General features: G+C 36.7%; 5 protein-coding genes and 1 long non-coding RNA gene across 8 annotated transcripts; 4 read left to right on the plus strand and 2 right to left on the minus strand.

Moving 5' to 3' along the window:
- Nucleotides 1–16,929: 16,929 nt before the first annotated feature.
- Nucleotides 16,930–17,930, plus strand: LOC137746211 (uncharacterized). The gene is made up of 3 exons (XR_011069786.1): nucleotides 16,930–17,070; nucleotides 17,171–17,223; nucleotides 17,632–17,930. It is a non-coding gene; the product is annotated as an uncharacterized lncRNA (long non-coding RNA).
- Nucleotides 17,931–26,439: 8,509 nt separating this feature from the next.
- LOC137746244 (multiple C2 domain and transmembrane region protein 14) lies at nucleotides 26,440–29,721 on the plus strand. Its single transcript, XM_068486320.1, has one exon. It carries the CDS (start codon nucleotides 26,547–26,549, stop codon nucleotides 29,589–29,591), a length of 3,045 nt encoding a protein of 1,014 aa, XP_068342421.1. The 5' UTR covers nucleotides 26,440–26,546; the 3' UTR covers nucleotides 29,592–29,721.
- Nucleotides 29,722–30,349: 628 nt separating this feature from the next.
- On the minus strand, nucleotides 30,350–34,630 carry LOC137746164 (beta-glucuronosyltransferase GlcAT14A-like). The gene is made up of 4 exons (XM_068486248.1): nucleotides 34,044–34,630; nucleotides 33,819–33,894; nucleotides 33,499–33,614; nucleotides 30,350–31,217 (listed from the first exon to the last, which is right to left on the minus strand). Exons 1-4 carry the CDS (start codon nucleotides 34,546–34,548, stop codon nucleotides 30,697–30,699), a joined length of 1,218 nt encoding a protein of 405 aa, XP_068342349.1. The 5' UTR covers nucleotides 34,549–34,630; the 3' UTR covers nucleotides 30,350–30,696.
- Nucleotides 34,631–37,460: 2,830 nt separating this feature from the next.
- On the plus strand, nucleotides 37,461–39,251 carry LOC137745279 (protein PNS1-like). The gene is made up of 3 exons (XM_068485206.1): nucleotides 37,461–37,700; nucleotides 37,861–39,006; nucleotides 39,087–39,251. Exons 1-3 carry the CDS (start codon nucleotides 37,617–37,619, stop codon nucleotides 39,219–39,221), a joined length of 1,365 nt encoding a protein of 454 aa, XP_068341307.1. The 5' UTR covers nucleotides 37,461–37,616; the 3' UTR covers nucleotides 39,222–39,251.
- Nucleotides 39,252–39,382: 131 nt separating this feature from the next.
- On the minus strand, nucleotides 39,383–41,936 carry LOC137745280 (uncharacterized). Of its 3 annotated transcripts, none has more exons than XM_068485209.1 (4): nucleotides 41,613–41,936; nucleotides 40,040–40,298; nucleotides 39,816–39,885; nucleotides 39,383–39,565 (listed from the first exon to the last, which is right to left on the minus strand). In XM_068485209.1, the coding sequence occupies exons 1-3, from the start codon at nucleotides 41,796–41,798 to the stop codon at nucleotides 39,824–39,826; spliced, it is 507 nt and encodes a 168-aa protein (XP_068341310.1). In that variant the 5' UTR covers nucleotides 41,799–41,936; the 3' UTR covers nucleotides 39,383–39,565; nucleotides 39,816–39,823. The 3 variants fall into 3 exon arrangements, with proteins under 3 accessions (XP_068341310.1, XP_068341309.1, XP_068341308.1); XM_068485208.1 differs by having other exon boundaries at nucleotides 39,472–39,604; XM_068485207.1 differs by lacking the exon at nucleotides 39,383–39,565 and having other exon boundaries at nucleotides 39,652–39,885.
- Nucleotides 41,937–44,085: 2,149 nt separating this feature from the next.
- LOC137746175 (cation/calcium exchanger 2-like) lies at nucleotides 44,086–46,233 on the plus strand. The gene has a single exon (XM_068486254.1). The coding sequence runs from the start codon at nucleotides 44,318–44,320 to the stop codon at nucleotides 46,046–46,048; it is 1,731 nt and encodes a 576-aa protein (XP_068342355.1). The 5' UTR covers nucleotides 44,086–44,317; the 3' UTR covers nucleotides 46,049–46,233.
- Nucleotides 46,234–72,089: the final 25,856 nt, after the last annotated feature.

Genomic DNA, 72,089 nt, shown 5'->3' on the forward strand with positions numbered 1-72,089 from the left:
TCGTTGGATTTACCGTTGACAACTTCTTCAAACTTCATCTTTTTCTAGGACACTTATAATCGGACTTACAATAGATACATGCTAACAACTGAGCTGGTTAAACTCAACATTATAGGTTGTGATAAGGAAATATATTGCATAAACTCCTCAGTTTGCTCCTGAACAATCTTCTTAGACATTACACTTCTCATTTTAGCACATACCATAATTAATCTGAATAACCATGAACTAATATATGCCAGAACTCAAGAATTCACACCCATTTCTCCAAACATATCAAGATTCGTAGAAAAATCAAACCCATTAAAGAGAGAAAAATTCATTTCTTCAAGTCAATCTTCAGCCCAACAATGCAATGTGTGCATTTCAGGATATGACCAACGCTCTCTGTAAACCTTCAAATGCAGACTGCTTCAAGGCAAAAGAAAGATGGCTCCATGCTCTTAATTCTCAACATATCAACTTAAATGACTTCTAATCACAAGAATGGCTTACTGTAATTTTTCTCATTCCATAACTAGTTTGATAATGGTGTAACGTCCTTCTTGAACCAGAACAACTTTGTGCCCAATAGTCTAATTGACATAAGCAATAAATATGACACCATTTTGTCGAGAAAAACCCATTTTAATGAAATCTCAAAACACGAACCAAGAGAGAAAATAAGCAGCAAAACATTAAAGATGCAAAACCCAAAGACAACAAAGAACTATCTTGTTTGGAGCAATTAGTCGAAACCATTAAAAACCCCCAAAAAACCCAGAAAATATTCATTCTAATTGTTCAAGAATTCGGAGAAAAGAGAAACATAACCTTCACATGAAACTTCTAAGTTGGGCATTTTGACAAACACTTGGACTGCACACATGTCTAATCTTTCTTCCATACCAGAGAATAGAGTAGAGATCAAAGAATTCACTGACGCATTTCTTCAAATAGTTGGAGAGCACAGAATCGAAGAGAAAATGGAGAAGAAAGAGTAACTGAGAAAGATGAACTAGAGAGAATTTAGGGAGAGAAATATGAGACTTGTATATTGACTTAAAAGAATGAAGATTATACACTTTGATTTTATACTAGAAAGCCTAACAATTCTAACCAAATACTAATAAACTTGCTAATTGTATTGATATTTGTATTTCTAAGTGTATTGCTGACTTGTACCCTTAATAATTAGTTGGAGTACGTAAAAGAAAGCGGGAGTGTGTGAAAGGTCAAAGGGTTGAGATATACGTAAGTAAAAGAACAAGGATTTTGAAGAATTATTTGGATGCTTACAAAAAGGATTTGCGCGTTGAATTATTTCTGTTATACTATGGAAGTAAATACATTTTTCCGAAAAAGGACAAACATAGGTGACAAAGTGCTAAATAAATAGCAAATTGACGGGAAAAAAAAAGTGACAATTCTACCGTATATGTACACTATTTAGCTCTTTACATGTAAACTTTTTAGAAGACGATGTATTACAATTTGACGGTTCATCATGAGTATATTATTTGTTACTATGATTGTCGATTTGTCCGACAACTTAGATGAGTAAACAGTCTTCAAAATGAATGAACTTTTCCAAAGATGATCATAAAGAGAATGAATAATTTCAGGGATAGTGCTATTCACACTCATTTTTACTTCCAACACTCTTATTAATTTTTTTGCCATTAATCTCCTTTAATTCATTTGATCTGATGGTCAAAAATTAAGAGGGCTATGTGAGAAGTAAAAACGAGTGTGTGAATAACATTGCCCAATTTCAATTATTATGTATGTACCATAAAATGATGTCAAATCATCACAATAATAGGAATGACTTCGTATACGTTAAGAGATAAGTATTGTTCCTATGTACATATCTAAGTTGGTATAACGATAACTAATGAAATTATCTCACGTGGTTCTATAGTTCCCATCCATGCAATTTCCCTAGCAAGAGTCCTCTAGTCTATAAATGATGAGCATTTGGCTTTATGGTAAACATGGTGATTTGTGTGGGTTCAAAAAAAAAAAAAAAAAAAAAAAAACATGGTGATTTGTGTATGTGGACTGACTTAATAACATTCTTTTTGGCGTGTGATAAACACATCGGGATCAATTTATGTGGGTACAGAAGTATGAGAGGACAATGATTATTAAGGATAAGGATGGCTGATTATTGTAAACAATAATGATGATGTTTGTTGAGACGTGATCAAAATTGATTTAGAAATGCAATATGTATAGTAAGGATTTTGAGTTTCTCAATTCTATTACAGTAATGTTTGGTAAGAAGCCACTCATGTTTTCGACGTGATCATACAAACGTCATATCGAACCGTTTATTTACTTATATATATATATATATATATATATCATTATTTAAAAACAATCTTTAAAAAATTCATCCAATTTGAATATTATTTAGCCATCTATACATGTCAAATAAATTGATGTTTATGGTAACAAATAACACCTGTCATGATATGTGTTTGATTCGTATGATGACCATACGGTATCCAAATTAATTAGATCATTTTTTTCTTTTTTTTACAAAAATGATCTCTAGATGATAAAAAAGAATGAATGATTTTATTTATGATGTTTATATGGTACAATATTGTTACGTCGTTATTAAAAAGAAGAATAAGTTCTTACATGAAGGAATTCAAACAGTATCCTCTCCTAATGCAACTAAGCGTCTAATATCGTAACTTTGATCAAAAGTCATGAAGGCCTGCACGTTCAATGCAAGCGCCAAATGCGTTCCCGTGCTTCATATATTCCAGTGTCAAATATATTTTAGATTTATGGGTTTCATTCTCCCAAATATACAACTTTCGAGTGTCATTTGGCCGGTGTTTTTGGATTTGTCAAATTTCTATTTCCAAGTTCCTGTTATATCCGGTATTTTGGTAAAACCAAGGCGGCATTCAAACTAAATATGTGAACTGCATATATTAAGTGATGTGAAGCACGTATAACGATTTTACACATCAACAAATACCATAAGGTGTCGAAGTTAAGGTGAGCGGCCAACTCCTTAAAGTATCTCCAAGGGTACCACCAAACTATCGAATTGATCGAGAGGTATTTTGTCATTGACACAGTTCGATCGGTGAAATTTGCCTTTAGAGCAAGGATGAGATTAGATAGGTGCTGCCACCAGAGGCAATGCCCAAAATCTTATCTCGAATGATCGTTTGTACATGCAACGGCTTTTTGATTGGAGACTCCCCCCGTGACGCTTAACCTTTAGGATGAGTGATTAGATTATCAGTATCCAAAGATACACAAAGAGGTGCTTGAGGACCAAATTTTAATACTGTTCCAGCTCTACCTGTGGTTTCTAACCTGGTTGGTGATTGACTCCATCGGAGGATACTATGTGATGGTATCGTGAAGCTAATTTCATATGGTACGATCAGCTAACACTCCTAACACCAACTAAGAAAGTTCGCTTACAGAAGAGATGCTATGAATTATGACTGAAACCGGATAAAATTCAGTTCGGCTAAACAGAAACTTGTAAGCCAATTAAATTACATGCTATTATCTTGTAACCACTTTTCCTGTCCTGATAGATTCAGCAATGTTGTACACTGTTCCACGGCAATATAACAACTCATACAAATTTAACTTTACCTAAATGATTGCCTGATTTCAAGATTAATAAGGAATCAATGAAGCCGACAGGTAAGCAAGAGGATCTTCCATTGTTGAGTATATGTTTACAAATACTGCAAACAAAAAGAGAACAGATAGCTCAACAACCTTAATAAAATCGCGGTATCTAAACTTTCGTAAAATTGCCTTTCCTTCATATTTCAAAACTCTAGAAATGATCAACAATTCAGTTTGAAGTGCAAAATGTACTAACCCAAGCCAGAAGGTGATTACCACATCTGACCAGGAAGCAAGAACCAGCAATAGGCATCCAAGACAACTCATGTAGTCTCAAGCAAAAACACAGCAAAGGTTTACGTGCTTTTTTATGAATTTGTGAGACGAGTATGAGCTGATGGGTTTACACACAATCCTGTGCACTAGCATTACCTAGTAGAGGCTGGGAAATTAGTGATAAACATGGATGAATTCAAGTATATGGCTTTTGCCTCCTGTTTTAGATTCTAAAGTTCTGAGAAACATTACAGTTTTGAGGTGGATTCCATCTGGTTAGGCTTAATGCCTAAAGCGATCCATTTATATAGGACTGTTTGAAGCCTCATCCGGGTCATCAACTCTAAATGTTTTCGGAACAAAAACACAGTTCTGATTTCTCCAGATCAATAATGTTTTAAACCCTCAGATTGCTTTCCTAGGTTCGGCATACCTGAGCAGGGACTATTACTGGTAGAGGAGGATGGAAATAAACAACCATTAGATCCTGACAACAACACATGTCCCAGTACAGCAGGAAGCCATAGTGGTATACAACCCCAACGTAATGTTTGAACAGTTTGTAAGGAAATGCTTAGAGAACAAGGACCAGGAACAACCACCACTGATGTGGCATACCACTGTATTTGATTTTGAGCAGAAGCTGCATTTGTCCAAGATGGATTACAAGGGTAAACCCATGGAGCAACCGGGTGACAATTCAAAGCATTTGACACACAAGATCCTTGTAACCCCTTCCCCTCCCCTTGCATTATGTGTTTGGGTAATTCACTTCCCCGGTTATTACACGTTGTCTTTGAAGACATGCTTGAGGAGGGCTCCTCTCGACTTTCTCTACAACTGACAGAGTCCATCTTAAGACATGTCCTCGGGTAAGATTAACAACAGTATCCAAAGATTCACAAAGTCGTGCTTGAGGACCACATTTTAATACTATTCCAGCTCTAGCTGTGGTTTCTAACCTGGTTAATTGGTGACTGTACTCCATCGGAGGATACTATTATGTGATGGTATCGTGAAGCTAAATGCTTGTTCTTTCGTCGGCCAGCACCCACAGGAACAATTCTCAGTGTTCCCCCAGCTGTCTAATATCTCTGGCAGTTTTTCCAGTAGTGGCTAGGCTGGTTGACATTGTAGTTATTGGAGTAACAAAACTTGGTGTCTAGACTGCCACATCGCGGACATGGAAGGAATTTGTCTGGCTTCTTAAAACCTTTTTCTTGGTCTAAACTATTGTCCTCCTCCTTCATTCTAGGATCTATTCTCACACATTCACCGATATCTGCCTTTTCTGCCCCTCGATTTAGTCTTTGATAATTACTTGGGAGCATGCGGAAAGACACGTTGATTGAACTAAATCACTTTAACAAGACCATTTGCCTGTTAATGACCAGTATGTTAACCAAGATTAAGAATATAATTCATAGTTCTGAAGTAATTATTAAGAAGTTAAGAAATATTTATATATAGAAACTTAATATGCTTTAACAATGTAAAGTGTGAGCAAGAAATATAATACATTCATCAATTAAATTGAATAGCTAAGACGGAAAAGTATCTTCCATTCAATCTTAAGAGCAGAGGAGATATGAAAAGAGGAACAATGTTAAATATCCTCACAATATATTGTCATATATAATTTAACATAATCTAGTTAGCAACTTGTTTTAGAGACTAAGCTGCCTCCTCACGGCAAAGATTTGATCCATATTTCCCAAAAAGTGGATCCTGCTCTAATAGCAGGTTTCAGCTCCTCTATTGGGGCGCCTTCCGCCTCTCTTTCCCTCGTTATTGATGCCACTACAGATGCTCCTATCAGGGTGATTACTCCCACTGGGAAGAGAAGACAAGTGCACCCGGTCCTGTTTTTGAAGATTCAGCGGTCGGCTTCGGTTGGATAGATGCGTTGGGGTGGCATTGTTTATCCTTACGTAATATTCGGTGTTGATTGCTTGCTACTTTTTCTATATTAGAATGTTTTCATGGTTTCGGTGTTACCGGTGAAGTAGACAGACAAAAATACTTGAGACCAAAGGGGCGGGGGAGTGGTTTATCGCTGGGTAGAAATGGCTTTCCAGCCCCCTGGATGGCTTGCTGTGAGGAATTCCTGTGCGGTATATGGCATATCTAGTGGACCCAGGAAAGCCAAGACTAGCTCATTCGCCAGAATTTGGTTAGGGCAGCGGTGGGGAAAACCTAGTCTTAGTCCCACCGGGTTACCTTGATGCATCTCTCCCAGCTTCTCCTTTTGTGGTTGAATAAACTCCTACGCCTGGAACTCCTCTTTACCACATTTCTTCCTTCTGCAGGAGCTACTGAAAGGGTCATGTTCACTACTCCTGCACCTATAACTCCAACAGGAACTTCCGTATCTCTATTCGCATTTTTTCCCCATGTATAGTCTCTACGCTTGACAAAAACTTTTCGATCGCATCTGAAATGACAAGTGCTTGCATTTCCCTACCAAAGCCCTTGAACTAACCTTTTAGGCATGAAGGGCATTCTGAGGCTGAATCTTTTGGATTCATCAGGCACCCTCGCCACACTACTGCATAGCCTCTTCTTGTCAAAGTTGTGCGCCTTTACTTCGTAACCATCTCAGTTGACTATTAAATTACTTCGCGGCTTCTCCTGTCGCAACACGAGAAGGCGAGATGGCGCCCATATGGCCTTTCAAAAAAGCTTGGATGACAGATCATTTAAAAAAAAGCTACGAAAACAAAGGTTGGGTTCTCACCTTCCTCCAACGGTCGTGCTCCCATATACAACCGATTGTGCTTAATTATACAGTGAAATCTTACTTTTTCTATCAATAAACAAGCTAGCGGGTGGCTAACCCACCCGGGGGACTGCCGAGCAACTATCCAATGGGACCTCTATGGCCAATGTAGAGAAAAGAACTCCAGACCAGTAACTGATATAACAAAAATATAGTTAGAAGGGTATTATTGTAATTAAGATATATGGCTATATAAGGGATTGTATAGCTATCATTTTCTTAAGTTCAATTGTGTACATTTTCTCCAATCAATCAATACAATCTCTCTTGTTTCTCTCTTTCATCTTCCTCTTCTTCTGTACCAATTCTTCATCTTCTGCAATGTAGTTAACATGGTATCAAAGCCACCAGGCTCACGCCTTTGATTCTGGTGGTTCCATTTCCTTTTTTTTTTTCTTCATATGTTTCTAGCTTAGTTTCTTTCCAAATTTTCATTAGATATTCGGTGCTTTCGCGATTGTTCTTTGGGCCTTCTGGAGTTCACAGAATCTTGTGCTACTTTGTTGGTAAAATTGTCCTCATGAATTGATGTTTCGTCAAAATCTGTCTTCAACTGGTTTTGATAAGAGACAACGATCATTCCCATTTGATTCAACCACCAGCGTGCCATGGCCTTGCTTTTGTTCAACCGTCTTCTGGGACTTCGCCGTCGATTTCGACGTAGGGGAAACATTAGGGTTCGAATTCTCAGTGTATCTCGAGTTGTCATGTTTCTTGGATTGAGACCCATGTTGGTTTTTCACAGGAGTCACTGCTCCGGCGTTCTTGCCGATCAAATCCATAGGAATGTGACTGGAAAAAGACAGATTATTCGCCAGACATAACTGAGTTCGTTGAGTTTAGATAAGAAAATCAATGAGTGCCTAACCAGACCATCTTCGTGGGTCCTCAAGGGAAGCCGAACTGCAACGTTTAGAGACAAACACACCGCCATTTCTCACTCGGGTTTTGCTCAGTCTTGGTTTTCTCAGTGCAAGTTGGTAGATTAATTTGCCAAGGTTTCTGGTTTGCTTCCTCTGCATGCTTTGGCTCAAGATTGAAGTTCTGATTAGGTTCTTGATTTCTGGTTTTCACAGTGCACATAATATGTTTGATTAAATGTTTCAGTAAGAAAATGTTTGCTATTTTGTCAATTAGTAAGGCTAATAGCCAAAGAGTGGTATATTGAATTTACACTCCGCTTGTTCATCTTTCTTGTGAGTCTTTTCTGGGATATTAGTGTGATATTTAGGATATTTGGGTTCAAGATTCTTCATTGCTTCAAGATCAATGGTTTGTCATGGACTTCATTTGGTTTGCTGGATTTTCGAACCATGAACTGTGCAATTTTATGGTGTCCAATTATGTCTCTCTGCCTCACTGAAATTCTATTGTCTCTTTATTGGGTTTGAATTGTTCAGAAGCTTATAACAGCCTATAATGTTGATTTCTTGGAGTGTCATTCTCCTTGGTTAATTTTGGTATCTGGGAAGATTTAGGAAGCTATTAGGAGTGTCAATCTCCTTGGTTGATTTGATTTCTTGGAGTGTCATTCTCCTTCATTAATTTTGGTATCTGGGAAGATTTAGGAAGCTATAAGGAGTGTCATTCTCCTTGGTTGTTTTGGTTTCTTGGAGTGTCATTCTTCTTGGTTGATTTGTTGCCAGTCTCTGTAAAGATTTAGAAGGGGTAATTTGCATATACAGTGAGTGTGTTACTATGGCTTCTCAGTTCAAAGTCAAAAATCTGTTGGGACTACAGTTTAGCTTCAGCAGTTGTAAAATGTAAAGAGTTACTTGTTGCATTTGTTCCAGCAAGCTTGCTGTTAGGTTAATACAAAGTTGGTGTAGCTAAAAGTGCTACAATGTTGGATCATCAACTTTATTCGAAATGGTTTGAATTCGGTTTCGGTTTTACGATTAATTGTGGCTTCTTCAGATATGTTTGATTGGAACGACGAGGAGCTTGCAAACATAATATGGGGTGCGGCAGGTGAGAGTGATGATCATATTGTGCCGTATAATGAGGCAAGTGATGATTATTGCAGCAAGAAGGAATGGAAACAAGAATCTCAAACCATCAAGCCTACCGAATAGAAGACCCATGGGCCAAAATTGACTTGCAGGATAGAAGGTTGGAACGCAGTTCTAATTTTGACAAAACCTGGCTACGTCAAACTTCACTTGGATACTCCAAGTTTAGTTTGAGGGGGAGTAATAACTGATATAACAGAAATATAGTTAGAAGTGTATTATTGTAATTAGGATATATGGCTATATAAGGGATTGTATAGCTATCATTTTCTTAAGTTCAATTGTATACATTTTCTCCAATCAATCAATACAATCTCTCTTGTTTCTCTCTTTCATCTTCCTCTTCTTCTATACCAATTCTTCATCTTCTGCAATGTAGTTAACATGGACAAGCTCACCTCAGAGGTGAGAACTGAACAAATTGAAGATCATCCCAGACCTGGCTCCTAGGGCGGCCTCCAAGACCTGTTTTCTTAGAGTTCGGGGGCAGAGATTGTTCGTTGACAGCTCGTCGAATGAAAGAGGATCTGGTATCGGTATTGTTCTAGTAACACCAGAAAAGATCGAGAAGAGCACCAAGGTTGGAACTTCGTAAGGACTGGGGCTAACCAATTAATCAATAAACTTTGGCACAACTACGTCCATTTTAGCAGAGGTGCACCCATTCAAGTTCAATTACGGCTACGACCCTGTCAATTTTTTCGAGGATCTCACTGGGTGCCAACTACAGCTTCCTCAATTTTTTCGAAGATGTCGACGACAATGGTTAGCAAAGGTTAGTAAAGCCACAAAAGGGCAGGTACATGAGAAACCCTCGAAGCATGTGATCCTGTGCTCGTTGTACTGAGTTCTCTGTTTATATTATTCACATACATGGGTTCAAGTAGTTGAAGCTGGACTTCCCTCCTTATGACATTCTATCTCGGCATTTGACTCCAACAAGGACTTCACGTTCTCTACTGAAAATATATATTGAACCCTATTGAACTTGGATGGGAAAACGTCATTCAACTAACTCCAGTTCTCGTAACAGTGAAATCATCGGCAAGGTAATCACACCTACCGATCTCAGGATCAAAGGATCATATTCCTACATGCTACTACCAGAATCCGTCTTCGACAAAAAAAATTAGGTGTCGTAGGATTGAAAGAGCATATCAGAAACGCAAATTCTGATTTATAGTTTCAGAAACCTATTTAAAGTTGATTGTTAACACATCTTAAAGGTGAGTAATATATATGTATTCAAACTATCAAAGAAAGTCACCCTCCCACATCCTCATTTCTATTACCTGGCATTTCACATTCCGAGTACAAAGTTTACATTTATTAATGGGCATTTTTCTATAATATAAAAATCAATTATTATATTTAAATTGTTTATCATTTTTATAATAAAATGTATCAAGTTCGATTCTCTCACACCATTTAATAAATAAATAAAAAATTATTGCTTCTAAAGTTTCATGTAGTTTCATACGAATATTAAACACATAAAAAAAGTTCGCTTAGATCGTGACTTTACAGCTTACAGATATACAGAACATCCTCAAACCAAAACTTGGTTCTTGGGAGTGATCTTTAAGCTTTTCCAGGGGTTCTTGGGTCATGATGGCTGTTTGCTCCTGTTCCCGGATAGTCTTCACTTTCTATAGTCACCCTTCCTTCAATAAACGCCTCTCCCCCACCCACATCAAACACCTCCTCTCGATTCACCAAATCCACTAGACCCTGCCAGAAAGATAATTAAATAAAGGCAAAATTAGGCGATAAATTACAATTCATTAACACATATATGTTTTTATGTACGAATCTCTGCATATTTAGATTGCTGAATAAATCAGGTAAATGAGATAATTATTATTAATATTTTGAAAAAGTCATTATGCATTGTTTCATACTTTTTTTTTAAAAAAACTTTTTAACCAAAATGGTCACTGATGTCCGCATAACTTATCACTTTGGTCCTTTTGATTTAAAATCGATAGAATTGATTCCTAAGTTTGTCCATCATCAATCATTTTGGTCATTCAGGGAAAAATCTCCGGGAAATAAGGAGAAAATGACAAAAATACTCTTAATTTTTGTCAAATTAGTTTGACCCTTAGTTGAGGATATTTTTATCATTTTGTCCTTATTTAACATAATTTTTCCACAGAAGGTTCAAAATAATTGATGGTGGACAAATTCATGAATCACTTGTATCGATTTTAATCTCAATAACTAAAGTGAGGAGTTATGCAAATCTCAAAAACTATTTTGACTAAATGCTTTTTTTTAATTTTCTTTTTACCGTGTGGAAGTGCATGATAACTTTTTTCACTAAAAAGGACTGCCTTATGACTTTTTCACTAAAAAATGATAATAACAGCGCTCTAAAATAATTATCATTGGTAATCACTACTTTAAGGAAAGAACAAGAAGAAAACAATGAATGAGAAGGCGAAGGAGCGAGCTGACCAGAGATTCTTGGACCGATAAGTCTTCCTCCTCTGATTTGAGGCTCCCTACAAAACAAGAATAATTTAACCAATTATTAATCCACTTCTTTTATATAAGAAAAATGAAATAAACCACTATTTTTGCACAAATAAACTTGTGCATATAGATAGACTGCAAATGTTTATATCATGTTGCATCAGCTTAAGACTTACCCCAATTGACCAAATAAAAATATTTAAAAACTAAAAGGAAAGAAAAAGGGATATTCTTGAGCCTTACTGGTTGCAGGAACCGCAGACAAAAATAGAACATGAGAGAAAACCAATAAGAGTACCAGCAGCAGTCTAAGGAAAGGCTTCTGCAGCATATTGATCAAAGACAAGGAAGAAGAAGAGGATAATGAGGTTAAGAGGTTGGTGAATAGCAAGAAGAGGCTTGTAGTATGATTGCTTTTATAGAAAGACCACAAAGAATATTTATGAAATTCTTTATCCCACCGCAAAAGTCAGGTCAAATTATTTCGACTTATCCAATTTAATTTGATATAATTTGACAAAAAAAAAATTAATTTGATAATATAATAAGGGCTAATAACATTTTAATGCTTCTCAAAAACAGCAATAAACTTCTCTAATTTTCACACAATACATTTTAAGATTTAAAATTGTGTTAATTTATTTTGTCTCTTTAAACATCTAATTTCATTAAATTGATTATTTTTTTCTAATGTGGTGCACATATAACTTATATGATGGCTCATATAGTTTTTACGCTCTCTTTATCATCAATTTAACATATGTTCAAAAGATCATAAATGAATAGACTTTTGGTTTGGGAAAAAAAGGGACTTTGTCCTAAAACTTGATTATAAAAACAATTTATGACCTAAATCTTTATTTTCTATATTAATCGGAGAAATGTGGATATCCTGCTTGTAATATATATATCCACCACTTGTGAAAGAAAACTAATAATTTGGTGTTATCTCATTTATCGGCATAACATATGAATAAATAAAACATACACTCGTATATTATTTTGTTCTTACAAAAGTTCATTTGTGAATTATTTGAAAATGTTTATTTTTGTTTTCAATATTATTATTATTTGGCATATGACACTTTAGAGCAGTGGTGGCACTGTTGGTGGGTAGCAGAGTGATAAAAATTCAATTGAGATTTAGGTTCTGCAAGAAAGAGTACGAAAATAGTAACGTTTATACATTCTAGTGCAGATTTTGCTCTCATCAAACTTCTTCTTTTAATATTTAATAATTTAACTTATTAACGTTAGGGTTGGTAAAAAAGAATATTATTGATATGCCACTGAATAATGTAAGGAATCTCCGTGACTATAATTGGGGAGTTTGGAGAGCTTGGACGGTGGAAAGACGTCTTACTTTCGACTTTGTTCCATTGTCGCATATGGCAACGTCGGCAAGTTCGTTTGTCATTAGGGTTAAGATCCCACTGACTCACTGACTTAGGGTTTGTGGCTGTTGGCCCCAGTGATGGAGATAGACTCATACATTCATACATGGTCAAAATAATAGACAATTACAGACATCCCCTACCAGTTCTAGGGAGAGCCACCTAAACCTTATCAGCTTCTTTTTCTCTCTCTTCCTAATTAGAGATCAAATGAGATCTCACCCAAAATAAAGCGATCGAATGAGATTGGTTTCTACACTAGTGAGTTTGGTACTCCTTTTTGACCTCTGGCATGCACTCCTTTTATATATATATATATATATATATATATTTTAAGGGTTGCACTCGATCCTCATATATTGAGTGCACGAAAAACCTGAACCCGTTCCATAGTTATCTCCCCACCTTTTCTGCCCGCGGTCTCAATCCCCCGTACTTTGCAAGACCGTGGTTCATCCTCTATCTGACAGAGTGGCGCATCCATGGATGCAAGTGTGTCAGCAGGAAGTCTACTTTGAAAAAATGTCTCCGGGGTCACAATCCAGGTGAATCAATCAGTATTAGCTAAGGAAAGCATTCGGGAAGAGAGGAAATCTGTCTTTATAACAGTGTTTCAAGGGTAATGCTAAGGAGACAAATTTATCAAATCTTATATACTAACTGATATGGTTATTGATGATTAGATTATTACTTAAGTGTTGATTAACATATTTATTTCTTATTAGTGACACATTATTTAATTTCTAAATTAACGGGCTTGTTTCTTATAGTGTTTTAAAGTTTTGAGGACGTTTAAGATACTTTGTTAATGAGTGATCAAGATTGGGCGACATTTTTTTATATTCATTTAGTAAGGCCTACTTCATAATGTATTTTAATGATCCGAACCGTCTATCTTTTAGGTCCTCTCTCAAAGATATGTCTACCACAAATCACCAAAATCTGAAACCATATGACCCGTTAGATTAAATAATAGTCATTTTAGTGTTTTTTTGCAAAACCGTATTGTCCATTTTCTTTACAACAAATAAATATCTTAATATCTTTTAAAAAATGAACGTCTTAATAGTTTTGGGTTTTTAAGGATGACGTATGAATGATAAATTGAAATACAGTTCGGGATACACTCAGACAACAATTAAAGATGAAATGAGACAATAGACTAAAGTCATTTTGTAACTAATTTTTTCAGCATTTGTAAAAAAAAATTAGCTTTATTTGACACAAAAATGAGCTAAAATTTTTTAAGGTGCCCTCTTAGTTAAATTTTTGACTTCGTCCCTAATCTTATCAATTATCATTTAATAAACTTGGAGATTTTCTCATACTTTATGGTTTCTAGATCTCTTGTTCTGAACATTAACGTTGATTGATCTTCTCTTTGTCACGCTGCGTCAATTTTACATTCTTATCTAGATAGGAGATCATTTTTGGTGTTCATTGAACATCATCACATGGTGATAGTATTCCACTAAAATTATAAAACATGTATTTGGTTTTTTTTTTTTATTAAAATACCCTGAAATAGGGTTGTATGAACCTTGTTACTTATCATTTTAACACGTGAAAAAATACATCATGTAACAAGTCTTCCAGAAATAAATTAAAGGGTAATTCTCAGTTTACCATGCTAAAGTGAGGATTGAGTGACACTTTCATAATTTTGTTAGTATTTCTGTTAGAAGCTGAATTAACTGATGGCATGGTGCCTATGTAAATGAAAATTTGAAAACCACGATACTTCAGGGTAGTAAACTGAAAATTACCCTAGATTAAAATATCTCCTGGTCCTAATAGGTGTGCTAGACTTAAAAGTGAATCTAAATAGGAGTAGGATTCTCCCCTCCTATTCCCATCCCCTTCCCTCCCCTTCTTTCACACTTTACTTTTTGTGACATGCCCGACCCTGATATAGTCTAAACACCAAGGTAAGCACGTGATGGCCGACACCCGAAGGTAACAAAGCCATATTAGGATGCATGAGAACTTAGAAACAATTAACCGACATAAATGAAACTTGTATATTTAATTATAATAAATATGCAATTGTGGAACGTGTTCAGAGCATACAACTAATATGAGACACTAAAAAGGAATAATATAAAATTGAATGAACAAAGAGATGGGGTCCTACACCGAGAGGACTCAAAGATGCCGATGCATGAGTGCCTTGACATCAGGATTGTACGTCTCTATTCTAAGTCCTGAGGGGGCGCAAAACAAAAACATGAGTGGACTAAGTTGATATATAAGTAATATTGAAACAGTTATTCATCAACGTACTAACATCCAAAGTTTATGAAAACTCAATAGTATAATATGTAATAGGTTTTTCGAAAACCCTAACATGCCATAAAACCTTTCATAAAACATATATCGTATATAATGTGCTTAGTAGTAGTAGCACAAGGCATACATACATATATATATATATATAGACACACACACACACACACACACATATAACTTCCTTCGCCCGAAGGCACTACATCTCCCTGCCGAAGCCAAATATACTTATCTTCTGACCGAAGCCACTACATCACCCGACCGAAGCCAAATATAAATATCTTCCGGTTGAAGCCAATATATAAGTATCTTCCGACTGAAGCCAATGTAGTATCATTCGCCCGTAGGCAGTATCGTATGAGTAACCGCTAAGTAAGCACATAAAAACATTAACATAATATTTCTAATATATATATATATATATATATATCTATCTCAAATCGGAGTTTAGTAACTAAAACATCATATCGTAAAACCACGTTCATAAGTAGGTATATAGTCATCAATCATATATACCACAAATAACGTAAAATTGAATAAGCATGATAATTCATAAAGCGTGAAACCAATTTACTCATAAACGTTTCATAAAACATAGACGTAAAATCATGCTTTTCATGTATGCATTTCTAATAGTAAAATATGCATTTTAGAAGGGGTCCACTCCCAGATACTCCGCCGTCGAAAAGCTGTGCAAACTAGCAAAGACGGAAATGTTGTAATAAATGCACCTAAGCACATAAATGGTCCAATTAATAAAACTCTATCACAAATATTGAATTTCGAAAAACGGACATCAAAAATGGATTCACAACGTCGAATTACCCTAAAATGAGTTGGGCCCAAAGCTGGGTTTCGGGCTGGGTTTGAAATTGGTTTATGAATATCGGGTCGGATTGACCCATTTCAGGCCAGGTTACCCGTTTTCGACAGAGAAGAACGCTGGAGCATTCCCAACTCCGATCAACCCCAAAATTTGACCAACATAAGTCATGCGATACATGGATTTAAAGCTATGGAGGAAGGGAAGAAAACTATACCAAAATTTGGTTCAGCCGTGGCCAGAGTTGGCTGGAAAATGGCCTGAAAGTCACGAGATTCCATGCCGGAATCTGGGGAAAATCCCTCCAAGTTGTTTTCAAGCTAAACCTTCACCTACAATGGGTATACATACTTTATAAATCAAGGCAAACAACCATTAAGATAGAGAAAGGGACTCTGAGGCTCACCTAATCAGAGGTTGATGCCTGTTGAATTTCACCAAATTTTAGCACCAGTTTCCATGGTGCTACAACCCTAGTTTGCAAAAGGAGAAAAGGAACAAAAGAGGTAAGGAGGTCCGAGAGAGAGAAGGTTGGTGTGTGTGGGTGTGGTGCCATGTGTGTGAAACTCGGGAGAGGAGAAGATGAGAGTAAGCTGTGAGAGGGCAAAGAGAATAGTGATCTATTTTGAGAGAGAGAGTTAAGGTGAGAGAGAGAGAGATAGAGAGGATTGAGAACTTAGAGAGAAGAGAGGGAAAGTGGAGACCTTAGAGAGAAGAGAGGGAAAGTGGAAGTGGGCAGAGGACAAAATCAAAGGGTGGGCCCCCCTTTAGGCACATCAATTAAGATCAAAAGCAAACCCATTTCAAAATATCTATCTCAAAGTGGAAATTTACAAAAATACTCTTCAGTTTCGTAAATTTCGGGATAGGTTGTGACATTTTGTCTTATTATCTTTGTAAAAAAAGTTAATATAAGATGTTAACATGACTTAATCGTAATCGTTTAACTAGAAGGAAAGGAAAGGAGAAAGAGATTAGAATCAGAGAGAATCATCCTCCAACTTTGGATCTTCAATTATGTTCTAAAGAATGTGTTGAAGATTAACACAAATGAAATACAGTGGATAATATATGGAAGTGGAACTAACCCACAAATGAAATGTAAGTTGATTCCCCCCATAAATAATTAATCAAGTTGACTTTAGGAGAAATATTGTTATTGGTTACATGTTGGCTTTTGCATGTTCAACTTGTCCTTCTTATCTTAATATAAAACGCCACCACTTCCACATGTTTCCTCGTGCCAATTGCCATCATCACTCACCCTCTGCCCCCTTCCTTTTTCTTCCGGTCTACTGCGTAGATCCATCGAGTGATTCATAAGAAGCAGAGGCATGGCGCACAAGTGTAATTTTATGACACAACTAGTTCTCTTTCTATGTTTCACGTATGTCTTCTCGTCAATTGCTATTGCTCCTACGACAAGTAAGCCTTTTGTCATTCATTTGTATTATTTAAAAAAAAAATTGAAAAAAAATTAGAACAAGGATGCTCGGCGAATGATATTTATGTTTATTTTCTTAAGGAATCGATCATATAGGAAGCCAGAAGATAAATAAGGAAGACCTACTGAGTCAGGTAATTATTCCTCTAGTTCTTGTTTTATTTTTCCTAGAAAATATATGGCTTTTTTTAGTTAAAATGATCTCTAAGATTGTCATAACTTTTCACTTTGATCATTAAGATTTAAAATCGATAGAAGTACTTTTAAAATTTTCCACCATCAATTATTTTGATTCTTCTGTCCTCCATTAATTTGAAGAAACCATCAATTCAAATAGAGAGGTTGATTTGACAAAATACCCTCAGTTTAAAAGAGATTTTTTACGGAATGACCAAAATGATAAATCTTAGAGACCACTTCTATCGATTTTAAATCTCGAAGACCAAAATGAAGAGTTATGCTAATCTCATATATTATTTTGGCTAAAAATCCAAAATATATTTAGTGCACAAATTAATTTGAGTTTTCTATTGTTATTCTAGAATTTGCTGGATGAAGGTGTCCTGGATTTGGGAGAAGGATTTGTGGAGGGGCGGATGGAGCTGGAAACCAATGATTATTCAGGGGTAGGAGCAAATCCGGATCATGATCCAAAACCCCCATGAAGAACTTGAGCCTTATGGTGGATTTTGGTTTCGAACCTTAGAGCTGGTTGGAGTTTTCTTAGTTTTCTTCGGTTGTATGTCTTCCATGTCCATACATGTAATAATTTCATGTATAATTATTTTTTGGGTGATAAAAACAACGTGCTTGTTGAATAAAATCTTTCTGGATTTTGGTTGTTGTAATCTAGTATGTTTTAAATTTTCAGTTTATGATATATATGGAAATTAGAAATGAACTCTCCTAGGATAAAAGATTGTGTTGAGATCATAGAATGGAGGAGCACGTGAATGACACACAGTTCATAGCATTATCTGACAACCTTTCCAAAGTTCGAATGATTATTTGTAAAATTTGGGTGGTAAGGTCTCGATCGTGCGAGTCCATGTCGAAATATCTTAGGTACCAAATTTTTAGTGGAGTGTGAAGCATGTATTGTCACTTATAATTGGTAAAAGAGAAATAAAAGATTGGTAAATAAATTAATAGTTTGGTTTGAGATTGTGTTGCTTTTAAAAAATAAAAATAAAAAACGGCTTATAAGAAATTTGGAACATCAAATGCGTTTGGTAAAAAAAAAAAAGATTGTTGTCAATGACAATATAAAAGTATAGAAAAGCAGAAGCAGGGTCTACCGTGCTTCTAAAAAAGTGTTTTTTTTTTCTTTTTCAAAACATAATAATCAGTGCTCATTTAATGAAATTTTCAAATGGCAAGTATACACCCACATATTTTACAAAATTACAATCATTACCCCTATAATATTCTTTTTGACAATTAGTATATCATATTAAATACCATATCATTTTTCGTCATTTAATATATTCACAACAATTTATATAAAAGTTTACCAAACACTCATCATTATTTTTTGGTTAAAAGCACTTTTATGCACACACACAAAAAGAAAAAAAAAATTTACAAAATACTCAACAACTTTATTTTACAGCTGTTTATTCTCACAGCATAGTATAATCAGTTTTTTAAAAGAACACAACAACACCAAACTAGCCCTAGAATGTCCTTCAAATAGCAGTATTTTTATACATGTTACAACTATTACTTGAAAGATATATTAAACTAAAATTAGCACGTAAAAGCATCTTTAAAGAAGATGTAAAAAAGTTTACATCAGTAATAACAGTAAAAATAGACAATATTAGTGCTTTCTTATCGAAATGTCAATTCTTATGTAACATGACGTGAATTGGCAATAAAAATGGTTACTATCAAATTTGACAGCAGCTTCAAATAAGTTTTAATTCATTGTTAAATTGTGGCATCCCACATCGCCCAGGGGAGTGATTCTTAAATGTATATTCTCATTCCTACCTAGCACGAGGCCTTTTGGGAGCTCACTGGCTTCGGGTTCCATCGGAACTCCGAAGTTAAGCGAGAGGGGGGCTAGAGCAATCCCATGATGGGTGACCCACTGGGAAGTTGCTCGTGAGTTCCCAAAAACAAAACCATGAGGGAATGTTAAGCCCAAAACAGACAATATCGTGCTACCGTGGTGGAGCGGGCCCGGGAAGTGGTTCCGCCCGGGCCGGGATGTGACAATTTGTTTTGGGAACTCACACAAGAACTTCCCAATGGGTCACCCATTATGGGAGTGCTCTCACCCCCCTCTCGCTTAACTTCGGAGTTCCCATGAAACCCGAAGCCAGTGATCTCCAAAAAAGCCTCGTGCTAGGTAGGGATGAAAATATACATATAAGGATCACTCCCCTGGGCGATGTGGGATGTCACAATCCATCCCCCTTAGGGGTCCAACGTCCTCGTCGGCACATCACGGCCAAGGTTAGGCTCTGATACCAAATTGTCACATCCCGACCTGGGCGGATCACTTTCCAGGCCTGCTCCATCACCGTAGCACGATATTGTCCGCTGGGAAGTTGCTCGTGAGTTCCCAAAAACAAAACCATGAGGGAATGGTAAGCCCAAAGCGAACAATATCGTTCTACCGTGGTGGAGCGGGCCCGGGAAGTGATCCCGCCCGGGCCGGGATGTGACAATTTGTTTTGGGAACTCACACAAGAACTTCCCAATGGGTCACCCATCATGGGAGTGCTCTCACCCCCCTCTCGCTTAACTTCGGAGTTCCCATGGAATCCGAAGCCAGTGATCTCCCAAAAAGCCTCGTGCTAGGTAGGGATGAAAATATACATATAAGGATCACTCCCCTGGGCGATGTGGGATGTCACAATCCACCCCCCTTAGGGGTCCAACGTTGTCGGCACACCACGGCCAAGGTTAGGCTCTGATACCAAATTGTCACATCCCGACCCGGGGCGGATCACTTTCCAGGCCTGCTCCATCACCGTAACACGATATTGTCCGCTTTGGGCTTACTATTCCCTCACGGTTTTGTTTTTGGGAACTCACGAGCAACTTCCCAGTGGGTCACCCATCATGGGATTGCTTTAGCCCCCTTCTCGCTTAACTTCGAAGTTCCTACGGAACCCGAAGCCAGTGAGCTCCCAAAAGGCCTCATGCTAGGTAGGAATAGGAATATACATTTAAGGATCACTCCCTGGGCAATGTGGGATGCCACATAAATTCTTTTTATTAACTTTGTAATATTGGTTTAAAATATTACATTTTCGCCAGACCATGTTACTAAGTGGCCAAATGAGAGTTTGAACCATATTATTGTTAACCCATTGTTAGGCTAATACTATTCATGTCCCTTAGTGTAGATAATATCGTTTATTAAAATAAAAAAAAATAAAAAAAACACGTATTTTCATTTACTTTCATTACTAATGGAATGTTTAAATGCTTTTATGACACTTAATACTATGGTCTAGTGATATTCCTCTTCACTTGTAAGTGAGAAGTCTTAGGTTCGATCCTCGCCCAAGGCGAATTTGAACCACATTAGTGCTAGCCTATTATGAGGCTAAATGTACCCCATCTTCCTTAGTGTAGATACGATTGTTTGTTAAAAAAAAAAAAAATTATACTCATTAGTTTATTTCCTTTCATTACTTATGCAAAGAAAATAAATATGAAATTGTAATATCCATTAATTCATTGCTTTTCATTAATAGTGCTACCTGATAAGAATTTATTATGAATTATTTATGTCAAATTTGAAATATAAAACATTAATATGATAAGATAATAATGTAGTAAAATAATAATTTAATTTAACATATTGGGTGGAGAACAAAACTTTAAAAGATGTCAAAGTGTCATATCAGTTGTCAAATTTAAATTCATTTTTAAATTTTGTTCTCCATTTGGCTAACCTCACAATGAACTAACAGTAATGTAGTTCAAATTCGTCTTTGAAGAGAATTGAACCCAAGACCTCTCACTTACAAGTGAAAAGGAATACCACTAAATCGTAGTACTAAGTGGCAATGAAAACATTTGTTAATCACTAAAAATATTTGAAGCTGCTGCCAAATTTGACAATAAACCTACTTGCTGACATTCCATATTTCGTCATAAAGGAATTGACATTTCCGTTGAAAAATATTAATATTGTTTTTTATAACTGTTATTACATTTTGACTCTTAATTTGATGATGCTCTACGTGATTTGACGTAAGAGTTGAGTTTAATGAACTCAGTTTTTAACCAAGATAATTATTTTTTAACTCTAACCCACTCACATATATTTATTGCATTAAGGTGGATTGAAGTCATTGCTCTCCTAAACCTATCTAATCCCAAGAAACTAAAGGTTCACCTCATTAAATTAAGGATAATACTTAAATTTCTTAATAAGGATACACATATCTCACTCATTGCGATAACATATTTTTGTCGTCTAAATTTTATAATCGAAATTGTTCTTTTTTACTCTTTGTTTGCTCATTTGAAGATCATTCCTACCAAAAATCTTTTGAATTGAAAATAGTTTGTGTTAAAAAAATGTATGAAGCAAATCAAACGTGTGAGTACCAAATAACTTGGATGACTGAACAATTTTTTATTCAAATAATATTTTAATATGGATGATCTTCAAATGAAGATTAAAAAAAAAGTAAACAATTTCGATTATAAAATTCATACATTTGAAAATACGTAATTTGCAAGAGAGTGAGGTGCATTCCTCAATAAAGGGATGCTAGACAAGGTACGAAGCATGAAACGATCAAAGATTTCATAGTCTAAATTGACAACCATCAAAACACGTCCCAAAAATTAAGCATAAAGAAAGAGCAAGAACCCCGATGGCTTGGAGGGCTCTCATGCCATTTGAAGGAATGGAAAAATTAGCAAAACGATTGATTTAGTAATACAAGTAACATGGAACGGGCTATCAGAGTAATTGCTCAAAAACTTGGAAGGCTTCTACTAATACAAAATTTAATTAAACCCAACTGAATAAACCTAAAGACCTTCTCGAGGTTACAGGCCCAAAGAGAAAAGTGACCAACTCGACCATAATAATTAATTACAATACGCTTTCAACCCGTTTCCCGCCCATCCAGTCCGAATTCGAGCTGCAAAGAATTCTGTTTCTGTTGAGATCCGAAGTAATTCAATGTTCTTAAGCATTGAATCGATTTTGATGATTGGATTGAATTCTTGTGATTCACACTTTTTGCATTTTTCTGAATTTGTAGCCAAGTCATTTAGAGAAAATAGTAATCGCCACTTATTAAATTATAGGCTAATTGCTTATGCACCTGCGTCATGTTACTAATTCACGTGACTAAAGCAAACTATCGTAAACAATCAGCATATTCAGTAGGAGACAGATTGAACTATTGTAGAAACGCTAGTGCAGCAATCCAGTTATAATTACTTAAATTAAATCATTGAAATGCATTTTACTTAATGTTAGAAACTGAATCAACTGAGAGAAGATTGGTTCTTGTGATACTGATGTTGGATAAAGCACTCAATTCGTCGTTAGGAACATTTTCGTGCAGTTGATCCTAGATTTAGTTGGCTGCCTTATCTAATCAGTTTCTTGTATGCTGCTGGCTATGCTTGTTGTTTTATTCAGGTTTGAAGATTGGCATTCAGATAGATGGATTCTAAGTTTTCCAAGTTCTGAGGGAAGCTTCCGCTGATGATGGACGATATCCAAGAAGAGCGATACCATCTGCATGTAAATGCAGTTTTGAGGAGTAGTCGGAGAGGATCTCAAAACTTGAATGCTTGTGCAGTAGCAGTTTATCAGCAACAGAAATATAGCAGCATAGTTAATGCATCCAGCTTCAGAGATTGTTGTGGAATCTTTTCTCCATTCTTAGTATTTAAGAACTGAATTGGAAGTTCCTAGATGTACGAACCAGCTTAGCATGGTGGTTTTCTATTGATTTCAACTTAGCTTGATGGATTTATAGATGGTTTTCTCTTGTAAAAACAATTTTCAATTAATTTGATTATTTGATTAGCTTGACCGTATTTCTCTGTCATTTCTTTATGATATTTCTAAATATGATGTGACTAATACATTTTTAGTAGTCACAATAGTTTCTAGTCTTAAGTCACGACCTTCGTTGTGACTGAAAACCTGTTTTTTTAAGTCTTTATATAATGTAGCTTGCGACATGTTGATACCAAAAGAAGGTCAAAACGATAACTCAGATTAAAAGACGAGTTAAATCAAGAGAAGCAAAAAGCACAACAGGCCCAAGAACCCTAAAAGGATCAGCTACCATGCATGCACAAGAGAGAAGGTCACACCATTTACGCGCGACCAAGATAGAGAACAAGACCCCTCATTCAACGTGTATCGTGCCTAACTCAGCCACTATGAGTTGGAAGAAAAAGGAAAGTTCATAATGATACAAGGACATATGGAATATTTGGACTTTATAAGTGATGCATCAACCACCTAAACCCCAAGCAATGTGCCTGCACTTGTCCTGAAATTTAGATTAAAGAAGAAATCGTATCCAAATTCCAAAGGGCGGAGCCAGATATTTATATAAAAAGGTTCATTTATTTTCCTTGGTATTGGGGTAGGTTAATTTATGTTTTGTACGCAATATTTAGGCTTGAGTATTTCACAACATGTTTTTTAACACCCAAAATTTTCATCTTTTGGGATGTTTTGGAGCCCAGGGCAGATGCCCTTGATTGTATCCTTCACATCCAATGTTAATGGTCTATTAATGAACAATATTGGACTGCTCAAAGATGAGTAAGAATTTATACTCAAAATTCTATGCAGCTGATTCATGAAATTTCGTGCTAAAATTAAAATTGATCATTTATAAATCATTCTATAAAGATCACCTCTACAAAAACAAATCAATTAAAACTAAGCAAATAGATTATTAACAATGGTAAATAGATAAACATTCCTTCCTTTAGTCAATCAACTATCACAAACCTTCTATCTATTAAACGATCTTAATTTTAACTGATTATTTACAAAATGATATTTACATATTAATTCATAATCTAACCAGTTTCGATCCTAAACACGAAGTTTCTTGAGTTGGACACAAAAAGATTTGAATAAGAATTTATACTTGTCTTGAGTAATCAAGTACTATTCTTTTTTAATTGCTTTGGCACTAGATAGTTTAATGCAAACTGCATGTCCTTCATATATACACACATTTCTCCCACCACAATTTATTTATAGTTCAACTATTTTTCTTGGCAAAGAAAATAAAAAACATTTTGAGAACATTTGCATGTACACAGTACACCACCGTCTTTGGATTCTTGAGATCTTCTCCAATCAAGTGCTCTTTTTTTTTTTTTTTTTCTAATACCCAAGTGCTTATTAAAAAATGCTAAAGTTCAGACCAACTTTTTAAATCTGTTTCCTTAGTGACTAAGCAAAGTATATATATTATGGAGCACAAGAACAAAGCAACGTTCATTTTTGCAGAAGGCTGCAAGAGTCCACTTACCTTACCTGCCTCTAAAAGAAAATAAAAAAGGGGTTTATGCGTACGGGCAAATAAGCCAAATGAACCAAAATCTTATGAGCATCTTCATGTCTATATATAATTATTAATATTTTACTTGCATTTTGTATCAAGTTACGATAATTCGAATCTTTCGTTAATGTATAATTACCAATGTGGCCTAATGGATTTTCTAAGTAAATCTTTCTCTAATATTGTAAGTAAATTAAGTTGTAAGCATTCAACAACAAAAACAAAAAAAAAAAATTATTCTTTTGCACTCAGTATTACGCTAAATTTTTCATTAACTCCAAGTACTCCACATCTCTTGAGGCTCTGACGCATTTGTAGGTATTCGATTCACATTTCCGAATCACCTTAATCCATTTTCACTCATTTTATCTTCAATTACAGGTCACTCGTACTTTACCTTATACATCATCATTTTTTCGTGTGATCATATATCCAACGAAGCATTCTCATCTCCGCTAGCTACACTCATTTTTTGTACGTGTTGATGCTGGTAAATGCATTCATAGAAACAAAATGGTAAAAGCTTGTATGATTCTGGTTTTCAACATCGACTAACTATCTTTGAAGTGTTTTCACGTTCGAATCTGTTTCTTTGTCATTGTATTGAAAAAATAAAAGAGAAGGTAAATATTTCTGCTCAAATGATAATGTCCCAGTTACAACTTAAAAACCTTTTGCAACAACACAATTGTAGCAGAAAACCGACTAATATATGCTTTTGACATGAAAATAAGATAGATTTTGGCTTATGTTGTATCTTTTTAAAAGTAGAAAGGAATAGAATGCAATGTTCGGTGAAATAAAGCCGTTGTAGAAAGATAAAGAATATATATATATGTATATATATAAATGAATTCTGCATCTTAAAAAAACAAAAATTGCAGACAATAAATCGTGCATGCCCAACTGCATGTAACTACTACAATAAATCATGCATACCCTACAATGTCATTTTACGTATTATGTGGTTTTTGTTTTGTAAATTTGACACGAGTGTGTAATACTTCAATTTTCGTTGGAGATGTTACATAGCTGCATTCTCAACCTTGAAAAGCTACAAGTGCAAGAAAAGTATCGGTTGATAAAATGAAGATAATCATCTCATAGCTATTGGAAATGAATCAAATCAAATAGTTCTTATTCCAATCTTTCTTCCTTGGTCCTATGCTACCAAGTGAGAAAAAATTGAGAAAAATCCGTCGCTTACAATCACGATGAATGGATTCCTTAAAAGCTAAGGAATAGTAATCAAATGCGAGAGAAAACTTGCTATCTCAGATGTTGGTCTCTTAATGAATGATTTCACAACATTGTGTATTTTTGTAACATTGATTCATATATGTGACGCCATATTAATTAGTTTGTTTAATGTACTTTCATGATTAAGTATTAAAATGAAAATTGGTAGTTAAATTGTCCTTTGATAATCATTTCGTTTTTATTTTTTTAATTTTCAAACGAGATTGCAGAAAATATAAAAATTTGAAAACAAAATAATTAAGTACCGGCTCCTAAATTATGAATAAATGGCAAAATTTGTAAATAATCAGAAACATTATCCCTCCGATAAAAACCGATCGAAAAATCCCTTCTTGCTCTGCAGAGCAGCACTAGGCACGGTGGTCAGCCCTCTCAGGAACCCACGCTACTATTGCCCCCACAATCCATCCAACATCTCTCGGGCCCCAAGATCGCGCCACGCGGCCAACCTTGTCTTACGTAGCCCTGCTGACGTGTCCCCGCTCTCCCCACCTCTTTTTAAAACCCCTTTCAATTTTCCGGTCCGTCTTCTTTATCATAAGAGTAAGTCAGTAACACTCTCTCACTCATCTTTCTCTCTCTCTCTCTCTCTAAAATATTTCTTCACCATTTTCTCTTTCTAAAATCTTCATCAATTTCTCTCCTCTCTGTCTCTGGAAACAAACATGGCGACCCGCAAGCTGATCGTGGAAGTGTGCAACGCCAAGAACCTAATGCCGAAAGACGGACAGGGGACGGCGAGCGCCTATGCGATCGTCGACTACGACGGGCAGCGGCGGCGGACGAAGACGAAGCAGCGAGATCTCAACCCCGAGTGGGACGAGAAGCTAGAGTTTCTTGTCAACGACAGCGAATCCATGGCCACCGAGATGCTGGAGATCAACATCTACAACGACAAGAAGGCCGCCAAGCGCAGCACTTTTCTCGGAAAAGTAAAGATTCCGGGAAATACTTTTGTGAAATCTGATGCAGCGGCGCTGGTTTACTTTCCGCTGGAGAAGCGGAGCGTGTTTTCTCAGATCAAGGGCGAGGTCGGATTGAAGATTTATTACATTGACGAAGATCCTCCCGCGCCCCCACCGGCAGAGGAGGAGAAGAAGCAGGAGGCAGAGCCTGATACTCAGCCTGCGACGGAGGAGAAGCCGCCCGAGAATCCAAAATCAGAGGATCAAAATCCAGAGGCTGCTGCGGCGAAAACAGAGGAAAAGAAAGAGGAGACTGACAATAAACAAGAAGAAAAGCCTAAGGAGGAGGCGAAACCGGAGGAGAAGCCGAATCCACCGGAAAAGGCTGAGGAGGCTTCAGCTGCTGCCACACGACCAGCTCCGCCGCCGGAGGTTCAAAATCCGCCAATCGCGTACGCAGTGGCGGAGAAAACAAAGCAAACGGAGAAAGAGAAGAACGCGCAAGTGATCAACGGCGGAATCAACGAGCTCGAGCTTCAGCCGTTGGTTCGGGATCGGAGCCGGAGCGCGTACGACCTTGTCGATCGTATGCCGTTCCTATATGTCCGGGTCGTCAAATCCAAGAGAGCAAATGCGGGTCCTACCAGCACCGAATCCGTTTACGCAAAGCTGGCGATCGGAACGCACAGCATCAAAACCAAGACTCAGATTGACGGCAAAGATTGGGATCAAGTATTTGCTTTTGACAAGGAAGGATTGAATTCGACGTCGCTGGAAGTTTCCGTATGGGCGGAGGCGGAGGAGAAGAAGGAAAACGAACCGCCGGTTAAAACAGAGAGCTGCCTCGGGACCGTGTCGTTCGATCTGCAGGAGGTGCCGAAGCGAGTCCCCCCGGACAGTCCTCTGGCTCCTCAATGGTACACTCTGGAGTCCGAGAAGTCGGCGGGAAATGACGTCATGCTGGCGGTGTGGATTGGGACTCAGGCGGACGAGGCGTTTCAGGAGGCGTGGCAGTCCGATTCAGGCGGGTTGATACCGGAGACCCGAGCCAAGGTGTATCTGTCTCCAAAGCTTTGGTATTTGAGACTAACGGTCATCCAGACCCAGGATCTGCAGCTAGGTTCGGGATCCGAAGCTAAACCCAAGGCTCGAAATCCCGAACTTTACGTGAAAGCCCAGCTGGGTCCACAGCTTTTCAAGACCAGTAGGACGGCCGTAGGGTCCACGTCCTCGAGCTCCGCCAACCCAACTTGGAACGAAGACTTGGTGTTTGTGGCAGCCGAGCCGTTTGAGCCGTTTCTGCTTTTGACCGTTGAAGACGTAACTAATGGGCAGTCTGTGGGCCATGCCAAAGTACACGTGCCGAGTGTCGAGAGGAGGATCGATGATCGAGCCCAGCCAAAGTCCATGTGGTTCAATTTGGTCGGCGACGAGACGCGTCCTTACGCGGGAAGAATACATCTGCGAGTTTGTTTGGAAGGCGGGTATCACGTGCTGGATGAGGCGGCGCACGTAACCAGCGATGTTAGAGCGGCGGCGAAGCAGCTTGCGAAACCGCCGATTGGGTTGCTGGAAGTTGGTATTCGCGGGGCCACCAATTTGCTACCGGTGAAGACCAAAAATGGCGTGCGTGGGACCACCGATACTTACGTGGTTGCCAAATACGGGCCGAAGTGGGTCCGGACCCGAACCATTCTCGACCGGTTTAATCCACGGTGGAACGAGCAGTACACTTGGGACGTATACGATCCTTGTACGGTTCTCACTATTGGAGTTTTTGATAACGGAAGGTACAAGAGCGATGAAGCGGGAAAACCCGAGAAGGATATTCGGGTCGGGAAGATCCGTCTGCGGCTATCGACTTTGGATGTTAATCGTGTGTACATGAGTTCATATTCCCTTACGGTGTTGCTTCCTGGTGGGGCCAAGAAAATGGGAGAGATTGAGATAGCCGTTAGATTCTCATGCTCATCGTGGATTAGTCTGATCCAAGCTTACACGTCACCAATGCTTCCTAGGATGCACTACGTGCGCCCGCTAGGTCCGGCGCAGCAAGATATTTTGAGGCACACGGCTATGCGGATTGTTACGGCTCGGCTTGCAAGGTCCGAGCCGCCTTTGGGACAAGAGGTGGTTCAGTTCATGTTGGATTCGGACACACACGTGTGGAGCATGAGGAGAAGCAAGGCCAATTGGTTTCGAGTGGTGGGGTGCCTGTCACGTGTGGCAACATTGGCCCGTTGGCTCGATGGAATCCGCACGTGGATGCACCCGCCCACCACTGTTTTAGTTCACTTGCTGCTTGTGGCGGTTGTGGTTTGTCCGCACTTGTTGTTACCCACCGTGTTCATGTACGCCTTCTTGGTCCTACTGGTACGGTCGCGGTATCGTCAACGGGGCCCACATAATATGGACCCAAGGATGTCGTACGTCGATGCGGTGAGCCCGGACGAGCTGGATGAGGAGCTCGATGGGTTTCCGTCCACGCGACCGGCGGATATAGTTCGTATCCGATATGATCGACTGCGAGCCCTCGGAGGTAGGGCCCAAACACTTTTGGGTGACGTGGCAGCCCAGGGGGAGCGTTTGGAAGCCCTGTTTAATTGGAGGGACCCAAGGGCAACGGGAATATTTGTGGTGTTTTGCTTGGTAGCTTCTTTGGTGTTTTACATGGTTCCTTTCAAGGCCTTTGTGTTAGGGTCAGGGTTCTACTACTTGCGCCACCCACGGTTCCGTGATGACATGCCGTCGGTTCCGGTTAACTTTTTCCGGCGATTGCCGTCGCTCTCTGACCAGATTATGTAGGGTGATCCGTCTGTATGGGGTGTATTTTTTGTTGCACTCTCTTGGTGAAGTACGTAGTTACTCGTTAAGTTGCTAGCTGCAAGCTGATGATGTATTATTTTTGTTTTTTTTTTATTTCTCATGGGTATTTCATATGAAGATTTTTTTTTATTAATTAGTTGAATTGAACTTGAAATAATGCGTGAAAAAGGTGGAAGAAAAATGGCCGTTGTTGTCTATGGGGTGTGGACTATATAATTAATTTACTCTGACTGCGATTTCATCTAAATTCAAAATTAGGTATAGGTTCCAGAAAATACAGAAATGCAGGCAACGGTCTAAATCCACTTTTAAAGTTGGCTAATCGGTGATCATGCTCTAATTTCCATGTTTTTTTTTTTTAATCTCCCTAGTGGGTTATAGCATTGAAAAACATTAATTTAAGAGTAATGCTAGAGAGACTAAATTTTTAAAGGAGCATTTTTATTTAAGTGTTAATTAATGTGTTTATTTCTTACTGATGACACGTCATTTGATTTGCACATTTGGTTGGCCTAACATTGTCCTTAAATGGAAACTAATTTTGGACAGGCAAAATTTAATGATTCAACCAAAAAGTTTCGAGTAAACTCTCATAACTCGTACTCAAAACTTTTTTTAATAAATACGATATTATGTATTGTTGGATGCTAATCCTAAACCCTAAATCAAATAGTGATCGCTATCAAAAACTCGATGCAAAAATGAATGACCTTAACTAATAATGTTGATAACCTCTTACCAAAAAATAATCCCCTAATTGAAATATTGGTCTCGAGTCATCCCAGCACAATTGCATATGATCCATGGACTCAAACAAATATTTGAGGCCCACTCAATTGTAAGACGCTAAGAATTGTGTTGAACAAGAAAAAACACCCTAAACAGATAATAGAGGGGCAATATAATGTGTTCAATTGCTTGTTTAGTGCCCTGCCCAGACGCCTAAGTTCTAGGCGTCTGCCTGCCACACGACTACCACCTTTTAGAATTCTGTATAAAATATTTAAAAAAAAACCCCAAATTTCAAAAAATCATGTAGAACACTAATTAAAAGCATACAATTTATTCCTTTTGGCTAAAGGAATCATCTGCATTGTTGTTTCTTGAAGTTCCTTGTGGAGAGGAGTTTCGTTAACAAAGATTTCAACCTCCTAGACCCCGGTCCGGGCCTTAAAACGCCATAGTTTTCACTCTGCAAACTCGAGCATACATTTTGCGTCTTCCCATTACTCCCAGAACACCACCCCCCATAAGCAAATTGTCCACGACGTCGTTTAAGAAGTTCACGATCGATTTTGTTTAGAACCGGGGCGTTTTTCTTGAACTTTCGAGCAAATGGACGGTTGCTTAGAATCATTCTTCTAAAATCTCTGAGTCCAAGAGACCTCGGGTGCTGCTTTGGAGGTGTATCCCATGTAATGTAGTGAAGGTCATGATTGACCGTGGTGTTCTTGTAGTATTCGGAGTTGCATATTACGGTTTGGAAGTAGCCTTCCGGTGATGAGACAAAGTTAGTGTAGTAGAGGAGGAGAGTCCTTGGCAGATTGTCCCACCCTACTATGCAGTACTCGGAAAAAGATCTTGATAAAATTGTCCAAGCTGAACCTGGATTGAAAGCAAGACACAATTATCAATATAAATAAGTGTATATGGTCATTTTAGTAACAATGTTGCTATTCGAACCACATTAGCGGCCACATTGCCGATCATTTCATAGCAACGTGGGCAGTACAAAAGCTTCATTCTATTAGTAAAAGAAATCTCAAATTTAGACCGTAGTACTATTCATTTTCACTCATAATGAGAGTTTTTAGGTTCTATTTTTGCCGAATGCGAATTCAAATTAAATTATTATAACTAACCCATTATAAGGTTTAATCTGGTATTAAAAAAAATAAAGGCAGCTCAAATACATAACCCTAGAGGCACTCCAAACCAATATTTTACAATTTTAATTAACAAAATGAGTGCGTTCAATATTTTTTTAATACAATATATAAACTTCCATATTTGCAAGCCATTGATTTATTTATGTGTTTAATAAACAAGCGTATATATTGGAAATTACTCCTTCAAAGAATCTATAGAAGCAAGATAACACGTGCATTCCCAGTAAATTAAAGGCCTTATCATTTAAATGTGTGGTGCATGCAGATTGCAGGTGTCTGGTTGTCTGACATAGCTCTGCTGTCTCTTCAACGCTTATTACTCTTTTTGGTTAACCAGTGCTTATTACTCGATCTACACCATATTACCACATGCAGTAAAAAGAGTTCAACCAGAATTAACCCCCAAAACAAGAAAGTTTCTTAACCAGGTTAATTAAGAAAATGTTGGGTTTAAAATTAGGAGCATTAGCTAAACGATCAGTTTTCAAATCTCAATCTCAATCATTGAAATGATTTATTTTTAATGTCTGCAATATCTTCTTGCAATATCGCCAAATATTTTATGGCCATGTTGTCGATATTCAACTTTAAACAATTTAGAAATTGAGATTGTATATCTGATTAGCCAATATCTTTTTAAACTTCTAACGTTTTTGTGTTGCGATTAAGGTGTGTGGAGTGTTGAACAGTAGTTTGGTCCAGCCGACAATGGTTAGGTGGAGAGAGCAAAAATGCCAAAGCATGTTCATCAGAAACGTGATGCATACAATATCATGATAAATATGAACTGTCACACAAACCTACCCCAAGAAGTGGAAATAAAGAAAAGGGTGAAAAGGACATCTGAAGTATGCCCCAAACGAAAAGACCACAACTTACTTATAATCCATAAATTTAATCATATCTTTCGTCTTGTTATGGACTCATCATGGGTTTCCAACTGGAATGTTCTCTACCCTAGTTTTTTTATTGACTTGTTAGATAAAGTAGCTTGTTGACCGATTGACATTTCAGCTTAAATAGTTATTGAAATTTGTATACCTCTTCATTTTGGTTTTAAGATTTAAAATCTATAAAAGCGGTTTCAAATATTATCAATTATTTTATCATTCTGTGAAAAATTTCCGTTAAATTGAAGAAATCGTCAATTCAAGTGGAGGAGTTGCTTTGACAAGAATACTCTCAATTTAACGGAAGTTTTCAAAAATAACCAAAATAATTGATGGTGGATAATCTCAATGATCACTTCCATCGATTTTAAATCTCAAAGACCCAAGTGAAAAGTTATGCTAATCTCAGAGACCATTGTAAAACCATTCTAAGTAACAAACCCTTTATATATATAAAAATATTCTATTTGGATGATAGAGATATGATATAAGCGGTAGAAGGAGATATACAATACATTGAAAAATTAATAATCAATTAGTACTCATTAATACTTGGTTCATTAAAATTTGATAAATGGCTACCTTTAAATAATGCACTTTTTTCCTTGCTAAGGAAAATTAATCCTGAATTAGTATGACGAATTTGTAAGCGGTGCATTCTCATAGTGATTAAGGCATTCTTCTTCAACCCATTCAACCCATTATTCTCTGGTTCAAACCCTCCTTTATAGTTTCTAATTTAGTGTAGTAATATCGTTTGTATTTAAAAAATAAAAAATTAAAAAAAAAAGTAGGAAGAATTTGCTCATTCAGTTTTAAGATTCCGGCATCTAAACTAACCTTGACATGTGCACTTCATTTTATAAACAGGAAAAGTACTTAACAGTACTTCTCAAGTTCAAGATTTGATTTATATAAACCCTATACAAAATGCATAAACCACATGCGTGTTGTTCAGAAGTTCACGTGATACTGCAGTACCATTACCCACAAATAAAAGCAAAAGATATCTATCTGCTACTGGTTTTTCTCTAATTTATAATTATCAACTTAATTAACGAAATTAATAATTCTTAATAAGAAAAGATTTGGGAGATGGGGTTGAACCTGTGTAAAGCTTGAAAGCAGTTGGGAGAGCCCTTTGTTTAATTACCCACCATAACTCTGATTTATTGAGGCTGTACAGTCCTGGGTCTATTATCATTGGCTTACCTCTCTTATTCCTGCAAGACCAGTAATTAGTTTTAACAATGTACAAGTACGGAAGTACTAATTGTTCTTTTAATCAGGGCGATAATTCTATTTTAATCTTAACAACAGCGGAGAACGAGTACATTGTTCTAGTCAAACTTAATTAGTTTAGTGCTAAACAAAAATTGTAGGCGATGAAATTACTAAATTAAACAAAAAAATAAGGAAAGACTCACAGCTTCCAACCCAAGCGACTGGTGTGCTGTATAAAATTGAGATCTCTTGGCAAATCAGAAAACGCATGGATCATATCTGAAATTAAACAAATTTTAATAAAATTAATTAAGTAAAAATGTAAGGATGCAAGAAATTAAGTAAGAAAAACCCCAACACAAAAAAATAATTTAATTGCAGCAAAAACAAAAAATAAAAAATAAAAAAATAAAAAGCACTCACCATACCATCTTGAGTGATTAAAGGATAATCAGAAGCACTGAGATTGATAAACCAATCCCAATCCCAAGTCCTCAAGAGCAAAGACAACGCATGAAGAGTAGTAGCAAGCATTGTTGGTCCTCTGTAAGTGACCAAATTAGGTTTTCCCAAAACCAAAACATTACCAACTTGCCCAAAAACTGGATCTCCACCCACAAAGTCAGCAATCTCCCTGTGCTCATCTTCTGGTGCACCGTAATCCATGTGGATTAGATAGTAATTTCCAGGATGGTATAGGGCGTACAGCATGCGTTTTAGCTTCATGGAATCGCCCTTGGATGCAGAGATTAGGTAAGCAAATGTCACTGGATATGGCTTGGTGTTGCTGGTGTTGGATATGGTGGTTAAGTTGAAGTAGTTTATGACCGGCTTGAAGTTGTGGATGGGGATTTTTAACCTAGTTGGGATGTATAGGAGAGAGAAGAGAACTGAGGTTAGGAGGAAAGATATCACACAAACTTTGATGGCCATTGCTGAAGATTTTGGGCATGGATGAATGTTTAGAGAGAGAGAGAGAGAGAGAGGGAGGGTAGTTAAAATGGTTTAGGAGAGAGTGCTAATTGCAAAGCTAATGAGGTTGGAGAATAAAATAAAGGAGAGATTGGGAAGTGTGTGGGGTAGAGGGGGAGTTAGATAAAAGTTTCGGTTCCTTGCCTTGAAGAGGAGAAATTTTTAGGTGTACCGGGTACACCAAAAAAATTTGGTGTACCCTCACTCATAACATTTTGATTTTTATTATTTTATTGAAAAATAAGTGAGGGTACAAACAGTGTTATGAGTGAGGGTACACCAAATTTTTTTGGTGTACCCGGTACACCTAAAAATTTCTCCTTGAAGAGAAGGCGATGCAGATGTATGATGTATCACTCAGTCTATTCTTGTTGGGTGAGGAGAGACCTTTTAAGGCTTTAATTAGTATTCTGTTGAGGCGTTGGTTAACTGGCTTAGCTTTTTAGCAATGACAGGAACTTGATAAAATGATGACTTTTATGATATGAGTACACCTGTTATTATGTTGTTTTGTGTGTATAATATAATTATATTTGTAGGTTTTTTTCACACAACATTGTACATTGAGAAAGAATATCACACTAAAAGTGTATCTTTGCTATGTAAATTGTTTAAAACACTAAAAGAATGGTCAATTTTAGTTTAGTACTATTTAGGCTTGTTTGATGCCTTGGATAGGTTTTGATTTGACTATGTAACTCATAATATTTATGTTACGGTTTGGTGAGAGATTTCCAAGTTTCATGTGATTGAGGCCAAGTTAATGAGAAATGAACTACGAATTATTATATACGAGAAAGACATGTGCGGGAACTTTACAAATGACTAGTTGGAATGAGTCATTTACAAATTCATCATACATGATGAATATTTGTAATTTCCTCTAACATTTTGTAGTCTGTTCTGTATCAACCTTTTGAGTGTATTTTCAGGTATGTTGATGTAAGAACTGAACGTAATCCACATAGAGTTGTTTCGCCGGTTTTCTCATGAGAGCCTTTAAGAGAGTAAAGTGCAGAGTCTCTAAAGTAAGGGTGAGGGAGCCCTTTAAAAGGACAAGGACTCAACCTCATTTTTTTGGTTGACATATTTCTATGTTAGGCCCAAAACGAAGCCCAAAAATACGAGGCCCAAGCCATGTTGTGAGGCCCAAACCATGTACCAACAAAATGTATAGAGTAGCAGTTCAACTTCACCTTAGCATTTCCTGGTAAAAGTAGTTGGAACCTGGAAATTGAACATCCCCCCAAATATTGTTGAAGGGCAACCCTGTAATTATGCTTGCCCTAGAAGGAGTTAAAGCTAAGTCAGTGGTTAAACCAAACAATCATCTATTTCTTTTTTTTTTTCATTTTTTTTTTTTATAAATTGAGTTGCTTGTTTTATTACCAACAACACACAGTTATAAGAGAGAGACTCACATACAATACAAACACAACAAAAGTATGGACCTCCAAAGTACAACAAAACCAAGCCCAACAGAAAACAGAAAAAAAACCAAACAACTTGCAACCTCTGCCGCAGCATCGTCCGTCGTTGCTGCCATCTGAAGGACCTCTAGACTCGAACCAGTTGCCCTGAAAGCAAGCCAAATCGAGCCCCCAAAGTGGATAAAAAGAAGGCTTCAACAACCGCCAAAGAGCACATCGAAGATCGGCAGCACAAATCGAAGGAAGCTTGCAGGAAACAACCTACGAGCAACAAAGGCAACCAGGCCAAGTTAAGCCAAGAAAGTGGTGAGAACATCCGAGCATCAAAAAAATCCGAAACTCTACACATCTCCCTCCTAAACAGGAATCGCGAAGATTTGCTTTCACGGTGTGGATTAGTGGAAGCCGATCTAGAGAATGAGAGCACTGGAGGAGTGAGCCAAGTGGAAAGGGTAGGGTGTGGAGTGATGAAAATTAAGTAGGTGGAGGGAAAAGGAAAGGAAGAAAGGGGAGTTGAGGAAGGGAAACCAAAGGCAGCAAAGAGAAGAGGAGAAGGTCGAACCAACAAAAAGGTAAAGGAAAAAACAAGTAGGGACAAAAGGAAAGAAAAGGAAAACAAGAGGAGCAAAGGGCTACCACCAACCCTAGCCATAGCTAGGATTAGTGGAAGGGAGGAGGAGAACAGAAGCTGGATATGCACTCACATGCGGGCGGTGAGAAGAACTTTCATGAAGGAAAGGAGAACTCTCACGAAGGAGAGAAAACTAACAATCATCTCTTTCTTTTGAACAAATTAAACAACTTCTTTTCCTTACTGCTGCACATTTTGTGAGGGGTGCTATCCCCACACTCTTTTTATCTCTCACACTGTTCTCAAATTTCAGTCGTCGGATCAAATGAATTGAAGAAGATTAAGAAACAGAAACTAATAAAGGGTGTGTAAGAAAAAAAAATGTAGCCCAACTGCCTCACGAGGGAAAACACAGGGCTAGAAGTTGGTTTAACTCTTGCGGATCACGTCACCTTTGCTGACCTGCCTAATTAGCAAAACCTAAACGCCCATGTGGAGCTAGCCAACCCATGATGCAAAGAGAGAGGGAAAGAGCGATAGCTGCGTGACTAACAAGTTAATCTTAACTGAAAGAAAAATTGACGAAGTATTAAGACAGACTTGGTCAGTCTGTCGTATTTTTAAATCGATTTGTTGAATCTTGGAGCCAAAGGAAGCGAAGGAAATCACAGATATCTAACAAGAGAAAGCAACAGTAGAATTGGGAACAATTGACTTACATATATTCTTGTATACACATCAACACGCTTTCTCTCTCTCTCTCTCTCTCTCTCTCTCTCTCTCACACACACACATTTCTTGTTACTCGTTTCAGATGATTAGAATAACAGATTCCTTGCAGTTAACCTCTTTTCGAAATCATTTTCGTCTGTCTTCGTTGATCTTGATACATTCGGTTCAGTTTCTGTGGATGCAGACGCAAGAACGTTTAATTCAAAGTGCGGGAATTTTCAGTGCATCTGATTTTGTTGAAACTTGGAGGCAAAGAAAGTGGTAGAAACCTTCCTAGAACTTCTGTGAATCGAGTTATGGCAAGTTTAGAGACTACCAAGAACATCCACGTACAAGTTCAAGAAGCAGAACTCAGACCTTCCTCCATAAACCTAATCAAGGTTCTCTCTCTAATCTTTCTTTCTCTGGCTCTCATCTCTGTCACCAATTTATTTCTTCTTTCTTGCTGCATCTTTCTTCCCAATATCGATTTTCTTGGTCTTCTTTGATCTTCTTGTTAATCAATACATCGGACTCATTTTCTAATTTCTGTGGATGCAGATGCAAGAACCTAGCAACTTTCCACCCGAAACAACCACAGCCGGACAATTTCTCAGGAGGCTCTTTAAGCTTCTTTTTTACTTGCACTTGATCCTCATCACGCTCTTCATAATCTTCCTTACGTTCTATGGCCTCATCTTCAACACTCGCACTCACCATTTCCGACCCCTTGAGTATTACCCTCCATTGCTCACTGCAATTGGGTGCTCTGCAATTTTTTCTTTCATATGGCAGTGGATCACTAGCTCAAGCCCTTCCAAAGCCTTCAAGGCAGCGTTCTGGCTTAGCCCTTTGCTAACATGTGCGGTCGGTGTACTACTTATAGACATAAGTTCTCCTGCGAGTTTGGCTGCAGGTGTGGTTGCAATCGTTTGTGCCGTCGTTCAGTCTCTGTATGCCTGTTGGGTCAGTCCCCGTTTTGACTACGCAATTCGAGTTTTATCAGTTTCCACTGCCTTTCCTCCTCCGAAGACTACAACATTAGTCATCCGATCAATTTCCGTCAGCATTCTTTACTCGTGTCTCTTGGTGTCCGGCATTGGAAGAGCCACTGCTATCAGGAGTAGTTGGAAAGCCCTGTTCATCGCACTAATCTTGCTAAGCATGGCATGGACGATGCAAGTAATCAAGAACACGCTGCTAGTTACCGTCTCGCGCATCAAGTATATGAACTTCACATTTGGAACAGAGATTGACACGAATGAGGCTTTTCGTGACACCATTAAGCACTTGACTGGGAGTATCTGCATCGGCTCCATCTTGGTCCCGGTTCTTGGGGTTGTCCGCGGTTCAGCCCGAGCCATGAAACTGACTGCAGGGGATACAGACGAGTTTCTGTTTTCGTGTGCCAACTGCTATTCAGGAATGGCTTCGACGCTGGTGATGTATGGGAATCGCTGGGGTTTTGTGCACGTAGGAGCGTACAATAAGGGGTTTGTGCAGGCATCGTCGGATACTTGGGAGATGTTCGGGAACGAAGGACTGAAAGAATTAATCGACTGGGATCTCACCGGATCGTTCTGTTTTCTTTCTGGGGTGGCAGCAGGTGCAATCTGCAGCCTAGTGAGCGGGACTTGGGCTCTTATAATTCACAAGAGCTATGCTACAGAAGTTTCAATATACGCATTCTTCATCGGATACTTCATGGTACTTATCCTTCCTCAGTAACCTTAGCAATATCAAAACACTAATGTGTTTTAACTTTGTCTTTGATGTATGTGATTCAGTGTAGGGTTGCTATGGCATGGCCACAAGCATGCGTCTCGTCTTACTACGTGGCGTATGCAGAAGATCCACGGAGCATTAGATTTGATTCGACCATACCTGCTCGTATTGAAGAGCTCCGGAGATTTCAGGCATAACAATTGCAAGCTAAGCTATCAACAAGTAATCAAGCCTATCACAGCAGCAGTCGACTAGAGACTCATTCTCAAATCATTCAAGAGGCATATATCAGAAAGTACCATAACAGAAATAGATCAGACGAGCTAAACATGGAAACTTGTAACTTTCGTGTTTGTATATGTCGAAAATCTTAGACTACATCTTACCGGACCATGAAACTAAGTACGTAGCATTTTTCTGTTGATTATACTACATTTTCCAAACTAAACTGCGATCTGTACATAGAAATTTTACGAAAATATAACAGGTACATGCAATCCTCTTTGTTTCTCCATCAAACTTCATATATTCTTGTTGAGCACTGTATAAAATGACCGTAAAAGTAACATCACCCAGTTTTCTGCAAATGATATGTAGTTTTGAACATTCAACGTGTTTAAGAGCACATTAAAACTGAGGAAAAATACCATTTCAAAGTAAATGAATCAAATTCGATACTACTACACTTCAATGTTAACTCATCGTGTAATCAGCCACAAAAAATTCAAGAAGGCTTCATGACTAATACAAGTTACTTGCACATACAACAAATCCAAGGAAGATAAACGAACCAGTAAGGTCATCCTCGATGCCCGCGGCCACCACATTCTCCACACATAATGTTGCCACTTCCCCCGCAACCTACATGGAGCAACTATTGCGTTAGCATATTCTCATTGGCCATACATACTCAAATCAACAATATAAAACTTTAACATTTGACAATCAAGTGCAAGCATCTTTTTCTTTTTCAAGTCAACATATAAACTCAGTTAGGAGAAGATAAGCTAATTACCTAGGCAGCGAACTTTGACAATAATACCCTGGCTCTCCAATATTGAATCAACATACAGGCCTGAACCAGAACAAGTGGTGCAAAGGACTGCACCTTTGGCTTCACAATCAATGCATCGTGGTTTGTTTCCAATGAATTTCTCAGTCAAGGATATCCCAACAGGCTTCTCAATTCTCTCTTCCGGTACAGACTTGTCATAACAGAACAGAGATGCAAGACTACTTCTTTGTTTATCCGCATCTCCAGCTGAGCACCCAGACTACAAGATCAAATAAATGCTGTAAGAGATTTAGACCCACGATAAACATATTATGGACGAATAGGCACCCCACATTTTAACTAGTAACAGAAGTGCAAGTCTTCTGTCTTCGATCTGTACAATGTGCAAACAGCTACTGGCATATTCATGCACACTAAGAAATAGAACTCTAGATAGAATAAACTATTTAAAGAGCCAAATTAAATTGTACTATATGTTGAAATAGACTATTCGTGAGAAGGAAAAGGAACCAGCAATCTGTTACAAAGAAAGTCAACATATCTTTGCGTTAAGCACGCACCCAAGTGTACATTGATTGATTATGTTACTCCATCCAAATTCATTACCTTATTTCATCATTTTCCGTCAATCATGTGACATTCTCACATTTCCCTGGTTTTACTCATTCAGGCTAAGAAATCATCTCAATGCACAATTTATGTAGTTAAAGAACAAAAAAAACCCTAACAAGCTTTGATATTTTCCTAGGTAAAGGCTTCCTTTCAAATAAGACAGTATAATTTCAACTGTTTTAAACAACTCTTCGTCAATTGGAACTCAACGCAGACTTGCAATCTAGGCAAGGCCTTGAAGCTTCCTCAAAAAATTATCTTGACCTCATCTTTTGATAAAAGGACACCCCTTTTCATTTCCTTCCAATCCCTAACTTCAACATTCCTCCTAGATATGCACGTGCACATTCTTAAAAATGACTGAGAAGCTGAGAAAAGCTTATAAGCCATCAATCGAAAAACCTTGGTTATAAGGACCAAATGCTATACGAGGTTATGGAATTATATACTTTGGAGATTACGAATCAAATCTGTGAAAACATAAAGTACACACGTACCAGACGAGCCTCAAATTAATAAATGAACTTACTTCAAATCCATTACCGTTTAGAAACAGTCAAAATTAAGATTTTAATACAAAATCATTTAGCTGTAACAACAACAGCAACAAAGCCTTCGGCTGTATGAACCCTAAAATGCCAGTGCGCTCAGTTTTGCGCTAAGTTTTAGCTCCCAATACCCCATGTCTTCCGTTACCATTCCAAATGTCCAGCCAACATCAATTTGTACGAGTCATTTGGTGGAACTTCCACATTAATCAATAGTAAAATTCAACCAACAGTAGAGGTTGATCACTAAAAACGTAGCCAACCCACAGAAACAAAAACAAAAATTGATACAAAATTAACCCATCAAACTAAAAAGAAATTAAAAACAAATAAACAGCTCAAAATACAAAAATTTCCAGGGAAATAAAATAATATGAAGGAAAAGTGATAGAGGTGAAGAAACAGAGGCCTACCCCATGTGAAGAAGAAGGAGAAACAGAGCCGTTGGGAGAGATGGCGGCAGCAAATTTGGCGATCGACCCACCACGTTTGTGATGAAACGCAAATGAAAACTTGTCATGGACACTCAATCTTGTCGAAGAAACTGGGACGAAAGTAATCAAAGACGCCATATTTGCAGCAGCAGAAGCAGAACCCATTTGATCAAATTTTGAATCTTTGATGTCAAATATCACATAGAGAAATTACAGGGAGGGAATGAGGGAGAAGAAAATGCTTCGGTGTAATCGACGACGACGAATTGGGTTGGGAAAGTCTCCCCAGTTTGGTTGGCTGGTTTCTTGGTGTTATCGAATAGTTTTCTTTGGGGTTTGAGGATGGCAGATGGGTCAAGCTTACATGTTTTGGCCCAAGTTTTTTAAAGAGTTTCTTTTTGGGCCGAGCTCGGCCCAATAAGTAGACGAACAGAACATCATCCGTTTGAGTAATGCTTCTTAAACGGGTCATGTTTGAAATTCTTGGAATCAAATTTTCTTTCCAATTTCGAAAACATTTTCTGAATTTTTGGAATCGGTTTGATACCAGGAATCTTTTTAACATAATTCGGATTTCATATAATTTACAAGCTTAAAGAAGCTTTCATCTTTTTCTAGTAGCGATAAAAAAAATCATCATTCGTTCATTCTTTTTATCATTTTTTTTATTACAAAAACGTGCAAGAGAACCTTTATGAAACGGCAATATGCCAATAACAACTCACTTGTCATAAGTTAATTTTACAGGTTTATACTTTTTAGGCTTTACATTTTTTATGTTGGATTTCTGCTCTCGTTTGTATATTTCTTTTTCTTTCAAGAGTGCTCAACTTCATGTTCTTGTTTTTTCGTTTATCTTTCGTATTTTCGATACTTTTTGATCTGACGAGTAAGGCTTATGTGTTCTTGAATAAGTATAATTTTCTTTAAAATTTAATAATAATCTTTCTCGTGCCGTCAATGGTTTCTTGATTACGAAAGTTTATCAAATTTAATAATCTTTTGAATATAGGAGTTATCCACTCCAAGGCTATATGTTAGAAAATGGTTAGTGTTTTAAAATTTCCATTAATGAGATCTCTACTTGTGCTTTTTGGATTGAGATATTAGTCAATTTACTCCCTGAGACCTTGTAAGTCACTCTTATTTTTATTTTATTTTTAACTTTAATTTTAACCAATTAACCCTGTGAACTTTCACAATTAGCCAAATCACCCAATCACTTAAATTTTTTTAATTTCCCATCCACTATTTCGTCCATCTAGGTCACGTGCTGCCCATGCAAGAAAAATTGAGGACAAAGAATTCATTTTCTCTCATCAAAATCGATCCTAATTCCCTGCTCTCATCAAAATTCAACCTTGATTCGTTGTTGATAGAATAGGAAGGCACATACACTGTTGAAGAATCAACTAGGATTGGGTTTTGGTGAGGTGCAAAATGACCCTTATGCCCTCATAAATACCGAGATGGACAGAATAATGAATGGAAAATAAAAAAAAAAAAAAAAAAAAAAAAAGTTAGGGAGTTAACTGATTAAAATTAAAGTTCATAGAAAAAATTGATAATGACGTACAAGTTCAGGATAAATTGGCTAATATTACCACTTGGGGATTTCTCATCAAATTTATGTCCAAAATGTATGTCATTTTGAGATTGAAGTTTAAAGTTGGAATATAAATAAAAAAAATAATAATTAAATGAATGTTTTAAATGATTATGTATTAAAATATTGTATTTAAATGATTATTTATTAAAACATTGTATGTAAGATTCCATATCGTTCAAGGGTGAAGATTCTGTAAGCTTTATATGTATATTCCTATCTTTACCTAGCACGAGACCTTTTGAGAGCTCATTGACTTCGGGTTCCGTAGGAACTCCAAAGTTAAGCGAGTTTGCGCGAGAGCATTCCCAAAATGGGTGACCCAGGCGTGGTCGGAGCCCAAAGCAGATAATATCGTGCTACGGTGAAGTCGAGCCCGGGATATGGTGGGGGCCGAAACCGGGATGTGATATTATTTTATTCAAATAATAAATTTAAGAATGTAGCGTAACAAACTAGGTACATAACTTTTTTTTAAGACGAAATAATGCTAGCATAATTTTTTCTTAAGACGAAAACTGACGTGAAACAGACTAGTGGAAGTATTTGCCATTTATCAAAGAACATGATCCACAAACAATATATTAAGAAAGTAGAATGTAAAGCACATTGGCAAGGAGGGGAGGATTGATGTTGAAGCTTTGAGTACGACGCAAGTCTTGATATCGTCTCTTTGTTCCCACAGATCAGACGCTTGACTCACTTTGAAAGCCGACGTCCACCAAATTCCCACGTGTAGCTTTATCGTGGGGACCACTTTTCATTACACGGTGATGGGCCCCAACGGCACCATCATCGACATCTGTCGCCCAAATTGGCACAATGTGGAAACTCAGGCCACTCCTCTCCACATAGAAAGAACAGAGACCTTTGAGCTTTACCAAATTCATAAACCCTCCATCCTTTTTAATTTCCACCCCTTTATATTTGTATATTTTCCTGAATTTCTTCCTAATTTTTGGGTTTTCATGATCTTCTCCAATTTCTCTGGAGCACAATCATAAAGGTAGATTTAATTTCAATCAATTTCTCTACTTTTTTTTTTTTTTTTTTGTTTACTTTTAGTTGAATTTCTCTAATGGGCACCTTAGTTTTCTTACCAAAGTACAAAAATTACATAATTTTCTTGAACATCTCGTTTCTGCTAGTGGGATGTGCTTTCTTGATTGTACATTTTGAAGCTTCAGATTTTCCAGTTCTAAGCACTTCTGAGATAAGCACTTCTGGGATTTCCAGATTTTCTGGTTCACTAGATTGCAAGGGTTTTCTTAGTTTAGATGACTACAAAGCAAAGTGCTTTCACCTTAAATCCAAAAACCCATGTGTCTCCCAAGGCTATATAAACTATCTTAACATTTTCTACTGCAAGTTTGGAACTTTTCCTCAATTGGGTTATTGCTGTATGTTTCTTTGGCTTCTGGTTTTGTTCTATTTGATGGGAAACACAGCTTCTGAGTACTTTTGTTCTTCACTTGATAGTTTATCTAGGCTGTTAAAATTGTCCCCAACAATTGCTGGGGTAACTCTGCTTTCTCTTGGCAATGGCGCCAATGATGTGTTTTCCAGTCTTGTTTCGTTTATGGGTGGCGGGAATGGCGAAATCGGTCTTAATACAATTTTGGGTGGTGCTTCTTTTGTGTCGTGTGTTGTGGTTGGAATCTTAAGCATTTCGATGCGCAAAAGGCGCATTCGAGTTAACAAATCGGACTTTGTGAGAGATATTTGCTTCTACCTTTTGGTCATTGTATGTTTGGGTGTTATCTTGATTCGCAAGGAAATAGATGTGTGGGCTGCAATGGCTTTCTCTTCACTCTATATTGTCTATGTGATTGTGGTTTACGTTTCACACACACGTCGGAAGAAATGCTTTGAATTGAGCTGTAATTCGAGCAATGAGAGTGACTTGACTGTGCCAATTCTTAGCAGCATTGAAGAGGAAGATCTCAGTGCTGCAGAGGAAGGAGCCGCGCAAGGCAGTTCTGAAGTAGTACAAGTCAAGAAATGCTGCTGTAATCTTATATCATCGGCTTTTTTTCGCACGCTAATTTTCATACTTGAGCTGCCACTTTATCTGCCCAGGAGATTGACTATTCCTGTAGTCTGTGAAGAAAGATGGTGTAAGCCATATGCAGTTGCTTCAGTGACACTAGCACCAGTGCTTTTGTCAACACTTTGGAACCATCAATTTGGAAATGTTAGCTTCAAGACAAAGCTTGCAATCTATATTATTGGATTGGTTTTTGGAATCACTTTTGGGATTGTTGCTTTTTTTACAACTGAGAAGTCAAGCCCACCAAAAAAGTCCTTAGTTCCTTGGCTTACTGCGGGTTTTGTAATGAGTATTACCTGGAGTTATCTTACAGCTCAAGAATTGGTAGGGTTGTTAGTTTCATTAGGGTACATATTAGGTGTGAGTCCTTCAATTTTAGGGCTAACAGTCCTTGCTTGGGGCAACTCACTTGGAGATTTGATAACCAATTTGACAATGGCTTTGAATGGTGGAACAAAAGGAGCTCAGATTGCATTTTCAGCATGTTATGCTGGCCCTATCTTCAACACTCTGTTTGGATTAGGATTATCGCTTGTTGGCTCAGCTTGGTCTAAATTTCCATCACCCGTCTTGATACAGAGCGATCCATACCTCTTGGAGATGGTGTGTTTCTTGGCCATCGGCTTGCTTTGGGCACTCGTGGTTTTACCGAGAAGAGGTATGAGGCTTGATGGGGTGTTGGGAGGTGGGCTTTTGGTTGTGTACATTGGTTCCATGTCTTTGAGGTTGATTCAAACACTTGGGTCTGTAAAATTTTAGCTAGTTACAATGTAAATAATTACTTAATTACACGCTTAGTTTTGTGTAGTTGAGAAACTAAGTTGATTGCTGCTTTTATATAGCTTAATATGAGGTGTTAAGTGTAAGTTGATAAGCCTTTAGTTTCTAATTCTTGTGTAAAGTATATCTTAAAGCAGTGAAAAATATATGTAGATTGAATTGTTTTGTTTGAGTCTAACCAAACTGTCAATGATTTGGCATCTATTTAGCCAAAATAATTCTTGAGATTGGCATAACTCCTCACTTTGATTTATGAGATTTAAAATCGATAGAAGTGGTCCCTAAGTATGTTTGCCCTCAATCATTTTGGTTCTTTTGCGAAAAATCTTGGTTAAATAAGATCAAATGACAAAAATACTCCCAATTCAAAAATTGAGGGTATTTTTGTCATGTTGGTCCTTATTTAACATAGGTTTTTCTCGGAATGACCAAGATGTTTGATGGTGGACAAACTCAAGGATCACTTCCATAGATCTCAAATCTTAGGTACCAAAGTGAGGAGTTATGCCAATTTCAGGAACCGTTTTGGCTAAACTGTATTTTCTTTTGCATATGGAAACTACGTAGCTTGGGAAATGACATGTCTTTTTGCCAAGGTACGACTTTGGCAAGAGATTCAACGATTGCAGGTTTGAGTTATAAAAATAGTCTCATTAAAAACAAAAAGACGAATGAGTTGTGTTAGCACTAGTCACTCATTGCACATGAAGCTACACGTGAGAGCATGTGATATGAAAAAAGCGATAACCTTAATCTTCCCCCAATCTGAGCAAACATGAGCCAACAAGCATGTGGTTATGTTGCCTTAGGCACCCAAATTTGTGGCGGCTCTGCTTGCTTACCTTATGGAAGCTAGGAATCTCACTTGTGTGATGAAGTTGCAAGTGGTATTCGATTGTGGGTCCTTATCCTCCATTGAGATTAGGGGACCGGTGGATTCTATTATTGGATTAGTGTAGATTTTGTTTGTGCCACATTTGGCGGAATATGTGGTCTTGCCTATGAGTGTCAGCTTGATGTGGTCTCATCTTGGTGGCTTGAGGTGGTCTCACTCTCCTATGATGACATTGTGTGGTCTCGCTCATCAGCGAAAATTGGTGTGTGCACTAGTACTAGTTTGTTGAATCTATCAATCTTGTGACAAATTTGTACTAGTGCACCTTGCTTGTGGTAGCCGTGTGTAAGGGTTTTTAATTAATCGTTTATTTGTGCAAATTCACTCTAAATCAACATATTAGTCACTGAAGCAATGTATCCAATTGGCACCCTTATATTTGTTTGTGATGATCAATGAAATACTGCTATCATTTATTGTCCCAAAAAAAAAGAAATTATTCCTATACGTGAAAAAGCATACATGCTACTTTGCCTCCTGGTCTAGCCTCGTTGCCTTAATCACATCAAACACCTTTGCCCTAGATCAATCGTGCCGAAGACATAAATGGAATTTTGGACAACTATACGTGTAGTCCTATCTGTATTATGCTACTTTGCCTCGGATTTGGATCCTCTCCTGAGCTAATGGGGAGGATCCTTTTGACCCATCATCGTGGGCCGTTGGATTTTTATTCAACGACTACAAACAGGGGGATCCCTTTAAAGTTATAATGATTATAGCCGTTGGATAAAAATCCAATGGTCCATGATGATGGATCAGGAGGATCCTCTCCATTAGCTCAGGAGAGGATCCAAATCCCTTTGCCTCCTGGTCTAGCCTCATTGCCTCAATCACATCAAACACCCTTGCCCTAGATCAACCGTGCCAAAGACATCAATGGAATTTTGGACAACTATAAGGGTAGTCCTATCTGTATTATTTTCACTTTAATTACTACCTGAAAGTTTACCAATTTTCAACATTTACTATCTAAATTAAATTCAAAATGTTATCTAACAACAGATTCTTAACCTCCATCACCCTTGCTGATAAGAGATTTGTTAACTCGGAATGTTAAAATAGATGAGCTCTAAAATGATTTAAAGTAACTAATCAAATAATACATAAATAAATAATTTGTGAATCCTTCCATTTCTTCTATGTCTATAATATAGTAAAGAAATTAAAATTTAAAAACTAAAGTTTTTAAAATAAAAAATCATATTCTTCAACGTTGGCAGCGCACCATTTCGCCACAAAATAACACTCTCCCACCTCTCTCTTCCCTCTCTTTTACTTTCCTTTCCTTTTCTCTTTGACTTGCTCTCTCTCTGTCTCTCTTCTATTTGCCATTCCAAAAAACCATACCTAGTTGTAATGGAGCAACTTCCAATACGTATGGCCTCAGTTTTGTGTTAACCCTAGGCCACGAAAATGCCATGGTCGGCCCTAGAGAGATTTTTCAGTGTATGTATCTTTAGTGGCATTATACAAACGATTGACTACTTAAAAATAAAATTTTAACTATTTATATTATGTCATTTAGTACTGCAATGGTCGTGTCATTTAGTACTGCAATGGTCGTGTTCTTAGCATATTAAATTTTTTTTCTCCAACTACACCGCAGACACAAATCATCACATAAACAAATTATGGGATTTCGTGCCAAATCAACTTGCATCTTCATCACGAAAACAAGTACTAAGCAAGCAGAAATTGAATAGAAATCCAAAGGGGATACGGATCAAACAGTTTACCTTCGAATCAAAAGAGAAGAGAGGCACTTGACCTTCGTTTTTATGCTCAATTTTGCTTAATATTTGTTTATGAAGGATGATTTCCACAAACCTTTCTTCTATATCCACGCTCACCCTTGTTTATTTATGATTTTTTAATCAAATAAAGCAAAAGAGAATAAAGAAATATGAATAAACAGATGTGCTAAAAGAGAAAGAGGCGTGTAAATATCGTCTCTCTTGTTTTTGTGATGAAATTTATACAAGTTGATTTGGAACAAAAATTTGTGTATGAGAATTTCTTTTTTATTACTACTAAGAGTAGAGGAAAGAGTTTGAAACTTCAATAATTTGGGGGAGAGGGAGTTTTGAACCCAGGACGCATGGTGGAAACCCAACATTTCCACCACCCTATTCACTAGAATATTGAATCAGGTATATGACATTGTAAAGAAAACAAATGAAATAGTACATAAATGTTGACACTCATTTAACTTAAAGGTGATAAACTGCAAAATAACTCATAATTTTTTTTTCAAGTTAACAAATAATTGTATTATTACACGTGGCGTATTGAACCATATTTTCGGCACACTGAAAAAATATCTCCCTTATATCGTCAACCCTCCTATTTTTAGGCATTATCACTTGCCACACCACCCTACATGGATTGTCACTTGTATGGTTTCATTATATGAAAATTAGAGAGTGGCATGATTTGATTTTGAAACATTTCATATTCAACTTGTTTTAGTTGGTTATAAAGACTAGAGCAACGACGTGATTTGAAACATTTCACATTTAACGAGTTTTGGTTGGTTATAATATAAAGACTGGAGCGACGACGTGATTTGATTTTGAAACATTTCATATTCGACGAGTTTTTGTTGGTTATAAAAACCGGAGCAACGCCATTTTTTGCCCTAGTCGGGTTATGGTGTGCATGCCGGTCGACGGGCGGTGCAAAATATGCCCTTCCACATGTTCGTAAATATTCACACCATGCTGCTAACTGCTCAAACTGATAATTATTGAGTGCGACATTAGGCAGGAGGACGATTGATCGAACAAAGGCCGGCCCCATATCGACTTGGAATCTTGTCAAGTAGTCCTTTGAATTTGGAGCCTAGGGATATATTATTACTTTATTGGCTACGAGCCAAATCAAATAATGCACGATCGTATATGGCTCAGTTTATGGCCATGATCTTGGTGTGGAGTCATGTTTTCTTAGACTCACTGTGTTCCAAAGAAATTGTGGCAATCTACTATTCAATCTGATGCAATGGTAGGAGAGATTTAACTTTTGTTATTGTACTGTTTTTCACTGTTAGACTAAAATCGAATGATAAGTGACTACAATTTTTTTGAACTCTGAAATCTAGAAGAACTAAACTGTCATCTTAAAATCAATACATGATATATATATATATATATTTATTTATTTATATCTGACTCAATTAACAAAATGAAAAGGAAAGAGAAAGAGTCATTTTGGTTCTGGTCTCTAATTAACCTAGTTGTTAGAATGAAACCTTTTTTATTTAAATAGTTTGATCAAGGTCCCTAACATCATTTAAGGGATTTAACTCATGCATTTATACATTTAATATCCCACAAATTATGAAATTTAAACAAATCCAAATAATATTATTACAAATATAACAATTACTTAAAAATTAATAATAGAGCAATTTGTTATTCACATAGTTCTAGCAAAAAAAAATGTACCCATGTACTTATTAAGATAGTGCAAGAAATAACTATTGATATATTTTAAAACATAAAATAAACAAATATAATTAGCATGGGAACATTCATAAAAAAATATTGGTACAAATTAAATTAAAAATAGAGGTGCATATTAAAATTCAAAACTATGGGTACAAATCAAATTGAAAATATGGGTACATATTAAAATTCAAAATTATTGGTACAAATTACAACTAAAAAGAATATTGGTATAAATTAAAAAAAAAGGATACAAATTATAAATAGAAATATATGAAAAAATACTAAAAAGATTATATTTGAAAATGATTAATAATTTTTCATTTTTAAATGAGATCTTTTGATATAGAGACCTCAGTTTTGAATTTTTTTTAGATCAAACATCTATGCCTTTTAGTGATTTGATTAAACTTTTTTTTTTTTTTTGTCATAATTTTGGTGTTATATGCACATTATATTGTAACAAATTTAATCTAGCATTTTAATTACACTCTTCTCTGTTAGAGATAATTGTAAAAAAAAAAGTTGGTTAGATTCAATTTATTTTCACAATAATGCTATAATTTAGCAATAATTATTTACGATTTAAGATATTTTCTTTCCAAAATAGTTTAAAATATTTTTAAATCCCACAAAATCAAATGTACCGAAATAAGTTTTTCTTTTAGTACGTTAAGAGAAAATAGGATTGAGAATTATATAAACATACCAATACACAATGTGTACAAAATAAAACATACCAAAATAAAAATAATGTACCAATAGTAACAATATGTATCAAATCAAACGTACCAAAATTGCAAATAAACATACCAATGATTTTTGTAAATTCAAATGTACCCGCAGATAATATATATGTAATGTATTGTACCTAATAATAATTTGTCAACAACTATACTTAAAAAAACAGTAAATATATATATATATATATATATATATATATAATTTCACAAAAAAAAATTGAAAAACAATTACACAGAGCTTTTTTGTTGATCACCAACTATTTGAAAGAAAAAAAAAACAAACAAACCATTTGGAAAAAGAAATAATAGTAACTGTTTGCATAACTAAAATAAAATAAAATAAAATAAAAACTGTGATCGAAAATACATATTTGGAATAAGAGAAAATATAGTTTAATTACTAATATCTCCACTAAATAAGGAAAAGTGTATCATGCAGATAAAATGATAAATTCAAATTTTATTTTAATTTTAAAAATATAATAATGACATGTAATTTAGCTTGAGGTGGTTATTGGTTAAAAAGGCACAGATGTTTAATCTAAATGATATAAAAAAAACTGTAATTGATTCTAATTTTCCATTTTTAAATTGACATATAATGACTTTTAAACAATATAATATTTAAATAATGACATGAAGAAAAGTCAACGGACCTTGATCAAAAATGAAAAAAAAAAAAAAAGGTTTCAATTAATAAGAAGGAGAAATGAGAGGAAGAGAACCTAATTTATCTGAGAAAGGGTCAATTTGGCAGATAAATGAATAAAAGTCGATCAATGGAATGAATGAGGATCCTCTCCGGATCTTCTTTGTAAGGATTCAGGGATCATCCAATCATGTTCGTTCATCGTACATCTTGTGTGGTCAGAAATTATTACAAATTTTTTTATTTAATATTAAATATAAATAGTACCTGACGAAAACTGACCGCACGATATACAATGAACGGATATGATTGGAGGATTCTCGAGATCCTCCCAAAGAGAATCCAAAGAGGATTCTCGTTCCCATAGAATATAGAAAAAGTACGAAGGTGACACCTCATAATTAAGTAGCGGATAAATATAATTAATGGCTAGAAGTCATAGACATGAATTCAACCAAACCAAAGGGTCCAAGTTGCAAAAAAAAACCATTTCTTCCTAGCTAATTAGGGTACACCGAAACTTTGACAAAGAAATATGAGTAAGAGATGTGCAATGGAATTCGCACGGGAGATTTTTCCCATTGATTTGTGTGGAGTGACTTCTAAACAATCAGAAATAGAAATGCTAAGTATACCTTTTTAAAGTGAGATTCTTTGTGAATTTTGCCACTTTATATTTTTTGGGTACAATGTTCTATAATGTTATCACGAGAATTAGTGTTAAACTGTGAAGTAGCAAAGAGTTCATAGAGAGTCATAATTTCAGACAGTCTCGTTAACATTTCTCTAGAGAAATTGTATACATGCATGTGTAAGCAATTGTCTGCTTAGTAAATTCCGTATAAGTAATTGAGATGATAATTAAGAATATTATTCATAAACACAATTTTTTTTAAAATGTAGAAAGATTAGGTGAGATTATTCTTTAGCAATGGTCGCGTGCGAGACACATACCCTCTTCCGAATAGGAGAGGACCATTACACCTAGAAATTCCACTCATGTCCCTCCTCCACCAAATTTATTAATAATAAATAAAAATAAACAAAAAAGATACAAGCGGGGGACTATGCCTACACTCGCAAAGACAAGAGTGATCAACAAAAACGATAATAAGGACAAAAACAAATGTCACAAGCATGAGCAAAGGTTACAAAATCAGGAACCATAGACCACCAGACTTAAGCATAACTTTCTACCCCAGACGAAACTAAAGCATCTACAACATTATTTTTTTTCTCTATAAGTATGTGTAGACATAAATCATATTTGACGAAGACGCTAGAGACGATGCTTTCAATCTACCATAAGAAACCCCTAAACCACATTAGCTCCATATATCATTTAACATATGATAGTGACAAAAACTTACATATTTTTTTTACATGCATTTAAGAGAGAACAGAGCTTGGCTGCTGAAAAATCAGCAGTAGCTCCTACTGCTAACGAATCATGGGTGGACACGTGTCCAAGTAATTAATTTTTAATCACAACTTGAATACGTGTCTACCCGTGATTCACTAGCAGCAAGAGCTGCTACTGATTTTTTCAACAGCCAAGCTTTCCCCTTTAAGAGATGAGCTCTATCTGTATGCAAAAATCACGTGTGTTAAAAGAATATTAATTTTGTGTATCTAAGTATATCACTATTGAGACAAGTAATGATCACTCTATATAGAACTATAGAAGTGACACGAGGCAAAAGGAGTCACTAACTCTCTTGAATATCATAAGGTCTTACATCATTGTTATTCATTAGGAGAGAGGACACATTTCGTGAGGCCCGTTCCAGTCAATTCAAAAGTATTCGCAATTTTTGGAGCACTGCATTCTTAAACCCATGCTGAAATCTGACTGGTCACAAAAGCTTTCAATTTTTGTCCAATTTCTTTGCAGTATAGTCCAATACACGGGTACATATATCATTTCTTGAGAAAATGAAAGAACATACCCTCTCTCTTGCAGACCTCGTCAAGATTTAACACTGATATAGCAAATAGCTATATGACAATAATCAGTAAGGCAACAAGGAGTTCAACCTCTCTTACTATGTATCAATTAATGTAAACTAGTACATAAGCTCAATTGTTTGATCTCCATTTTTGATGATGTTCTTTTTACTCCGACTCATCACTTGGATTCCTTCTCATTTCTGTTCATGCGATTAAAACTTAGAAGCCGTCATACTACTTTCTCGAGAGTATCGTAGTTGGTCACTGACGTTGAAGCATGTTTTACGTCGAAAACCTTATAAAGTTTCATAACTAATTGAATCAAAGTCTTTTGTATCTCTTCTCTCTCTTGCCCTTTTCTTCTCTCTCTTTGTCTTATTCTCTATCTCTTCGGTTTTGTGTTAATCCCTAGGCCACCAACAAGCCAAGGTCTGCCTATCGCTAACTAGAATAGGATCCTCTCTGCATTCCTTCCATCTGGATCTTCTGGATCTTTCAGTAATGTCTGTTCAACCGAAAATCAAACGACTATAAATTAATTAACTTTATTTACCTTCTCATGTTCATCTTGAGTCCCTTCACCTTCTCATATTCATCTTCTTTCCTCTTCGACTCTCTTCTCTCTGTATACTCTCCATCTCTCTCTGTCTCTCTCTGACTCTTCTTTGTATCTTCTCCATCTCTATCTCTCTCTAGCTCCAGAATTGAAGAATCTAGAGGATCCAAATGAAAGGGATGCGGAGAGGAATCCCAGCCCTCCCTAACTACACCCCAGACACAAATCATCACGAAAACAAGTGCTAATTAAGCAGAAATTGAATAAAAATCCAAGGAGGATAAGGATCAAACAGTTTACTTTCGAATCAAAATAGAGGAAAGGCAATTACCCTTCGTTTTTATGCTCAATTTTGCTTAGTATTTGGTTATGAAAGACGATTTTCACAAACCTTTCTTCTATCCATGCACACCCTGTTCATTTATAATTTTTGAATCAATTAAAGAAAAAGAGAATCAAGAAACATAAATAAATATGGTCCGTTGAAAAAGAAAGAGGTGTATAAATATCACTTCTCTTGTTTATGTGATGAAATAAATGCAAGTTGATTTGGAAAAACTCGTTTAACTTATAGGTAGTAAAGTGAAGAAAAAAAACTCAAAATTTGTTTATTCAAACTTAAAGGGAGGCTATCGCCACCCATCCTCCTTATGTTGTCAACCGTCCTATTAATTCTTAGGTATTAGTACTGGCCACACCACCCCTACATGGACCGCCACTTGTATTAGTCTATGATTCATTACATAAATTTAGAGTATGACGTGATTTTAATTTGAAACATTTTTCAACATTTCGACGAGTTTTAGCTGGTTATAAAGACTAGAGCGACACAATTTTTTGTCCTAGTTGCATTATAGTACTCTGTGTGCCGGTCGACGGCCGGGCTGTGCAAAGTATGCCCGTCCACTTGCTCGTAAATAGTCACACCATGCTGCTAACTGTTCAAACTAATTGTTATTGAATACAACGTTAGGCAGGAGGACGATTGATCGATCAAAGGCCGGCCCCCATATGAACTTGGAATTTTGTCAAGTGGTCCTATGAATTTGCAGCCTATGGATATATTATTACTCTATTGGCTACGAGCCAAATCAAATAATGCATGATTGTATTCTGGCTCAGTTTATGGCCATGATCTTTGTGTGTGGAGATAATAGACTTACCGGACTTTTCATGCAGCTATTTGCAGTCATGTTTTCCTGAACTCTCTATGGTTTAGAAAAATTGGTGGTTGTGGAGCAAAAAATAATTTAAAATATTATAGAGACAATAGGAAACTTATTTTTTTAAGAAGACAAGAATGCTCTTCAACATCTTTGGAGTTTCGAGCAACTGATTACGAACACCAACCTCCTCTGCACCTGGCATGGAAAAATTAAAGGCATTAAAGATAGGATTAATCACAAAATCCTATCTTTAATACATTCTAATTGAAGATCAACTCATACAAATAAGGAAGCTTCATCACAATCCTAAAGGATGCTATTATCATCATCATCCCAAGATATTATCTCCTAATTAATATCTTGGAATAATTATCTCCTCATCCTTACCACGGATGACTCACCTAGACCAATGAGAAGCCACCATGTGTAGGGCAAAAACCTACACATAAGTCAGTCAGCTCCTTATAAAAAACCTCATCTCCACCAAATTCTGGTAAGCTTTTACTATGCATACAAGCCCTAACACTCACTCTTTTTCAGAGCTACTGACTTAGGCATCGGAGATCTATTGGCCAAATCCCTGCCCACCCACCCCAACTTCATGGGCGCGTGTGGTTTTGGCCTTAACCAAAAGTGTTTATTGTTTTGTACGTACAAATTCGCCAAGACTAAAGACAATGGATTCTTTCTACCACAGTGGCAATTTTTTTTTCTTTTTTCATTTTTTGATCAGAAACCACAGTGGTAATCTATTGTTCTATTTTAATGCAACGATGGGAAATATTTAACAATTCGTTATTGTACTACCCTTCACGTGGAATTAAAATCTACGATGGATGACTACAATTTTTTTGAACTATGAAGTCTAAAAGAACAAGGATCTCATCTTAAAACAAATACAGGATATATTTATATTTGATTCAATCAACAAAATGAAAAGAAAAGGAGAAAACTCGATCGATAAAATATAGACAAAGAAAGTTACAAACTGATAGACACTCTAATTTCCTTTTCTATTCTTTTGTGACAGCCTTTCTCTCCTTTTCGTGAGAGTCTAGTTTATTCGTCGGCAGGGCCGGTCCATAGATCTTTGAGGTTCGGAACAATGCTAAAAAATTTGCCCTAACTTCATGTAAGAAAATTATTTATTTTTACATGTAAGATATCGATAAAAGTATACTTAGAAAAACAGTTTACACTCAATAATTTAGAAACATAGAAAGGCTAATTTATTTTGTATCCAGAGAAGGAAACCAAATAACTCCGGGCTTACATGTAGATAAACGATGAGTTTTGTTTTCCATCTGAACTTTTAAAATGCTTTTGCATAAATCGTGAGGTGTTTTTTCTCATTTATTAACCCTGTCAATATGAGACTAAAAAAATAATGATGTTTTTGAGTCTTTAATTAATATGTATAAGTAATGAATTGGCACTAAATTAATATGATTTGCAAATTTGCTCTAAAAATTTGGTCCACGTATTACTCTTTGTAGAAGATTAGACTTGAATTCAAATGAATATTTAAAAATAGCAACTCGCATAACTACTAGCTAGTAACTTTAAATAAATAAACAACCAAACAAATATTCGTAAAATTTGAAAAGAATAAACACGCATATAGCATTTCGAATTTAGGAAATCTCGTTAATTTTAAACGAAAAAAATCATTGCTTCAAATTAAACTTCTTGATCATCTAACCAAATTTTATAAATTTATACTTTTATGAAAAGAAATTTGTAAAAATTATAAAGTAAATAAGCACAAGTGGTGTTTTTAACCCAAGACTCTTCATTATATTCAAATGACAAAGCCACCACTTCTAGTTAAATTTCTTTGTCATCAAACTAAATTTTATAAATTTATACTCTTATGAAAATATATATAAATATACCATCATAATAATTTGGTGTCCTGAATTTTTTTGGGCCCTAACGATCGCCCTGCCAGCATTGAGCCTGGACAGACCCTGGTCGTTGGCCCTCGTCTTGGCCATGATCGGTGACAGTCCTTTTTCCTTTTCGCTTTCCTTTCTTTCCATCATTGTCAGCCTGCTTTTCCCTAACCCAATTTCCTTAGTCCCCCTAATCCTCTTGCCTTTGATTTAACCATCCTTAGCCCTAGATCGGAAGTCCTTATTGGCTCATTCATCCCTCCACCTCTTTCCGTCGCGATTTACAGCAACTTTATTGAAGGGTTTATAGAGTTTGGCTTGGGTTTCCACACCACCACCTTCTTTGTGTTTGCCGATCTTGGCACCATATCTTGTGGGATGTATTTTCCCACTGACTTCCTTTGCTTTATGGTTTAGATCTTTGTGGTGGTTGTTGGAGGAGGATGGAGCTTTCTTCTTTTTCGACTTTAGGGATTGGTGTGGCTTGATCTCTTGTGTCTTCAAGGAGTGCTGGCTTGTGCTGAATGGGTGGTGCTCCGGCAGCCGGGGCAGTAGGCTGCTAGGTTTTTGCTTTGTGTTTTGCTGTTTTGAGCTCCAATCCTTGTGTTGGGTTGGGATCCTTTCTGTGCTGCCTTGGTGATCCATTGCTATGCTTTGTACTTCACTTGTAATTTTGCCCTGTTTGTGTAAATTTGTTGTGCTCGGAATAAAACCTACTTTTGACCCAAAAAAAATTTAAAAAGGTAAAAGGTGACAGCTCATAATTAAGTATAGGACAAATGTAAGGGATTTGGATCCTCTCCTGAGCTAATGGAGAAGATCCTCATGACCAATTATCGTGGGCCGTTAGATTTTTATCCAACGGCTACAAACAGGAGAATTTCTTTAAAGTTATAATGATTGTAACCGTTGGATGAAAATCCAACGGCCCATGATAATTGGTCATGAGGATCCTCTCCATTAGCTCAGGAGAGGATCCAAATCCCAAATGTAATTAACGGCTAGAAGTCATGACATAAATACAACGAAACCAAAGGTCTATACATGTTGCACAAAAAACCATTTCTTCCTAGCTAGTTAAGGTACGCCAAAACTTTGACATAGAAATATGAGTAAGCTTTGTGCTAAGGAATTCGCATGGGCGATTTCCTCCCATTGATTTGTGTGGAACCATCAGCAGTCATAAATTGAATACATGCACGTGTAAGCGATATTTTGACCTAGTTGCATTATAATGTGTGCCAGCCGGTCGACGGGCTGCGCAAAATATGCCCGTCCAAATGTTCGTAAATATGCACATCATGCTGCATTATTGTTCAAACTAATAATTATTGAGTGCGACATTAGGCAGGAGGACGATTGATCGATCAAAGTCCGGCCCCCATATGAACTTGGAATTTTGTCAAGTGGTCCTATGAATTTGCAGCCTAGGTATATTACTCTACCCTGGGCTACGAGCCAAATCAAATAATGCATGATTGGTATTCTGGCTGAGTTCATGACCATGATTTTTGTGTGTGGAGGTAATAGGCTTACTGAACTTTTGGTGCAGCTATTTGCAGTTATTTTTTCCTAGACTATTTATGGTCTAAAAATGGGGTAACCTATTATTCGATCTTTAATGCAAAGGTGAAAGAGATTTAGTTCTTGTTCGACGTTTAATTTTTATTGTTAGATTAAAATCGATCTGTAAATAATTGAACCATGAAGTTAGAGGAACGAGACTCTTATTTTAAAACCAATACATGATATATATTTATATTTGACTCAATTAACAAAATGAAAAGGGAAAGAGAAAAGTCGATATAATATAGACAAAGTAAGAAGGTGACACCTCATAATTAACTATCGGATAAATGTAATTAATGGCTGGAAGTCATAGACATGAATACAACCAAACCAAAAGGTGCAAGTTGCACAAGAATCCATTTCTTCCTAGCTCTAATTAGGGCACGCCAAAAATTTGACATAGAAATGTGAGCAAGAGTTGTGCTGGTGCTATCTATGGAATTCGCATGGGCGATTTCCCCCATTGATTTGTGTGGAGTGACTTCTAACCATCAACAGTTACAAGGAGAAATGTTAAGGAAACTATAAAGTGAAATTCTTTATATAGATTTTCTGTCACTTTATGTTTTTGCATAATGTTTTATAATGTTTGTCATTAGAATTAGCGTTAAATTGTGAGATGATTGAGAGTCCATAGAGTCACATTTTAAGAGAGTCTCTTTAGCATTTCTCCAGTCACAAATTGTATACATGCACATGAAAGCAATTGTCTGCTTAGTAAATTCCGTACAAGTAATTGAGACGATAATTAAAAATATTATCATAAACACAAAGAAAATTTTAAATAGAGAAAGATTAGGCGAGATTAGCTCTTTAGCAATGGTCGCATGCGAGGCACCTACCCTATTACGAAGGGGAGAGAACCATTACAAGCAGAAATCCCCGGCTCGTCCCTCCTCCACCAAAGTTATTGATAACAAATAAAAATAAATGAAAAAGATACACACTGGAGGACTATGCCAAGAACTTCAAAGATAAAAACGATCAACGAAAACGATAATACGAACAAAACAAAATGTCACGAGCATGAGCAGAGGCTACAAAATTTGGAATTGTAGACCACTAGTAATAAGTCTAACTTTCTGCCCCAAAAGAATCTAAAGTGTCTGCAACTTGATTTCCATCTCTATAAATACATGTACTCCATAAATCGCATTTGACAAAGTCGCTAAATACAACTTTTTCAGTCCATCGTAGGCTACCACGGGACTGCTTACCTCTATAATTTAACATGTGATAGTGACAAAATTTGACATTTTTGCTAACATTAGCTCTATAATTTAACACACGGTGACTATTCTAAAAATCCCCGTCTAGGCGCTAGGCGGCTGGCCATCGTCCCGATTAATGCCTAACCAATTGAAAATTAAGAAATGACACATAGACCTGATGAAGCACCCGCCTAGACAACCTAGGCAACCGCCTAGCCCACCCAGACCCGCCTGGGCACCCGCTTAGGTTGCAACTCACTTAAACAGAAAATAGATAACTTTCATTTTGTATTTTATTTTTTTTCAATAAATTGTAAGAGACTTACTGAATAGTTAAATGAACACACATTATATGCTTGTTCCCCATGTTTTTATTATGTTCCAATACTTCATAATATATATGTCATTCTATTTTGTAGTTTATGATCAAATTATATATATTTTAAGTATAAACAAACACTTATTTACACAAAATATAATATATTTACTTATATCCGCCTAGTCCGCTAGGCGCCCGCCTAGACCCCGCCTAGTTGCCTAGGCGCTAGGCCCTAACCCACAGCCCGACTAGCGTCTAACGTCTTTTAGAACCTTGCACATGATAGTGAGAAAAATTGACATATTTGCTAAACCCAGATCGTATCCGGATCTCAAAAACCGGAGCCCGGGGATCAAATCATCCGGGCCGTTGAAATTTGATCCAACGGCTACAAACAGGGGACCCCTCTAAAAGTTAATAATTGTAGCGGTTTGATCAAATTTTAACGGCTCAGATCAAATGATTCCCGGGCTCTAGTTTTTGAGATCCAGATAGGATCTGGGTTCATATTTGCTATACATGCATTTAAGAGGTGTGAGCTTTGTCGTTGCAAGCAAAAATCACGTGTATTAAAGAATATTAATTTTGTGTATCTAAGCATATCACAATTAAGATAAGTAATGATCACTCTACAAATAGAGAAATTTTTCAGTGTGACCGGTCATGGGATGGTACACCATGTGTCGCTATACAAATGGTGGGATATGTGTGTTAAAAAATTAATAAATTAAAAAATAAAAATTTTCATTATTTATATCAAAACACATGATATACCTCCCATATTTCGATCAGAATAAAAAATTTCTCTTATAGAAGTGAAACCAGTCAAAAAGAGTCACTCACTCTCTTGATTATTATAAGGTCTTACATCATCGTTATTCATTAGGTGAGAGGATACATTTCATGACACCCGTTGCAGTCAATTCAAAAAGTGTTCACCATTTTTGGCACACTGCAATCTTAAAGCCGTGCGGAAATCTGAATGGTCACAAAAGCTTTCAATTTTTGTCCAATTTCTTCGCAGTATAGTCCAATACATGGGTACGTATATCATCTTCTGAGAAAACGAAGGAACATATCCTCTTTCTTGCGGACCTTGACAAGATTTAACACTGCTCGATATAGCAAATAGCTATATGACAATAATCAGTAAGGTGACAAGAAGTTCACCCTCTCTTACCATCAATTATTGTAAAGCCCAATTGTTTGTGTATAGACGTGATATTACGTCATCAATCGGAGCAATCAAGGTCATTGAATGAGCAGAGTTTTAAGGCGTTGAATGTAAAATATAAAATTGATTTCAATTACTTTATATTATATGGTTGTGATATAATCCAAATTGAGTTGTGATTAATTTATATTTATAACATGAAGATCATGCCATGCATTCAGGTGTTGGATAAGAGTTGTATTAGTCAGCAAGCAGAGAAGGAATAGCGATTAGCCTTTGTGCAGCGTGGTGGTCAGCACGTAGCAAATGGGATAAAGATGAAATTAAATGGGAAGGTGATCAGAATGGTTTTGTGGGATAATGCAAAACTACCAAACAACAGGGTGCTCGTGCTGTATTTAAAATGATTTGGATGGAAGTGAAATTATATGGATGGAAGTGAAATGATTTCGATGAAAGACATTTTGGTCAAATGTCTACGTTCTGGTCAACATGGAAAAGTTAGTGCTCATCGTGTTTAAGCCCACAAGGCTGTACGTGAATATTTGTCAAGAGAGTTATAGTGCAATTTGAAATTTTCACTTTGTGGCTGAGTTACTCTGGCCCTAGAAGCCTCTGCAGCGTGAAAAGAACTCTTAACTCAACACATAAAAATGTCTTGTATAAATTTTCGCTCTACATAAATCTTCTCAAACTTTTAAGACAACACTAACTTGCCTAACTTCGTCAACACATCTTTAGTTTAGATTAACAGCACTATGTTGACAATCGGTGATATTTTCAATTTGAATTAATAGAACTGGAGCCGTAGAATTAAGAGACCGAGAAGCACCTTCAATTTGGAGTTTGGCTGACTACCTATCCAAGTTTCTGTTAATGAGAAGTCCTCGTCTTCTCATTGAAAGATGTCATCTCATTAGCTTCTCGGCGAGTGAGGTGTTACCCAGTTACTCAGTGTTCAGCATATCGAAAGCTGAACCTCATTCATTCTACTCGCCAACCATGATCACTCAGATACAAAAGTCAGCAGTGTTCAACAACACCGCCACATTCATTCCACTTGCCGACCGAGCTTGGTGACGAGTTGGCACGTCCGCATTCATCATCAGAATGTAGTTAGCTCATTAGCTATTTGGCATGCGTGCCACGTAGGCTAAATAATTTTTAGAGTGAACAGTTTGATCTCATTTTCTGATGATGGTCTTCTTACTCCGACTCCTTACTTTAACCCCTTCTCATTTATGTCTATGCGGTTAAAAGTTACGAGCCATCAGACTACTTTCTTCAGAGTATCGTGGTTAGTCACTTGATTGTTGAAGCATGTCTTGCATAAAAAACCTCATGAAGTTTCATACTAATTGAATCAAAGTCTTGTGTATAAAACCTCATACCTATTGAATTACCCTATTAGTGATTAAGTTGACAATAACACTATCGATGTTGATTACTAGTGAATTGTTGGATTGTCTCCGCAACTTTGAAATGGACTCAATCATCCAAATTCCAAAATAACAAGAATATTATATAATTCAACCTATAAAAAAAGATTTAGAAGTTAAAGAAAATTTAAAAATATATATCATCGAATATCAGCTAACCTACATTTTTATATAGTTTTGTTAGGAAGGAAATAACAATTATCTTCCTTAGGAATGAAATGATCCTTCTACTATTTTGTCTCATGCCGGTCATATTGTAGAAGACACGAAGGCTTTGCAATCCACACGATCATTAGAAATATGTTTCGTCATGTTCGCCGCCAAGCTAACAATGTAGCTCATCTCCTTGCATGATTTGCTGTCCATGGTGAAGATCTTGGCTATGGTTTGAAGACCCGCCAGATTTTAATTCTGATTTACTTTTGAAGGAATGTAATTCTGTTTAGGCTATGGCCTCTGTGTTAGAGTGATTGGATTAAGTTGATCACGCAAACACTCCAAATATACGCATGCATGTCGATTCTACAACGTACGAGAGTTGGCATGCATCAACCTTAGCCAAATCCACACACCAAATACAAATACAATTATTTGCAAAACTCACGGCCTAACCCTAACCCTCCCAAAAGAGGCAAGCCTAGTTACACAACCCAACCTTTCTTATCTCTTGGGTCTCAATTTTGTAAGAACTCACCGTGTGAATAGTTTGTGCAGGGACCACATAATTTGTAATTCTGGAGTATCTCATGGAAGTGGTCGCCTGTGCAAAAATTTTGCATGCATGTATATGCCTTGTTTTGTGCTTCTTAGTTTTGTTTGGAGCCTGCTTATAGTTACATAGGTAAAAAAAGTAGAGAAAGATAATTAACAAAACTAAGAATTAAAAGAATAGTGAAGCAGTAATTACCTTTTAATTTATATATATATATATATACACTAATTTTACTTATTAGGGTATACTTTTTATTCCCTACAAAGCCTCAAACACATGGAATCAATCACAGATGTCTTCATATTTAGAATGAGGAAGCCGGGAATGTGGTGGAAAAAAATGGCTATACGGCCTGATGATGTAGATCAAATGACGGAGTGGTTTGAAGATCAAAAGAGCAAATTGGACTAAAAGAACATAGCTTTATAAATTTAAGCTCTAGTGTCCGACTTGTGTCTATACATGACCCTTTATTTCGAGGAGAATGACTATACGCATCAAACTCACTTTTTGAAGTTTTGGACAATTTCAATATTTGGTTATTTCTTAAGTTATATTCTCACTTGGACTCCCATTGCTTAATTAAGTTACATTTTAAATTTGTCATCTTGGCCTTATGTTGTTATCTTTCATGTTCTTACCAATTAAACTCTAAGGTTTTCTTCTCTAGTGGATTTCAATGTTCTTGTTCTTTAAGAATAACGTTGTGTATTCTTCTCTTTGTCACACTGCGTCACCCACTAGCCCTCCTTACTTATCAATATGACTCTTGGTTTTTTCAAGTTTAGGATTACAGGTTTTAATATAGATCACCCACATACTGTTTTATTAAATTTGCATGGCATGAAAAGTCAAGAATCATAGTAGCTTCAATATATCAATTTCATACAATGAGTTTAGGGCATGTTTGATAAGCATTTTGTTTTTTTTTTTTTTTTTTTTTTTTTGTTTTTTTTTTGTTTTTTAAGATAGAGACACAAGAAATGTATACCGAGAGATGAGGAATGTAGAAAAGTGGAGAAAGGGTGGACACAAAAACAAACCAAAAAAAAAAAAAACACTCACAATGGCAACGGCTAGTCACCATCTTGTTTTCCTGGGTTTTGGCCCCTACAGTAACCTATATATCCGACTAATTCGTGACTAGTTGCTTTAGTCACTCTCCAGTTACAAATGAAGAGAAGGTAGGAAACAAAAGCCAGAAAAGAAAACCTACTAAAAATTGTTTTTACTTTTTACTTTGTTGTACCATATATTGGATCTTAGTATTTGGACTTCATGACCTAGTCTATGATGTATGAAGTGAAGGAAGCCGTTATTCTATAAAAGGGATAATTCATCCTCACTTTAAGAGGAGTAAAGAGAACTAACCCTAGCCTCTATTTCCATGCACATTGTAACCCTCAATTTACATGGTGAAACCGGATCGACACCAGTGTAAACGTAGCTCCAACTTGGGGTGAACCATGATATATCTTTGTGTTCTTGTGCGTTTGTATGATTTACGGTCCGATTTATGTTGGTCCAAGATCAATCTGATTCTGTGCATCAACATTTGGTGCCGTTTGTGGGAATCCACATGAAAAGCTATGTTGGTTCTCTCTCAATATTTCATCCCACAACCGTGAAACCCTCACAACCTTACCACACTCCACTGTGAATCTACAAAACCTAAGAACCCAAAACCCCCTCTTTGGCTTTTCCAGAAAACCTTTGTAGCCTCCATCGTGCCTCTCTCTTCTCATTTCCAAAACCAACGCAACCCAGCGCATCAACATTGGTAATCCGGCCATCTGTAACACTGCACACTGTTCCTTAGTCTTGTCCCATTTTTCTGTAACGGTTCATAAACCATGGCGGCATTTTGCAGGACGGAGAACGAAAACAACAAGGGGAAAGAAGACAGAGGGTTCAATTGGGAACCAAAGCCGAGTACTAGGCGAATCAGCAAGAAAATGGGGCCAGGAACCCATATTGCAGAGGTAGTCGAACTAAGCAGCTTTGTTGTGTGACTCGGAACTTTCAAATTCCCATAATATAAGGTTTCGACATTGTCGGCGAACTCGTTACCACTGTCTTTGTCGAGATCAGCAATGGTATTCCTTCTCTAGCCTTTCCCATCGAAGAAGATAAGACCTAAGGCCATCTCCAACCGATCTGGCTAGAGGGCCATAATGTTAAAAATAGCCCAAAATGACACGAAAACCGTCTCCAACCGAGGGCTACGCTAAAGGGCTCATGGGCCGCACCAGGCCAAAATTGTGCAATCAAGCCAACCGATTGGCTAGTTCTTTGAAGCTCAACGGCTAGTTGATGTCATGTTGAATCCATGTTACCGTTGGATTTTTTTTTTTTTTTTTGACAAATTTTTTTAAAATAAAACATAAAAAATTCTATTTTTTTTCTTTCCTATAACTACCTAAGCCATTAAACAACATTAAAGAACACAATCTCCACCCTAGTACTAGTTGGGAAAGTTATTCAAACTTAAACAACATTAAAAAAAAAATATTTAACAACATGAAACTTAAACATCTACTCCATGCTTCTTTTGGCCCAAAGATGTGCAACAAGATCATGTTGTAGGTACTTGTTTGTGGCACGCGAGCGTATCATCCTATGGCGCCTCATGTACTCATTTTAAAAGATATTACCAGTTCCTGGATCCAAATGCAAACTAGGCCCATCATATATTTTTACACGAGCCATCTTTGACCTATTTGGATCATCTTGATTGTCATCAGACTCTCCAACAATATAGTCATCGCGCTTATCCTCCACAATCATGTTGTGTAATATGATGCACGGTATCATGATGGAGTTCAATTTATCTTGACTCCACCCTCTTGCCGGTTCCTTGATGATCTTCCATCGTGCTTGTAGAGTACCGAAAGCTCTCTCAACATCTTTCCGGTATGCATCTTGGTGTAAGGTAAACACATTTGGGTGTCATCCATAGGGTTTGCAATTGCTTGGGCAAGTGTTGCCCACTTTGGGTAGATGTCATCTGCCAAGTAATACCTCATATTTTACTAACACCCGTTGATGTAATAGTCAAGTTGAGGTGATTTACCCTCCGTCAGATTGTTGGAAAGGGGTGAACGCCCAAGAACTATAATGTCATTTTGGGATCCTTGGACTCTAAAGAAAGTATGCCAGATCCATGTGTTAAACGAGGCAACTGCCTCTAACACAATATTTGGCTTTCTCGATCTTCCACTAAAACATATTTGCCATCCGGTGGGACAGTTCTTCCACTGCCAATGCATGCAATCTAATGACCCTATCATGCCCGGAAAGCCACGATCTTCAGCTTTGTGAAGGAACCGATCCATATTTGCTTGATTTGGTTCACGAAGGTACTACTCTTTGTAAATCTGAACAACTGTATGACATAATTTAGCAAGATTATCAAGGCCTGTAAATTCAAACATACCATATGTATCATCCATCACATCAGCTAGGGAGGCATATGCCAGCATTCAAAGTGCAATAGTAACTTTTTGATGAGGTAAGAAACCAAGGCGGCCTGTTATGTCCAACTTATGTCGAAAGTATGGATTGACATGTTGGACATCATGAAGTAAACGCTTGAAGACATGACGCCTTATCCGGAAGCGACATTTGAAATTCTCTTATGTATACACCGAGTTGGGGTTGAAGTAGTTGTTCATTAGAGTATCATGCGCCATTTCTTTATTTTGTGGTTTGTAAGAACAACCAGCAACAGAGCCATCCCATTGAGGATGTTTTTTAGTTGGCTCACACGCCATGACCCCAGCCATAACTGCGATATATGTTGTGTTGCACCATGCTTCATCTTCTTCATCAAACTCCTCATCTTCTCGTCTCATATGCGCCTATTTATCTTCCAATTCAGAATTGAATGAGGACCCCCAGTTGGAATCCGAAGAGGATCCAAAGTTGGAATTCATTGCAAACTTAAAAGGATATTGAAAAAAAGAGATATTGGAGAGGGCAAAGATGAAGGTGTGTGAATTATAGCCCAATATCCACCCTATTTATGGACATTGGAAGCTGAAGATAAGAAATGTCATGCAGATAAAAATCCTATCTAAAATTCGCACAACCAATTACATCTCATCATATGGCACTCGAAATCTTATCCGAAAAATTATTGAAATTATATATCAACAAGAAATTTGGAGAGTTATTCACATATCGACACGTGACACTTGAAATCCGATCCGAAGAATTATGAGATTACCTATCGATAAGAAATCTGCAAAGTTACTCACATATCAACACTTAGCACTTGAAATCCTATCCGAAAAATTATTGATAATACATATCGACAAGAAATTTGGAGAGTTACTCACTTTATTGACACATGTCATTCGAAATCCTATCCGAAAAATTATTGAGATTACATCTCGAAAAATTATTGAGGTAGTTTAATTTAAGTAACCATATTAATTTAATTAAAATAATAAATTATATTTGGCCTATGGCCCTTTGGCCCCCTCGGTTGGAGATGGTAAGATTAAAATATTAATTTCTTGGAGAGCTATAGGGCTAAAGGGAGCCTTCTGACCCTCTCAAAATGGCCTTATCTTTTCAATTACAGCTCATATATTATATATAAAGAGAATGGAAAAGGTGAATAGTGATTTGGTGTCACCATACTTCAACAAAAATATTTGGACAAAAATGCCCTCAAAACAAAAAACTTTAAAGGCATTCAGCATCAAATAAGGTAGGGGCATTTTCTTCATTTTAACAGTATTTTTTTAACAATTTACTTTTTGGTGCTTCTTTATTTTTATTTTTATTAGTACCTCATAATAAGCTAGCAATAATATGATTCAATTTCTTTATTTTTAAACATGTTCAAAATATCTTAAAAGGCATGTAATGCTGATTATAGAAAGGTTTTTCGCACGCGGATAACAATGTGATTAAATAAGTTGTCAAATGATTGTTTGTTTTTTTTTTTTTAACAAACGATATTATCTACACTAAGGGGGAGGGTGGGCTTAGCCTCACAATGAGCTATCAATAATGTGATTCAATCAGTTATTTGCTAAATATTATTTTCTCTATTTTTAAACACATTCAAAATATCTTAAAAGGCGTGTAATACCAGTTATAAAAAAAGTATTTCGCACACGGATAATAATATGATTAAATTAATTGTCAAATAATTGTTTTTTTTTATTTTAAATAAATGATATTATCTACACTAAGGGGAAATGGGGTGGGCTTAGCCTCACAAGCTAGCAATATATGATTCAATCAATTGTTTATTATATATTATTTTCTCTATTCTTAATGTAAATTCTATAGAGATCGATTTTATTATGTAAATTCAGCTACTTTAATTGGTTTATGAGGGGTTTTTTCTAGCATGATCTAAAATTATTCATTTACTTCAAATATTTGACTTTCCTTTTGTCAATTTACGTATATAAATATATTTAAAACGTGTAAGCTGCTAATAGCACACCGTGATTTAAAAAATGCCTTATGCTCGCGTGTGAGAGCGTGCATGAATGCTAGTTGTTTATTATTTTAATATTATGTTGACCGAAAACATATCACATCACGTACCATTTTTTATTTTAATCCATAGACACATGGATAAGCTGATCACATTCACACTTAAATCTGTACACTCACCATGAGTAGGCTGATCACATTCACACTTTAATCACACTTTAATATGTACACTCACTATGGGCAGGCTGATCACATTCACACTTTAATCTGTACACTCACTACACCATTTATATTATTATTGTTATTATTGCATGACAATTGCTAGTCATGTGGCATAGGTTGATCAAATCACATACCTAAATTCTTACAATTATTATTTTATTTGACCAAACCAGTTCTATGACTTGTCCTCTTGTTAAATAAAAAGGGAACTTTAATGAAAAACTCACGGTACTGTTCATTTTAACGAAAAACCACATTTTTACACTAAAAAGTCAATCCTGGTACTATTTACTTTATCCTTTATTTTGTCATTATCGTTAAAACTAAAAGTTTTCAGGTCATTTTCATTAGTTTTTCTTAAATAAAATGATGATACACAAATAAATTATTATTTTATAATTTTTATTAATGTTCTATTGATATAATAGTTTTATCACGGGACATGGCAACAGCACCATATGCATTCTATGGCATGTAACCTGTTACATCTTATTGAATCCGCATTCAACATGCTATGTTATTATATTTATAGCATGAAATTGTATAGTCACACTATTTAAGGCATACTCATATGACAGTGTTCACAATATGTACACATTGACAATTAATTGCTTATAGACAATACTCATTCATTTGACTGATTAACCTGGAACCAAAATTATAGTAGTCCACACTACTGAGCCACATGCTTATGGTGACAAAGATTTAGTCTAAACGATGACTTCTTGTTTGACCAGACACCCACTTACTCGGACACTCGCTCATTTGGATACTTATGTGCTCAGACACCCGCGAGCTTGAACACCCATGCGTTCGGGCACTTACAAGATTGGACACCCATAAACTTGGACACCCTTGAGCTCGGACATCGACTCATGAACCCAACTTGTGGACCTGACTCAAAGACTTTACTTATGGCCCCAACTTAAAGACCCGAATTGTGGACCTGATATGCAGACCTAACATATAGACCCAATATGCGAACCCAACAAGCAGACCCGAATCATTTCAAGAGTTAACTTATATTGAATGCACACTCACATAGACGCATACTCGCAACAAGGAACGCTACAAGCTGAGCTATCTCGCAACGAACATAGCCCCCAACCGAGTAACCGCCTCACCCCGAGCACTGCTGTAATACCCCGTATTTAAAAAATGGTTATATATACATATGTATGTATGTGCGAAGTTATTTTTATGTAATAATTTGGGTTCCTTATATATGCTATGAGTACAAAAATACTCGTATTTTTAGCATGTAAGTTAGTAGAGATTCTTTCACTACAAAAATATATCTAAGCCTAGCTAGTACTTTTAAACCCAAATTTCTCCAACTAGAAAGGTTTCTAGTGTTTCCCATCCTCATTGTAGTTTTGTAATTTTGTACATAACTTATATATGTATTAGATTGTTTTTGGTAGGCCTTAAAGTTGTTTTTACTTGCTAAATGGCAATTATCATTGCTATAGCCGAGCTTCAGGTGGGATTACTTGAGTAGTTTTTGCTTGATTCATTTTTCTCCCAAGGATGAGGTGGAAGTTGGAAATTAATAGAAGTTAATGCTTAGGGTGAAGAGGTGGAAGTCATAAGGGTGAATTGGCAAGTTTGTAATCATTAAGAATGTAGGAGTTAATGATTTGGTGATGATTCATCCCCCAAGCCTGTAGAGAAGTCAACAATATCATTCATGATATCTTGGCTTAGTTTAGGAAATAAATTTGTATAGATTTATTTTCTTGTTGTATACCTAGAATGTAGGATAGTTTACTTCTCTGTCAAGAGTTCTTCTTTGTATAAATGTCTTGGTATCAATAGAAGAAAATCATTTCCGTAAAATATATTTTTACTTTATTTTACATGGTATCAAGAGCTAGGTCAAAATCCTAGTTCTTGCAACTACCTTTTTTTTACTATTTTTCAATAGCTTTTTCTGTCGACAGTTATGGCCATTGACGACCTTTCCAAAGGTGTCGCAGCTGATGCCAAGGATGATGTTTCGAATCCATTGTTTATCCATCATTCAGATCACTCATCTATGATGTTGGTTTCGAAGCCCCTTAATGGGGACTATTACTCTACCTGGTCACGTGCGATGAGGATCTCCTTGAGTGCCAAAAACAAGCTCGGCTTTGTTGATGGTACTGTCACACAGCCTTCCGAGAAGATCAAATCGGACGACCATGCTACATGGCAAAGATGTACATGATCGTTGAGTGGATTATCAACTCCATTGATTCAAAAATTTCTGATAGTATCCTCTACATGACTGATGCTCATGCAATTTAGGAAAAATTGCGAGAGCGTTATTCACAAAGCAATGTTCCTTGGATTTTCCAGTTACAACGAGACATCGCTTCACTTACTCAAGACCAACTTTCAGTTGCTGCGTACTACACGAAGTTGAAGAAATTATGGGATGAACTAGCATCTTACAGTGACTTTACTTCCTGCACATGTGGAGCGCAAAATGAAAGGAACAAGTTGATGCAGTTTCTTATGGGCCTTAATGAGTCATATGGTGTCATTTAAGGACAAGTCTTACTGATGAATCCTTTACCCATTGTTCGTCAGGCCTATGCTTCAATTTCCCAGGAAGAGAAGCAACGAT

The sequence above is a fragment of the Pyrus communis genome, chromosome 9, assembly GCF_963583255.1.
Source record: "Pyrus communis chromosome 9, drPyrComm1.1, whole genome shotgun sequence".
NCBI lineage: Eukaryota > Viridiplantae > Streptophyta > Magnoliopsida > Rosales > Rosaceae > Pyrus > Pyrus communis.

What these genes read in the sequence shown, in the direction of transcription:
- LOC137746164 (XM_068486248.1), bottom strand. Translation starts at nt 34,548, where the DNA reads ATGGCCATCAAAGTTTGTGTGATATCTTTCCTCCTAACCTCAGTTCTC. An exon ending in TCCTTTAATCACTCAAGATG is followed by an intron (nt 33,895 to 34,043) that starts GTATGGTGAGTG and finishes GTTTAATTTCAG; the next exon opens with ATATGATCCATGCGTTTTCT. An exon ending in AGTCGCTTGGGTTGGAAGCT is followed by an intron (nt 33,615 to 33,818) that starts GTGAGTCTTTCC and finishes CTGGTCTTGCAG; the next exon opens with GAATAAGAGAGGTAAGCCAA.
- LOC137746175 (XM_068486254.1), top strand. Translation starts at nt 44,318, where the DNA reads ATGGGCACCTTAGTTTTCTTACCAAAGTACAAAAATTACATAATTTTC.
- LOC137745279 (XM_068485206.1), top strand. Translation starts at nt 37,617, where the DNA reads ATGGCAAGTTTAGAGACTACCAAGAACATCCACGTACAAGTTCAAGAA. An exon ending in CCTCCATAAACCTAATCAAG is followed by an intron (nt 37,701 to 37,860) that starts GTTCTCTCTCTA and finishes CTGTGGATGCAG; the next exon opens with ATGCAAGAACCTAGCAACTT. An exon ending in TCTTCATCGGATACTTCATG is followed by an intron (nt 39,007 to 39,086) that starts GTACTTATCCTT and finishes TATGTGATTCAG; the next exon opens with TGTAGGGTTGCTATGGCATG.
- LOC137746244 (XM_068486320.1), top strand. Translation starts at nt 26,547, where the DNA reads ATGGCGACCCGCAAGCTGATCGTGGAAGTGTGCAACGCCAAGAACCTA.
- LOC137745280 (XM_068485209.1), bottom strand. Translation starts at nt 41,798, where the DNA reads ATGGGTTCTGCTTCTGCTGCTGCAAATATGGCGTCTTTGATTACTTTC. An exon ending in CTCCTTCTTCTTCACATGGG is followed by an intron (nt 40,299 to 41,612) that starts GTAGGCCTCTGT and finishes TTGATCTTGTAG; the next exon opens with TCTGGGTGCTCAGCTGGAGA. An exon ending in TGTCAAAGTTCGCTGCCTAG is followed by an intron (nt 39,886 to 40,039) that starts GTAATTAGCTTA and finishes TGCTCCATGTAG; the next exon opens with GTTGCGGGGGAAGTGGCAAC.